The 72,089-nt window shown below is 36.4% G+C and overlaps 1 protein-coding gene, 1 long non-coding RNA gene and 1 pseudogene across 2 annotated transcripts; 2 read left to right on the top strand and 1 right to left on the bottom strand.

Annotated features, from left to right (window-relative positions):
- Positions 1-13,822: 13,822 nt before the first annotated feature.
- LOC133816716 (cycloartenol synthase-like) lies at positions 13,823-48,137 on the bottom strand. Its single transcript, XM_062249059.1, has 14 exons — positions 47,879-48,137; positions 47,606-47,803; positions 27,423-27,512; positions 27,166-27,354; positions 26,807-27,061; positions 26,440-26,628; positions 26,250-26,363; positions 26,022-26,144; positions 25,782-25,904; positions 25,518-25,673; positions 14,530-14,901; positions 14,360-14,440; positions 14,152-14,235; positions 13,823-14,055 (listed from the first exon to the last, which is right to left on the bottom strand). Exons 1-14 carry the CDS (start codon positions 48,083-48,085, stop codon positions 13,927-13,929), a joined length of 2,310 nt encoding a protein of 769 aa, XP_062105043.1. The 5' UTR covers positions 48,086-48,137; the 3' UTR covers positions 13,823-13,926.
- A 5,558-nt stretch (positions 48,138-53,695) lies between these two features.
- Positions 53,696-54,920, top strand: LOC133816715 (uncharacterized). The gene is made up of 3 exons (XR_009885428.1): positions 53,696-53,990; positions 54,086-54,189; positions 54,739-54,920. It is a non-coding gene; the product is annotated as an uncharacterized LOC133816715 (long non-coding RNA).
- Positions 54,921-54,965: 45 nt separating this feature from the next.
- Positions 54,966-58,610, top strand: LOC133815542 (diphthine--ammonia ligase-like; annotated as a pseudogene).
- Positions 58,611-72,089: the final 13,479 nt, after the last annotated feature.

Raw genomic sequence — 72,089 nt, 5'->3', positions numbered from 1 at the left:
CTTCAAGAGAATTTAAACGACACAGACAGTTTGATCAAGAAAAGTAAATAACACACAAGATTTTTAAAGTGGTTCAGCCCCGATCAGTCGGTAATAGCCTAATCCACTTAGAGATTTTATTACTTTATCTACACTCAAGATCAGATGAACCAGTGTCAACTGAGTTTCTTCAGTGTAAATTTTCAAGAATACAAAAAGGGTTCTCTCTCAAGAAAAATGCACTTTCTCTCTCTAGAAACTCAGACCAAATCTCAAATTGCCAAAAAGTCCCAAAAGAAGGAGCCCTTTCTGATCCCATAAGCCATATATTTATAGGCTTAGGATCATACATCTGATATCCCCTAGAATCGGGATATTTTATTATATTTATTACATTTAAATTACAAAAAAACATTCAAAATGTAACAAAACGCCCAATTTGTGGGAAGAATGAGAGATTCCCGCGCGTGCCAAGACCGGTTCTTGTTGAAGCCGTTTCTGGGAATCTTGACTTAGTCCTCCTCTATCTAGTCGACCCATATCTCCTACTGACCACTCATGCAAGTGCTGGTCGGACACATGCATGCTGGACATATGCAAGTGCTGGTAGGACATACACTTGCTGGTAGGACATGCACTTGCTGGTAGGACATGCACTTGGTGGTAGGACATGTGCATGCTGGTAGGACATGCACTCCTCTCGCCTAACATGGCACTCTCCTCTAGCATGCCATATCTCTCCTCTAACATGGCACTCTCCTCTAGCATGCCATGTCTCTCGTCTAACATGGCACTCTCCTCTAGCATGCCATATCTCTCCTCTAACATGGCACTCTCCTCTCTTTGGACCAGAGTCCGACCACATCTTGGACTACTCCTCGGGCCAAGGTCCGATCACACTTCTTGGGGCTCCTCAAACCAAAGTCCGACCACACCCTCCTTGGCTCTCCTCGGATTAAGGTCCGACCGGACCTCTTGGGGCTACTCCTCAGACCAAGGTCCAACCACACCTCCTTGGAGTGCTCCTCGGACCAAAGTCCGACCAGGCACACCCTCGCCCAAGTACTCTCCTCGGGTGCACTTGGCTTGGTCATGACATCTCTCAAGCAGTCCAAACTCTTCACTGATGTATTGGGCTACTGCTAAGCCAGATCACCTCATCATTCTTTGCCACTTGTCATTTTTATTGCCACATCATCGATCTCCAATTTTTGGGGATAACAGTTTGATAAGTAAATTTCGAGGACGAAATTCTTTTAAGTAGGGGAGAATTGTAGCGTCCCAGAATTTTACTTAGTTAGGTAGTAGTAGTAGTAGTAGTAGTAGTAGTAGTAGTAGTAGTAGTAGTAGTAGTAGTAGTAGTAGTAGTAGTAGTAGTAGTAGTAGTAGTAGTAGTAGTAGTAGTAGCAGTAGCAGTAGTAGCAGTAGCAGTAGCAGCAGCAGCAGTAGCAGCAGCAGCAGTAGCAGCAGCAGCAGTAGCAGCAGCAGCAGTAGCAGCAGCAGCAGTAGCAGCAGCAGCAGTAGCAGCAGCAGCAGTAGCAGCAGCAGCAGTAGCAGCAGCAGCAGTAGCAGCAGCAGCAGTAGCAGCAGCAGCAGTAGCAGCAGTAGCAGTAGCAGTAGCAGTAGCAGTAGCAGTAGCAGTAGCAGCAGCAGTAGCAGCAGCAGCAGCAGCAGCAGCAGCAGTAGCAGCAGCAGTAGCAGCAGCAGTAGCAGCAGCAGTAGCAGTAGCAGTAGCAGTAGCAGTAGCAGTAGCAGTAGCAGTAGCAGTAGCAGTAGCAGTAGCAGTAGCAGTAGCAGTAGCAGTAGCAGTAGCAGTAGCAGTAGCAGTAGCAGTAGCAGTAGCAGTAGCAGTAGCAGTAGCAGTAGCAGTAGCAGTAGCAGTAGCAGTAGCAGTAGCAGTAGCAGTAGCAGTAGCAGTAGCAGTAGCAGTAGCAGTAGCAGTAGCAGTAGCAGTAGCAGTAGCAGTAGCAGTAGCAGTAGCAGTAGCAGTAGCAGTAGCAGTAGCAGTAGCAGTAGCAGTGCAGTAGCAGTAGCAGTAGCAGTAGCAGTAGCAGTAGCAGTAGCAGTAGCAGTAGCAGTAGTAGGTAGCAGTAGTAGTAGCAGTAGTAGTAGTAGTATAGTAGTAGTAGTAGTAGTAGTAGTAGTAGTAGTAGTAGTAGTAGTAGTATGTAGTAGTAGTAGTAGTAGTAGTAGTAGTAGTAGTAGTAGTAGTAGTAGTAGTAGTAGTAGTAGTAGTAGTAGTAGTAGTAGTAGTATGCTTGTTTTAGCAGATATTGGTTCAAGTCGGGATTTAGTTGGATACTCATAGCAATAGTTATAGATTTTATAAGTTTAAACTATAGTTTAGAAATATTAATTATAACATAAGGTTTAATTTTTTTAGTAGTTATAATTATTATAGTATAGTATAGGTTTATGATATTAGTAGCCTTGTTTGTGGAAAACGGGGCGGGGTGATTGCATAAGAATAAATTAATTATGATATTATTAAAAAGTGTTATGGATCAAATCTACATAAAGCCCAAAAGCCCAATAAGATTTTGGGCTTAGTAAATTCGAAATCAGCCTAGGGATTAGAGTTTGTTATTTTTATAGTTAGTTAAGATATTTGTGGATTAAGTTGTTATGTTTTTATAATTAAATAGATTTTTCGTAAATTTAGGGTACTGTAACTTCCGACCTATTTTTGACCTAATTATATTATGAATTTCAAAAAATAGTATTTCTAGAAAGTTGTAGATAATTGAATTAGCTTTCTAACGATATAAAGATGGTTTAATCGAAATTCTATAGCTCCAGTTATGATGATTTTACTACAGGTGAGTATAGAGTTATGAGATTTAGGAAGTTAGAGGTTGGATATTTTTTTATGTTACACTATTCCTCAATTATTTAATAAAAATATTAATAAGATAATTTAGAGATATTTTATATAGAATATAGGATTCTATTTTATTTAAATTTAAATTTGGATTATAGTTAGAATAAACTTAATTAAGTTTAAATAAAAGAAAGATCTAGAAACTCTAGAACCTTCTAGAACATTAAGAGCATGACATTTGTCATAATTATGTTTATTTAAGGATTTAGTATTTTTTTAAGAGGATAGTTTCACTCCTCAAACTCTATAAATAGGACCCTTCACTCAGCCATTTTATTCATTCTTCAATCACATTTCAGAGCCTCCAAGAACACTAGGGTTTTGGGATAAAAGTTTTACCATCTTAAGCTTTGTAAACACTTGAGTAGTGAGATATAGTGTGATTTCGATATTGAGGTGTAGCACGGTTCTAGTTTATCCAAGGTGTTTTAGTTCTTTAATTTAAGGTTCTTCTCAGAGTTCCAATCCTGCTCTTGTCTCCAATATTCCAGTTTTTTGTAAGGAAAATTAGGTAGTTTAGTATTAGGATCTAGTTATGATATGGTTTATGTTTGTATGATCTAACATTTCAAGTACAATAAAGGGTAAGTGTGTCTGAACCTAAGGTGTCCAATGATGTATGACGGACTATGTCCGGGAGGCTCAGTTGCCAAAACTTTATGTCGGACTTATGTCCGGCGTATGATGGACCTATGTCCGGTGTATGACGGACTTTTGTCTGGGGCTTAATTGCCACCCCTGTATAAACACTTATCTTTTTATTGTATCTGACTTGTTATTTTAGTTATGATTATGATAGATGACCTATAGTTATGATTATGATATATGACCTATGGTTATGATCTCTTATGACTTATGACTTAGAGTATGATTTATGACTTAGATTATGATTTAGAATTATGACTTAAGTTATGATATGATCTAGAGGTTTGTGTTGGTATGACTTTTATGAATTTATGTTATGTTTGATTATATGACTAACCCTTGTTTGTATTTTCCTTACTGGGCTTAGAAGCTCACTCCTTATGATGTTATTTCAGGAAAGTAAGGATAGAAAGGCCGGTGGCGAGTGGGACCTAAGAGCTTCGTGATGTATTCGTTGGAGATCATATAGTCGAGGAAGATCAAGCGGGACTATATTTTTATTTTATTAAAACATGTTATTTTAAAAAGGTTTTATTTAAATATTGCTCATTTTTATGTGAAAGACAATTATGTTATTTTTTGAAAAACCATGGCCATGAATTTATTTTAAAGTTTTTTTTTAAATTTTTATTCAATAAAAGAGCAATATTTACGATTACGACCCAACGTTGTATTCTTGGTAATCTATGAGAAATTATGGCGTTACAGCCAAACTGGTATTTCCCCTTAATATAATAAAAGGAAGTTTAAATGTTATACTTTATTAATTAAATAATTAAATAAATTAAATATATAATTTTCAGCTAGGTGAAATTGGATTTGTAGGACTTTGTGTTTATTTGGGATCTTTGATTTCCAAGTATGACTTTAAGTGTATGACATGATTATTTTATTGGGAAGCATGAGATAAATTTATCTTTCAATTAATAAAGTTTAGGAAGTGTTTCACCCAAAAAAATGGCCTAATGACGTGGCAATGAATTAAGATACGTAATACACTACAAGAAATTGACGTGGCCTGATACGTAATTATCTGAAATGTAAGCAGTACTCAAAGTGGACTTAGTTTGTTGATAGTGTGTGTATAGTTGTCGATGGATATAACACTTGAAATTGTTAATACTTTAAGCCTTTTAACTATTATTTTGTTGTTTTGAAACAATAAATGTTTCAATTATTATGTCGAGATCATTGTAATTTGTTTAAAACTCACAAAAAAATAAAATAAAATTTGAAAAGAACTTTTTCCAGCACTGATCACCTTTGCTAGCGCAATATTGTGTCGGTAAAGGTGACTTTGGCAAGTGAAAATTGTGAACAGCACCAGAAAAAGTGACCTTTATTGGAGCAAAAGGATAACGCGCCAGAAAATGTCAAAGCAGGAAATTTCTCACATAACCAAATTTAAAAACTCGTATGCAAATTCTTTTGCCAGTGCATTCCACCTAACACGCCCACGGCAAAAGTCCCATGTTTTTATTACCATTCGGACTTTTGGCGGCGTGATAGGTGGAATGTGCTGAGAAAAGTATTTCGTAATAAATATGGTAGGTGGGATTGCGCTGGCAAAAGTTCATTTCTACACCGTCAAAAGTTTCATTAAACCAAACTGCTGCGTTTTTGAGCTAGGGTTTCTGAAAACTTTTGCCAACACAACGAAACACACACGCAAAAGTATAACGATATTTCAGCAAGTCGCCCCCTCTTCGTCCCTATTCTTCTAAGTCTTTCACTCTCTCTCTCTCTCAGTCCCCCAAGCCTCCACCACCATGTCCACCATTCCAGCCTCCACCACCACGTCCCACCATCCCCACCACCATCGTTCGTGCCACTAAATTCTCAAAACCCACCACTAATGTCGCATCCTCCTTGAAACCCACCACCCCGAGCCCCTACCGCCTCCTCCCCGAAACCCACCTCTTGAGCCTGATGCCTCCTCCTCTACCTCCTCCTTCGAGGAAAGGTAAATTTAATTAAGTTTTGATTTTTTTTAGTTTTTTCATGTACTAAATTTATTTTATTTTATTGTTTCTATGGAGTCTCCGAGCCTTGTCGACCCAAGCTGCTGCCAGAGCAAAGGCATTGCCGATCCACTATAATTTTTTTATTTTCTGTTATTAAGTTATTTTTATAATATATGTTTTTAGTATTTAAAAAACAATTGTTTTTCTAAAATTAAAATATATATATATATATAGAATTTGGAATATGTATTTTTGTTTTATTTTAATGCTATATATTTATTTAAAAAATAAATTATATTATTAAATTGTATTGTATTTTTGTATCATACTTTATTTTTTTATATTAAATATTATGCGTTTATAAATATTGATTAAATAAATTGATTTGGTGTTATTGAAAAAAAAGATTTAGTATATGTTATAATCTTGGTTTATGTTGTGCATGCTCTAGGAATATTCTGGATATTTATATGTGTAGTTTGCAAGTTTTAAATTTTTGGGATAGTTTAAAATACAGTCATTATGCTGCCCAAATTTTGTTAGACTTGGGAAAATTAACATTAATTGGAAAATTAATTATTTTCTTTAATTAATGTTGAAAAAATAATTAATTTAAGAAAATAATTATTTCATAATATATGATAATTCATTAATAACTTTTCATTGAAAATAATAAGTATTATTTAATTAAATGAATAAATAAAAGTTATAGTTTATTTATAATTAAAAATAGTATAAAATATAAATAATTTAAAATAAAATTATTATTCATTAATAATTAAGTAAATAAGTAAATAAAACTTTAATATAATTTAAAAAATTAATAATTAATTATCTAAATAAAAATAATTTATATTTAACAAAATAAAACTAATAAATAATTAAATAATTTTTAAAAATGTAGTAATTAATCAATAATTAAGTAAAAAATTAAAAAAAATTATTATAATATAATATTACTAATTTACTGATAAGCCAAAAAAATAAAATTGCATAAGACATAATAATTTATTCTTGTATAACACATCATAATTTGATATTTTGAAAATAAGAGATCATAGTTAACTACATTTTCTTTGGTAATTATAATTATTATTTTTTAGCCGAAGATAGAATATTATTATCACATAGTGATAAATAGGGAGAGAGGCAGACATGAAATTATGACTATAATTTCTCTCCATTTCAATTCTCTCAGACGATGTTAATATTTTCTTAATTATTTTGGTTGAAGATGTCGAGCGATATAAGCTGGATGAGTGCCAGGAATCGATGGCCACTAGAGAATAGAAATTGTGTAAAGGAGTTTATTGAAGTTGCAAAAAATGTGGTGAACGACAGGGGTTTGACTCGTTGTCCGTGTAAGAAATATGAGAATGTTAAGTTCAAGTCTCTAAATGCAATTTCGATGCATTTATTCAACAGTGGCATCATACAGTCCTACAAAGTGTGGCATTACCAAAGAGAGTCATTGTCCCTGCCACCAGATGTAGTTCGAGATGAGATGGCAGATATCCTTGAGGATGTTTACGCGGAAGATAACACTCCTGCTGGAAGCTTTAATTAACCTCCCCAAGATGATGTTAACCATCGTTAAGTACAAAAATTGGTTCAATGAGATGTTAAGTGGACTATACCTGGGATGTAAAAAGTATTATGCGTTGAACTTCTTGGTGAAGCTGATGCATTTGAAAGTTATTGACAACTGCATCAACCATTACTTTGATGGTTTGCTCAAATTGTTAGTCGATCCGATGTCTGACAGAACGATCTTACCTAAGTCTCACTACGAGGTGAAGGAAAAGTTGTGCAACCTTTGATTAGGATATGAGTCCATAGATTCTTGCAAGCATGATTGGCCACTGTTTTGAAAGGAGAACACAAATTTGTATTATGTCCAGTTTGTGGTGAGTGTTGCTAGCAAGATAAATGTGGGAACGGGAAAATGATGGCTCATAAGGTGATGTGATATTTTCCAGTGACATTGAGATTGAAGACGATGTATAGTTCAAGATATACTGCAGAGGATATGAGGTGGCACTACTCTTAAAGGCCAAAGGAAGAGGGTGTGATGAGACATCCCACTGATAGTAAGGCGTGGAATCACCTTGATGAGTTGTACCCATCTTTCACAGTCAAACCTAAAAATGTCAAACTTGGGTTGGCTACATATGGTTTAAATGTTTTTGGGAACATGAGCAACTCTTACAACATGTGGCCTGTAGCGTCCCAAATTTGCTAATAAGGCTTAGTGCCTTGATTAGCGTGCTGGGAGGGCAATAATTGATTTAATTATGTTATTGCGTAGATTAAATGATTATGTGATTAGAAATGTGTGTTTACGTGAATTAAATATGCATGTGGGCCAATTTTAGTTAATAGGAGCATATTTATAATTTTGGCCCATTGAGGGCATAAATGTAAATTATATGTGTTGTGCTTCAGACCACAAGATTGTGGAGATATACTTGTGATGTGTGATAAGAGTTGGATGAAATTGAGAAATCCTGCATGTGATGCTTATTGGATTGGTCTCCAAAATTTCATGAATATGACATCACAACACAAAGATTGTGACTGGAGTTATATTCGATTGGGTTTCCAACAGAGTTATGAACAGTGGATTTTCCATGGGGAACTTGAGGAAGATGTTGATGATGAAGGGGTGGATGAGAATGAGCCCATAGATGAGATGCAAGACGTCATTGACGGTTTTATTTTGCCAAACAATGCTGAAGAAGCTAACAGTGGAATGGGCCAGTACTATGACGAGTTATTGGACGAGAATGAAGTTGAGTTGTATCGAAGTTTCGATATGTGATATCATCGCTAAACTTTTTAGCTAAGTTGATGCACTTGAAAGTGTGGGAGAAGATACCGAACAACACATATGATGTATTGTTGAATTTATTAATTTTTGCATTTTTTAAGGAAAACAAAATTCCACCATCCCACTACGAGGCTAAAAAAAACTGAGTAAATTAGGGTTGTGATACCAATCAATACATGTGTGTAGGTATGATTGCTGCTTATTTTATAATGAGCATGCATCTAAAGATTCATGTCCAGTGTGCAAGAGTAGCAGGTGGATAAAAGAGAAGTATAAAGGGAAAAAGGTTCTCCATAAGGTGATGTGTTATTTTCCATTGATTCCCCGATTAAATAGATTGTACAGTTTAAGGCATATAGTGGAAGAGATGCTATGACATCATACTGGGAGATCGAAAGAAGACAGGATGATGCGTCATCTAGTTGATAGGTTAGCATGGAAGGATTTTGATGCCAAACATCCTAATTTTGCAAGAGATCCTAGAAATGTTCGTTTGGGCTTGGCTGTTGGTGGGTTTAATCCATTTGGCAACATGAGTTTATCGTAAAGCATGTGGGCATTTGTGTTGCAAACTACAATCTGCCACCTTGGCTTTAAATGAAGGACCATTATTTCATGTTGACTCTTATTCCTGGGCCAAAATTACCAAGTAAGGACATGAATGTATTTTTGAGGCCATTGGTGGACGAGTTGAAAGAGTTGTAGATTAATGAGGTGGAAACTTGGGATGGTAGAAACAACATGTTCAAGATGTATGCGGCTCTTTTGTCGACGGTGAACGATTTTCCTACTTGAAGTAGTTTGTCTGGATGGAGTGGTCTAGGTTACAAGGCTTGTCCTACGTGCAATGAAGACACATCCTCTATCCTAGTGATTTCTAAGACATATTATGTTGGTCTTAGACAATTCTTGGCTAGTAATCATCGGTGGAGAAAGGATACTTAATTCGACAAAAAGTTGAGAGATGACGTCCTCCATGAAAGTTTACTTGTGAGGATATCTTAGATTAGGTTAATGCCCTACCACCTCAAGTCTCGGGGAAACATGAGAGGTTTGAAGTTTTGAAACGAAAAAGAGGTGTGGAGGATAGAAATTGGAGGAAAAAAATATCTTTTATGAACTTGACTACTGGAGTACGAATAAGTTAAAACAGAACATAGATGTTATGCATGTTGAGAAGAATGTATGTGACAATGTCCTTGGTTCTATCTTGGATAACGATAAGTCTAAAGACACTACTAATGCAAGACATGATCTGAAGAATATGGGAGTTAGGGACGCATTGTGGATATATGAAGATCATAATAAATAGTTAATGAGACCACCTCCTTCTTACGTGTTGACTCCTAAAGATATGCGACAATTTCGTAAATTTTTAAATGGAGTTACTGCCAGATGGTTTTTGTTCGAACTTGAAGAAGAAAGTGACTGGTAATGACTCAAATATCATTGGGTTGAAAGTCACATGACTGTCAAGTGATAATGCAACGATTACTTCCAGTCGGAATTCCCAAGTTTCTACTGAAATCTATATCAGGCACCATAATGGAACTATGCAATTCTTCAGACAATTATGTTCGCGGACCTTGAATGTAAATGATATGGAGAAAGCTCAAAGTGAGATCATTCACATCTTATGCAAAATTGAGTTGATTTTTCCTCCAGCTATTTTTGACATAATGATACATTCGGTCTTGCATTTGCCAGAAGAGGATTTATTGGGTGGGTCGATATTTATGAGATGGATGTATCTTTTTGAAAGATACATAAAAAAAATTAAAAAAATACGTCAGAAATAAAGCTCATCCTGAAGGGTCGATAACTGAAGGATATGTGGAAGATGAGGCTTTAACATTTTATTCCATGTATTTCAAAGGCGTGGAAACCAAATTTAATCGTCCAGATAGAAATGTGGATATAGTTAATGTTCCAAGCCACCTTTCAGTGTTTCAATCTCAATGTCGTCCATATAAATATATATATTAATGCATATTTAATTTTGATAGTTATAAATTAAAAAATATTATTTAAATATTTTATTTTTATTTTTTTAATTATATAAAAGTATTAGGGACGACATTTGTCGTCGCTAATATTGTATTATTAGGGCGACTTTTTATTATCAGATGCAAAATATGATCTAGGAATCACGATTATTATGGATAACGTTCAATTTATCAGGGGCGAAACTGTTGCCGCTAATACTCGATATTAGGGACAACTGTTTTGTCGTCGCTAATAATTGACATTAGCGTCGAAATATTAGCGGCAATAGGTTAGCAAGGACATGTTGCCGCTAATGACTATTAGTCGTGACTTTGGGTATTATTAGGGACGACATCCGTTGCCCCTAAACACCCTTTTTGTTGTAGTGTGATCACAAATATCTGAGCAAGTTCCACCTCACGTTGACGCAATACTCAAGCATAATCATAGACTTGAGAGTCGTCAGCGGCATCAGGAGACCTTGATCAATGCTTTGTTCAAACAGATATGAACTATGACTCTTGATTTTTCTATGAACATACTACAAGAGAATCATGACAATGACGATGACGATGGTGAAACCGACGGGGGTGGGGATGAGGACACCAATACCCATTCATAGACTTTTTTTCTTTATTTCTAGTCTATATGATTAGAGACAATGCCTGTTTTAATTTAGTAGACTACTTTAATATTTTTAGGTTTAGTGGAGACAATTAACATTAATAGTTCTAATTTAATTTTACTTTAGTACAAATGATTTTTCTTTTATTTTAAATAATTAATTAAAATAAATAATTAATTATTAAAATTATTAAATAAAACATAATTTACTATTCATAATTTTTTTAAATTTTCATAAAAAATATATATCACTTTTCCCAGCGCAAACTTGAGTCAGCAAAAGACTGAGTCGATAAAAAGAAACAACATTTTTCGGCGCAATCATAAAATTTTGCCAGTGCATTGTAATGCCGGCAAAAGGTATACTTTTGTCGGCGCAAAATTGCGCCACAAAAGTGTTTTCCACTATTCAGTGATTTTTTTCTCAATGTGCCCCTTGTTTTGCTAGGGAAGTTCATTTTGCGGCGGCAAAAGTCATCTTACCGATGGACTTTTGGCGTCAGCCTTTGTTGATGCAAAAATGCGTTGGCGAAGCCCAAAGGGATTTTTTCTGTGCAAAGGCGCACCAACAAAAGCCTTGTATTTTGTAGTGGTAGCACAATTTACGTCCTAGTCAGCAGAGTTTAGTCGACCCTCCACCATGATACAAGGAAAGGTTTGCGGTCTGTTTGTCTCCTAAGTTAGATTTATTCAAATGCTCTTCAGAAAATTATTCACCAGGCTGGTTGATGCATACTCAACCAGGGCTGGTCGAATAATACGCAAAGGCCATGCTCATAGTTAGTTAAAACTAGATATTTATTAGATATTCAATTATATTGTATTATTTTATAAACATTTAGTACATAAATCGTGTAAGGCCCACGTCCTATTTATGTACATTCTCAAGCCTATAAATAGAGGTTTTAGTAAATCATTATTTCTTACGCTGTAATTCTTTAACCTCTAGAAAATTTATTGATTTTAGGTGCTTATATACACAGTTAATGTATTCTCTCAAACTCACGAAACTCGTTTGATCTTATTCATTTGATCAGGAGTATGAGATTTCTACATAAATAAAAGTACTAAAATGGATGTATGTTATTACCATTCCGCACCACACCATTATAAAATTCTCATGTCGTTTATATTTCTAAAGTTAAGTTCTCATTTCATATTGTTGGTCAACATTGTTGTTGGCCAAATTGTTGGTCAACAATATAGTGCTTTCATTGAGAGCTGAACTCAAGGACACATACAACCAAAACTTTACTAAACAAACATGCCTCCTAAGAAGACTCATAGCCAACAGGCGGGCCAGACGTCTAAGGGCCCACAAGATCCACCTCCACCTCCTCCCCTAGGGGTTGCTGAAGAAGAACCACGAGTGGATCTTGAAGATGAAAGCGAGGAGATGTTGACCTACATAGATTAGTTAGCCACTCAGAAGGTTGACTAGGAAACCATACAAGCAACATGGCATGAAGTTTTAAACATAGGGGTATCGCAATTGGCAACATGTCACCAGTTAGTAGGTGACATGTTGCCTAACATTAGGCGAGCATTGTCCGATGCACCCGTACAGAGCCATATAGTTACGTGTTTTTTTGCTCCAAAACTCATTTTAAAAATGCTCTAATTTTATTGCTTAACACTAAAAAAGTTTTATTTAATTTGTATTTAAATCTTAAATGACTATGTAAACTGCATGGAAAAATGATGAGCATACCAAAATTAGAATAAATCGTATTTTGTTATTGTTTTTTAATCAATTAGTTAATTGATGAATAATTTTATGTTATTTGGTTATTTATAAATACTATTTGTTATATTGTGATTGTTTTGAAATTTTTTTATTTTAAATTTTCAGATTGATTATAATATAATCGTTATGCGCCGAAATTTTGGTACATTAGAAAACTAAGTGTTAAGAATTAAATAAATAGTCAAGTTAAACTTAAATAAACATTATTTATAAATTTTATAATTAAACAAAACCACTAAGTTTAGGCTAAAATAAAATTATAATTAATTATGAAAATAATTATTAATAATTAATTTATTTAAATAATAATTAATTTATTTAAATAATAATTAATTTAGTAATTAAATTTAGAAATAAATTGAACTTATAAAAAATAACATAATTAATAAATTTTAATATTAAACAAAACTTTTAAATGCAATAATAAATAAATTAAAGGATTACCATGCAATTAGAAATCTAGATTTCAGACTAATAGATACCGGGTGAGAGTGAGAGTTCGATTACCAAAGTGAATAACTCAAATGAATAGCTTCTGAGTTCCTTCACTATTCCAAACTAGTGCGGTAATTTCTTAGGTTACCATTAGAAACACTTAAAAAAAAAAAATTATTTAATTAATTAAAAATTTGACAATTAAATATAAAATGTGTTAGGTAGTTCTATTTTTATTTATTAATTTTTAAAATTTATTAAATTTTTTAAAATAAAAATTTTTATTTTCAAAATTTTTTTAAACTATTTTTTTTTTCTCTTCTTCAAATTAACACATTATATTGTTAAACAAAAAATAAAAATAAAAGTTATCAAACGCGTTTATTATTTTTTGTTTTTTAAAAATAAAAAACAAAAATAATTACCAAACATATTTTTATTTTTTAAAAATAAAGAAATAAAAATAAAAATAATATTTCTATTTTTGTGTTTAAAAAATTCAAAAACAAAATTTTTACCAAACACAACCTTAGTGTTCCATTTCTTTTTATTTCCTATTACCGTTTTTTTTTCTTTTAATTAGTTGCGTTTTCTTTTTTGGATAAACGAGATTAAAGTATTTTGTGTTACGTCCAATTTAAACAAATAAAATGAGCCATATACGTGTTATATAAGTTGGGATATATATACTCAGCTCAAGAATAATTAATTCTTGTGACACAAACCAGAAACATGGGTTACAGCTTGGTGATCATATATAGAAGTACGTGTTTTATTGAACTATGTATAACATAATAAGACCATATAGTTTTACAATTAACACACTGTTAATTAATTATAGAAGAATAGGCAAAGAAGGCAGCAAAACCCGAGTGAAGTACTCTCCCAACGCCCATATGGGGAATATGTTTCTGTAGGCAGAATAGCTGATCATGCAATTTCTATTGAACACTCCCATAATTTCCTATTAACAATTTCTCCAAACAAGTTAAGACATGTACATGCAAACAAGATGTATATATAAACACGAAAAAGAATACTCGACATTTTTATAACGTACCTGTTGTGGAAAGTCCCCGTTTTCCATTTGTGAATTTATCAACAATTTGGCAGCCTGATGCAAGGGCGTTGGATCTCTCTCGGCCTATATACATATATACACATATATATATATATTCATACATATATAGGTATAAACATAAATATTTTAGAAGTGTATGACTTATATATATACTTATATGATCGATCAATTTTCATGTTGTACGTACCTGGCCAACTTCGATGAGAGCTAACATGGCCCATGCAGTGTTTACCAAGTGTGGTTTATCTCCTTTCAAATTGGTGTACACCTAATAATATAGATACCTGAATACGGTGAGAGATTTTGTATATACATGTAGTGTCATATAAAAATTTGAATTTTTAGTGTGGTGTGTACCTTGTTTTGGCATGAAAGATAGCTCTCACCCCAACCCCCAGAAGAAGGGAGTTGCTTGGAGAGCAAGAAACGAGAAGCTCTTCTTATGGAATGACTGGTGTTGTAGGTGCGGCCAGCGGCCACCAGGCCCTTTACGGCGAAGCAAGTGGCGTAGGTGTAGCAGACACCCCATGACCCATACCACGAGCCGTCATCTTCTTGCCTGCTCTCTATGAACTCTGCTGCCTTTCCTATGCATTCTTCGATCTCTTTCTTCCTATGCTCTTTGTGTTTCTTTGTGAATGATTTCAGCCCTTTGATCACTGCTGCTGTGCATTCCACGTACTGGTAATCGATGATAATGTCTCCAAACGTTTCAGCTGGATTAATCATCTGCATAAATTTATATATACTCATTCATATATATATATATATATATTGTCAACTGAAGAAACTTAACGAAGAAGTGCTCGATAAAGGATAAGAAAATTAAACCACTCACATTTTTTTTTATAGTGGTTTTCGTAATAACTAATAATCTCTTCTGTACAGCTGTCTCATATATCAATACTTAGTATATTTTTACGGAAAAAATAATAATATTGATGGTTTATGTATTTGGAATAGGGAAAATAATTATATTTTATATTAGTTTGGTTTGGGAAATAGATGAGAATAGGTAGTAGTAGTAGCTAAAGTATGATGAGTGGAACGTCCCAAGTCCCAAATTTGCTAATAAGGCTTAGTATGCCTTGATTAGCGTGTCAGGAGGGTAATAATTAATTTAATTATGTTTATAGGTGGATTAGATGATTATGTGATTAAAAATGCATGTTTAGATGAATTAAATATGCATGTGAGCCCATTTTGATTAATATGGACATAATTGTAATTTTGACCCGTTCAGGGTATAAATGCAAATTATATGTATGTTATGCTTGATACCACAAGAGTGTGGTGATATATTTGTGATGTGCGATCCGAGATGGTCCTAAGGAGCAAAATAGTGAAATAGTCATAACGGGGTCGAATTCAAGGCTAAGGATGAACTTTGTTGGACTCAAGGGAGAAGGCTTATAATTCAAGAAGAGTTGAAGCTAGAGGTGATTGGGGTTTAGCTCAGACTAGAACCATCAAGTGAGGTAAGAATTCTGGTACTGAAAAGTGAAGTTCTACTATAATTTCTTAAGCTTTTCTTAGGTATAAGCTTTGGTTTGATTGTTTAAGTTTTGATGGGTTATGTGCTGAGAATTGGGGTGGTTTTGCTAGTTATGTTCTTGTGATATGAATTGTAGGCTGAATTTTGAGTGTAGGGGTTGATTTGGCTGAGAATTTGTAAGTTAGGCTGAGGAAAACGCAATGAAAATGCATGGATTTTTGGCATTTTGGGGATCTTTCCGCAACCCTGTTCTTCAGGCGTCACGACCTGTATGTGCAAAGAGGCCTAGGAAGCCTCTGAGTTTGCCCAGGCGCCACGACACAGGCGAGGCGTTCCGCGGCCCGTGTCCTCCGGCAAAGAGATTCATGCTCTCTGACTTGCAGCGGGCCGCGACTCAAATTATGGGAAATGGCCTATGTTAGGTTTTAAGCACGGGAACCCAAATCTTTGGGCTCGAGAAGGATCCTACTACCTGGTTTAGTAGGATTCGAGGTCTCGAAGGCTAGTATTTTAATCCGAAGTTCTTAATTGGTTGGAGATTGATGGATATCTATTTATTATGGCGTTGTGACTAGGTTTTACGTCAAAGCTTGGGCTAGGGGATCATCTTTGGGATCGCATTAGTCTGTCAACTCGAGACACAGGTAAGACATTTTTTTTTGCCCGTAGAGCAGGTCGTGGCCCTATTATTTGTGTTCCAGGGCGTGGCCCTAATATGTGTGATTACTATATTTGTGAATACTTGTAAATACTATGTTATGTTATGCATAACTATGAATGAACAAGGAAGGCCGAGAATGGCAAAGGGTAAGAGAACGACGAAGGCCAAGAACGACGAAGGCCGAGAACGAAGAAAGCATGTTGAGTGCAAGCCTCTAGGGAAAGACCCTCTAAGGGTGATGTATCCACCCGCTCAGCGAAGACTGTGAACCCAGGACCTAGTAAAGAACCTGGGTCAGCACATGTCGCTATATGTTTAATCTGTTGACTATTTATGTTGTATATCATTGGGTTGAATTGTGATTTGTTATGCATTGAGTTTTCTTACTAGGCTTCGACTCATGGGTGCTCTATGGTGCAGGTAAGGGCAAGGGAAAGGTTGACCAACAATGAGTTGAAGAGCGTGGACCGAAGCGTACATGTTCGTCCTACCTGGCTACCACAACCAGGGTTGTTTTGCGGGATGTGTTGTAACAATTGATTTTGTTTCTATGGTCGATTGTATCTTCATTTTTTAGTTCTAAAATATTTTCAAATAGTATTTTGGGATCCCAAGTGTATAACTTTTACGATTTTAATGAATGTCCAAATCTTCTATAATTAACGTTATCAAATGAGTTTTTATTTCAATTTAATCACAGTTTTCAACCTAAAATCTCAATTAGCGAGCTAATGGAACATTTATAAATCATATGGTAATGACTCTATGGTAGTAGGGCGTTATAATGAGGCTAGTGTAAGATATAGGTTATGGATTGATGTCGTTGATGTAATGGATGGGAAAAGTCACTACAAGAAAAATTAATATTAGAGACAGTATAATTAGAGGCGGGTTGAATCGGCCTGTAATGTTAAGGTTATTAGCGACGGACTAGGGTCTGCCGCTAATAATGTTTAAATTAAAATATATATATAATATTATTAACGACGGAGCTATAATTATTAGAGGCAGATTGTCTACCACTAATGCTTATGAGTAAATACCCAAGAAAATTCTCAGGCTTTATTATTTAGAATTATTAGTGACGGATAATTAATATTATTAGAGGTAGACTATCCGCCGCTAATACTTCTATATATGGAAAAAAAAAATTGCACAGCCCCTCATTCGCCTCTCTTCTCTTCTCCGAAATGCATTTTTGCAGCTTCTCTTCTCCGAACCAATGTGAATGAGATACATCTGGTGTACGTCTTGGCGAGGGCTCGGGACTTACAATAGGGGCCTAGTACTCTTGGTACGTATCTCTTGATCTCTATTTCTTTTTCTTTGTGTATTGTTAGGTCGGGGAGTCATGGGGCTCAGGGGGCTTGGGTTAGGGCTATGAGGACAGGGGGCTCGAGGTTGGGGTTGGTTGATGGGGTTCGGGGTTGGGGTTTGGTGATGGCGATCAGGGGTTTGGGTGATGAGGCTAGGGGACTATTTTTCTAGTTTTTTTTTTCAATCATGTTCTTGATAGTTTTATTATTGTTAACACTTTTTTGGCCTCTCTGCTTGTGTTTCATTTTGCAGGAGGTTATTGGTGGTGGTAGTGGTTCTTCAGATAACATTATTGTAATTTTTTTCTGAATTTTTGTAGTGGTGGTGGTGGCATGGACAGATTGGTTCTCAACTTTATAGTAATTTTGTTATGAATTTTTGTAGCTAAGTTTATAAAAAATTGTAAAGGAAGTTTGCTTGATTGTATAAAGTTTTTTTGTTTTAATGGCTTGTAAACTGTTGCTTTTGTTGTTAATGAAGTTTTGATAATTAATATTAGAAATGTTTAAATTTAATGAATATTAATTTATTTTAAATTACTATTGAAATGTATAATAATAAAAAAATTGTTTTAAAAATCATTAGCACCGGACCCTGCGGTCACTAATTAATTTTATTAATCGGTTCTGGCACATACATTAGTAGCAAGCTCAGCTACTACTACCCGCCGCTAATAATATATTAGTAGTGGCGGGTTGTCAGTTAGCAGCTAATAACTCTCATTAGCGTCAACTTATTACCGGCGAGGAAGTAGTGGCAGATCCCCTTTAGTAATTATTAATAATGACGGAGGGGCCGCTTATTAGAGGGGGAGCTTACCGCCACTAATGCCATTAAATGTTGTAGTGAGTCACAAGGGAAGGTTTTATCTATATAGAGAATGGGAGGCGAAATTACTAGGTTTTTTAGTAATACTTTTTGTTTCTAATTTTTCTTGTTCGCATTTGCAATCCATTGGTTATATTTATAGTTGTTAAAGTTGGTGGTAAGCAACAGAATTTTACAATTTTCAATAAGTATTTTTATTTTAGAATAATATAGATAATTGTTAGATGTGATTAGGAAATTCTAGAGAACAAAGTATTCTAGACTCTTTTAATTTACTTGCTTTCTCAAGTTTTACTAGAAATTTCTACACTAAAAATTCTAGAAATGTGAAGCAATTCTAATACTCCTCCTTAGTACACATTTCAGTAACTCCAATCATGTCTCATAATAGCTTGAACTTTCCTCTTGGTAGTGTTGTTGTGAATATATCTACTAACTGGTCTTCAGTCCTATAGTGCTTGAGCTTTATTTCCTTGTTTGCTTCAACTTCTATGTGAAGTGATACTTGCTGCTTATATGCTTCGTTCTTCTATGAAATACGGGAGTTTTGGTCATTGTTATAGCTGATTTGCTATCACAATAGATCTTTGTAGCTTCGTCTTGTGATTCTCCCATGTCTTCAAGTATTATTTTCAGCCATATAGCTTGGCTTGTAGTCATTGCATCGACAATATACTTTGCTTTAGCTGATGATTGCACAACATTTGCTTGTTTTTTTGATGCCCAGGAAAATATTCCAGATCCAATTGTGACAGCATATCCTAACATACTTTTCATGTCGTCAACTGATCCTGCCCAACTCACTATCTGTGTAGCCAATGAGTTTTGACTCTTGTGTGACTCCATACCATATTCCTTAGTTCTTTGTCCCTTGCAAGTATCAAAGGAATCTCTTGGCTGCTCCGTAGTAAACTTGACTTAGATCGTGGATGAATCTTGATAGGAGACTCACTTCATACATAATGTCTGGTCTTGTAGCTGTTAGATAGAGTAAGCTGCCAATTAAACTTCAAAACTTTGATTCATCTACTTATGGTGAGTCGTCCTCTTTCTTGAGTGCTTTGTTATTGTTTAGTGGAGTTGATACTATCTTACATCCCTCCATTTTGAACTTCTTCAATAGTGTCTTTGTATACTTCTTTTGTGAAATGAAAATCCCATCTTCTTTTTGAGTTACTTCAATCCCAAGAAAGTAGTGCATTAAGCCCAAATCGCTCATCTTGAAACTTTTTATCATGTCTTCTTTAAACTTCTTGACCATATTCTCATTATTGCCTGTGTAGATGAGATCATCAACATATAAAGAGACAATAAGTGTGTCATTCATTCCTTGAGTCTTGATGTAGAGTGTTGGTTCACTTTTGTTCCTCCTGAATCCTTGTTCAGTGAAGTGTTGTCAATTCTGTTATACCAGGCTAGCGGAGCTTGCTTTTTAAACCATATAAAGCCTTTTTTTAATTCAAGAACTTTATTTTCTTGTTCTTGCAACATGAACCCTTGGGTTGCTCCACATAGATTTCTTCTTCGAGATAGCCATTGAGAAATTCTGACTTCACGTCTAGTTGGAAAATTTTCCATTTCTTCTGTGTAGCTAGAGAAATCATAGCCATGATTGTGTCGAGGCGTGCATCTGGAGCAAATGTTTCATTGTAGTCAACTCCATGCTGTTGTGATTATCCTTTGGAAACTAACCTTTCTCTATGCTTTTGAATTAAGCCATCTGAATTGAGCTTTATCTTGTAAACCCACTTGACTCCTATAGTGTCTTTGTCTTATGGATGATCTACAAGCTCCCAAGTCTCATTCTTCTCGATCATCTTTATTTCTTCGTCCATAGATTTTATCTATACTTGCTTTTGAGCAGCTTCAAAGCTTTCTGGTTCCATAAGCATTAAGTTGCAAGTCTTGTAAATATCTGATAAGGGTCTCATTCACCTTGGTGGTGATTCTAGAGGAGATTATGTGTCTTGTACTGGTTCTTGTGTAGTTGGATTAGTTAAAGACCCAATTTGATCATGGTCCTCATTAATTCCTTGTCTCTTGGAGGTAGAGAAATGTTTATAGTCTTCCTTTCTACTTCTTTTGTCTCCCAATTGTATGCAGCATCTTTGTCGAATCTTACGTCCTGACTAATTATGAGTTTCTTCGTTCCTAATCTATATACTCGATAACCTTTTAATTTAGTGCTATAGCCTAAGAAAATTCCTTTCTTAGTCTTCTGATTTAGCTTGCCTCTTTTCTATTTTGGAATATGTACTGTAGTATATGCAGTCAAATACTTTGAAATGCTTTGCTGATGGATTTCGTCCACTCCAAGCTTCAATCAGTGTCTTATCTTTCACAACTTTGGTTGGACATCTGTTGAGTAAGTAGACTGCAGTGCTTACTGCTTTGGCCAAAAATCGCTTTGGAAGACCCTTCTCCATGAGCATAGCTCTTGCTGTCTCCATAACAATTCTATTTTTCTCTCAGATGCAAATTTTCTTCTGGTGCGTATCCAACTGTGAGTTGATGCTCCATGCCTTCATCTTTGCAAAACTTGTTGAACTAATTAGAAGTGTATTTTTTTGCCTCTATCACTTCTTATTTTCTAGATGTTGCGACCCCTTTGCTTTTTCTACACGGGTTTTCAATTTCTTGAAAATATCAAAATCTTGTGATTTTTGCGCAAAAAATAAACCCATGTCATTCTAGTAAAGTCGTCGATAAAGAGAATGAAATACTTGTTTTGATCATTTGACGGAGTACGAATAGGCCCGCAAACGTCTGTGTGGATTAACTCCAGTGGCTCTTTGGCTCTCTAAGCTTCGTCGAATGGAAAAGGTTGTCGATGTTGCTTTCCGAGCATGCACCCTTTGCAGACAGTGTTGAGCTCCTTGATTGCTAGGAGGTCTCGCATCATATTCTTTTGTTGGAGGATCTTTAGCCCGTGGAAATTGAAATGCCCGAACCTTTTATGCCATAGCCACAATTCATCTGATTGTGCTTGCATTGCGACATTGCTTGTGTATCTCCATTGTAAAGTAAAACATTTGCTTTCTTTCATTTTTATTTTTGCAATTTCAAAGGATTTGTCTTGCTTGTCATAGATTGTGCTAGAATCTCCTTCAAATGCAAAGAGTACCCTTTTTCAATCATTTGTCCTACATTGAGTAGGTTCTGATCAATGTTGGGTACCAACAGTACATCATTGATGTATCTCTTTCCTTTTCTAGTGTCAATGACAATGGTGCATTTGCCAAATGCTTCCATGCATGAAGTCACCATTACATATTTTGACTTTTGTCTTGGATCTATCAAGATTACAAAAGATGCTTTCATTTTTTGTCATGTGGTTACTGCAACCACTGTCTAATACCAAGTATCTTTATTTTATTTTTTGATGCAGCTTGACAGACATAGAATGAGATTATTCTCATCATTTTTCTTCTTTGAAAAATTATCTTGATGGGATTTTCTTAAACGATAAGTTTTTTCAGTGTGGCCAAATGTTGTACAATTTTGGCATTGATGTTTTCCTTTAAACAAAGAATCTTTCTCCAAGTGACTTTTTATTTTACAAATGCCACATGGAGAATACTTGTCGTTATTTTCCTTTTGTTTTTCTTGATATTCTTACTCTTAAAATTTTCCATCAACTTTAGATTTTTGAGACCGCAAATTAATTTTAGACTAAAATGCATTTTCAGTCGAATTTTCACTATGCCTTTCTCGACTACTTTCGTATGCTTCAAGAGAGCCCATTAATGTTGTTGGTGACAGAGTTTCTAAATCTTTTCTTCTATCACATATATTACTGCATCATATTTTTTTGTACAAGAAATTATTATTTTTTATACTTTTTTCTTGTCAGAAATAATTTCTCCATTGACTCAAATTTTATTTTCTATTTATTTTATTCTAGAATAGTAATCTTTTGGAGTCTCATTACCCTTCATTTTAAGATTCTCAAAATCTCTTTTAAGCTTCTATACGCGTACCTTGACAGTTCCTTGGAGCTCCTCCTGCAACGTGTCTCATGCTTCTTTTTGTTGCTGATGCGCCCATAATCCAAGAAAAAATGTCATCTACCATAGCCTGCTGCAAGAAAAATAATGCTTGAGAATCCTTTTGTTGTTTCTCTTCTAGGGCCTTCTTTTGATTTTCCGAGAACGAAGATGTGTCTTTGGGAATACTAAATCCATCTTCAACAATTTTTCATAGCTTTTGTGAACGAAAATAGATCTTTATTTTGATACATAAAAAATCATAATTTTCTCCATGGATAATTGGAAGAGGAAGAGAAGAGCGGCTGGATTCAGAATTCATGATGAGTAGAAAAAATTACGGCCACTGCTGAGATCAAACAAGGCTCTGGTACCACTGATGGTTTATGTATCTGGAATAGAGAAAATAAATATATTTTGTATTAGTTTAGTTTGAGAAATAGGTAGCGGTATAGTAGTAGCTAATGTATGACGAGGCTAGTGTAAGATATAGGTGATGGATTGATGTTGTTGATGTAATGGATGAGAGAAGTCACAAGGAAGGTTTTATGTATATAGAGAATGGGAGGCGTATAGAAAAATTACTAGGTTTTTTGTTAATACTTTTTGTTTCTAATTTTTCTTCTACACATTTGCAATCCTTGCAATCCATTGGTGATATTTATAGTTGTTAAAGTTGGTGGTAAGGAAACCAACTTTTACAATTTTCAATAAATACTTTTACTCTAGATTAATCTAGATACTTGTTAGATGTGATTAGGAAATTCTAGAGTACAAAGTATTCTAGACACCTCTTGTACAGACTCAGAAAAAAAGAAAAAAAAATATTTTAATGGATGGGACCCACTAAAGTGAAAAGAATCTTCTTTTTTTTCTTTTTCTTTTTTTCTTTCTTTTTCTTTCTCTTTCCCTGATTGCTCTCTCTCTTCCCTTTCTCTTTCTCTTCTCTTATTACTCTCTCTCTCCACGGCAACACACCACCACCACTAAGACCCAACCTCCGGCAACCAACATTTTTGACACGCGGTGGCTCATTGGATTCACCTTATTCCGACGACCTCAACCACCAAGCGACGCCGCCCAACTCGGTGTCCATTGTTCGTAATAATCAGTCAAAGTTTTGGTGTTTTTCGGCCAACTCCGCCCACCCCTCGATGAGTGGTTGGTACCTTTGTAACCAGCGTGGATAGAGGAACAAAACCCACTAAGTCATTTCGCTCAACTCGTCGTTTTTCTCCGGCAAGATTTTGGGTATCTATGCTACTTTCCGCCGACTTTCCGACAAGCCCGAGCACTTTTTGGACCGATGGTTGGCATGAACGTAATCTACTTGTCGACGTGATCGTTTTGATATATGTCACGCCTACCTTCGTCAACGTTTCCGGTACGCCGCTCACTGTCGCCACCAATCTCTAATGTGCACTGCTTGAGTGAGGCTCCAGAACATGAAATTTTAATTATGGTCATAATATATGTCGTTGGACACGATTTTGAATAAGGAAGACAATGATGATAATTGTTTGCTCATTTGGGGCACGTAGGAAAAACTTGATATCAAAATTTGACTAAATCACTCTAGGATCATCGTTAAGCTTAGGAGTGTCGCTTTGGATTCGGATTAAAAATTCTAAGGAGGTAGGGACTCAACTTGACTATTGGACTTATTTTACTCGTATTGAATTGCAATAAATATATTCCAATTTTTATATATATAAAATATTTGAAAAATTGAAAACTTAATCTGCATGTGTTTTTTGATCTGTTCTGAGGGCACTCAGTGCCAAAAATATTTTTGTTTACTTATTTATGCAGGTTATGATGTTTGAGTTTTATTCAAATGCAGCTGTTATGCTGCCCAATTTTCTAAAATATAAAGGGAATATGTTTCTTTCTTTTCATGTGTACTTGCATTTGGTTATACCGATGAGAGCCATAGTGATCATGATTTGTGCATGTTGTTGTTTCACGACCTAGTCTATGTGTCACCATAGGTAGATCAGGTGTCCACTCACCTGTAGGTGTAAAGACCGAGCATTTGTAAACAGAAAGTGTTCTGAGCCTCCCCTTGTGGTGGTTATCAGGTCCGGCTACCCGGTTTAGGATGCCGGTTTTTCTATGGTGGGTAACGGGAACTAGGGATCTAGTGGACGGTGTGATGTGCACTTGTAGCTATGCCCTTATGATTATTTGTGGTTTCTCTCTATTTTAGTTTATGCATGTTGATATATGATTTGTTTTCAAAGTTAACCATCCAGGGGTTTTATTTAACTTTTTGGGTCCTATGATATTAGTTGTTTTCCTACTGGGTTTTATAAGCTCACCCCCTATATCTCTCCCATTCCAAGAACCTAGTGATGCGATTGTGGAGAAGATGAATTATTGATGAAGCCAATGTGTTTAGTGTTATAATCCTATCTTTGGAGCATTATATATGTATTTAATTTGGAACCTAATGGTTTGTATATCTAATTTAGCTAAGTAATAGTTAGGAATGAGGAATAATAGATGCTAAGTATTATTTTGGGTATTTTATCACTTATTAAATTTAATTATTTTGTGATTGCATAATTGTAGGGATATTATTATTCTTTGTATAATGATAAATGATTATCCTTTTATCACTAATATTTTTATATATAATTATAGGAGTTATTCTATTATTTTGACTTATAATTATAGTACTATTTAGTATAAACTAAATGATCATTTATAAAGATTATTTTCCAATAAGGGTCAAAGTTTGACCTTTGACCACCCAAATTATGGATATTACAAATTTGCCAAAGCCTAGAACTCGGGTTGTGACAATTCTAATTTTCTTGCTTTCTCAAGTTTTACTAGAAATTTCTAGACTAAAAATTCTAGAAATGTAGCAATTCTAATAAATATTCTGTAAAAATTTAATTTTTTGCAACCATTAGTATTAGTATCTTAGATTTATGTTTAGTCTAAAAATGTATGTGTAATGCTACTATTTTATCCATTCCAATTTGATCTAATTTAATGCTTTAAAGCCGTGTATGTATGTATGTGTATATATATATATATATGTTGTTACCTCCAGCCAAGCGTAGGATCTTGTGAGTTCATAGGATGCAAATCCTCCATTCTTGTTTTGTAAAGATAAAATAAGATGAACAGCATCCTTAAGGTGATCCTCTGGTATGGCTTCTCCCACGATATCAGACGGCATGTCTGATAGTAAGAGGGCTGCCTGTGTATATGTATTTATGTTATATATATATATATATATATATGTATGTAAATATTAGAATATATATGATGACTTTAAATATAATATAATACACTATGTATGTATGACCTTTAAAGCTTCAGCAGTACAATCAGAGACAGGCCAACCATTGTCAGGAGTTGAGAAGGTCCATCCTCCCTTTCTAATGTGGCGATACCAATCACTTAAATTACCCCAATTGTTTTTTCTTATCTTCATTAATAAAAAACAATATATATATATATGCATGTGATGATCAGTACGTAGTAGAAGTATGTAGCAGTACACTGTACATATATATGATATTATAGTAAATATATCAATCATTACTTGTGTTTTTTTGATGAAGTAGTGAGCTTTCTTAAGCATTGAACTGTACTCATCCTTCAAATGGGTTGCCATGATAGCTTGAACAGTCAAAGCACAATCCCACAGTTGAGAACCATTATATCCCTGAAGCAGGTTGACCATGACAATATGTGTATATATATATATATGTTTAAGAAATTAATTAACTATTATTATAAGTAGTAGTGAAGACATATAAAAAATAATGACCTGCATTTTCAAACCATCTTCAGCAAGCCAAAGGTAATCTTTAATTCGGGAAAGGTGAGACTTGTAGGCATCAGAATGTGGGTCCTCCACCCAACAACAAATCATGTTCAGTACCTGCATGCGCATGTGCATTAATTATACTCTTGGTTTAATTATATTATTATATATATATATATATAATATATTAGACCTTGTTGACGGGGCCAAGACAGACGTAGTTGGTGTTTTGGTCTTCGTAGTGGATATGTTGCATGACAGTATGAAGAGCCCTCTGCCTTAGCTTAGACAAAGGCCAACTATTCAGAAGAGGTTCTCCAATCTTATGCAGGCAACTCCATAATATGTCCTGTATCATTGGATGGGGATAATACAAGTCCTCCTGATATGTAGTACAATCACCAATCACCAATCACCAATCATCATCATCATCATTATTTCATAATATATATATATAGTTATATAGTTATATCTTTGTTGATGTGGTGGTGGAGTGTCTAACGTATTCTATTAATGATACGGAATTTGAGGAAGAAAAAAAGTAATATGACATATAATACCTTATAGCAAAGGTTACGAGAGTGGTCCCAGTCAATAAGATGATAAGGAAGAGTATAAAGTTCCTTCCTAAGAGACAAAACCAAGGAATTGATAGGACCCACAAATTTTGTTCCGTACAAATATGACATGGCCAGATACACCATTCTACAATGACACCACATTCGTCCTGGGTGTACGGGATTTAGAGTGTATGGAAGAAGCCATAGCTCTGGTGGTAATGGATTGTTGCCACTCCATTCATACACCCCAAGTACCTAATATTGCCAATTGCATATCAAATATATAAATATATTATTCTCTTTGATTTACTTTTTGTAGTCATATATATATATATATGTATATGTTTGTATGTTTGTACCGAGAGCCACATTTTCCCCCAGGAAGGAATATAGGTAAGGCCACCATGGCGGAGGATCCATGATCTGGCTTTGTGAATGGGCTGGACGTTCATGTCTTCTCCGAGCAACCTCAGAGCCACGTAGCATAGGCCACTACAGAACATGGTGCTTCTCCCTTCTATGTGCAGTCCCCATCCCCCATCTTCATTCTGTCACACACACATATATATTGTTATATATTAATGCGTAATTAATAATAAAACAATTGATTAATTACCTGATGATTGTAGAGGTAGCGACAGGCTTCGCGTCGGTGCTCATGTGGTAAGATGGCATTAAGGCCCCCCGTGACACTCAATCCAATAACCTATTTATATAAGATGTAGATCATATATATGATTATATACTATATATATAATAAATTAATATCGTCAACTTAAATATGAAGAGCACTAAACAATGAATTAAGAAAATAAAGAAGAACAATCAAAATTTTACGTGGTTTAGTAGTTAAAATTTGCCTAGTTTACGAGTCAGTATTATTGATTGGTGATCTTCTCTTAGAGCTTTTACAAAGCAATTTAGCAGAGTATTCTCAGTATCAAATTATGCGTATCTATAAATGAAAACTCCAGTCTATTTATAGACTAGGTAACAAAATATCTTTCCTTCATTTCGGGAAGTTACAATTCAAATTTGAAATAAATATAATTAAATGCATTAATTATATAATATCCCACAATATTTGGGATTTAATATTAGTTATATAACAAATCCCTAAGGAATAGAGATTTCCTAACAGCAACAATGTTCAAATTGCGTTACTGACCTCGAACACAAGGTTTACACGCTTTCGAGATCGACCAAAACATCGAGCTCGTTATTCTGGTCAGCCTCATCCTTATCCAGTGATTTCACCGAGCTTAATCTTCAGAGATCAACCTCTTCGAGCTTGCAATGAAGGCTCGAATTGCACTTATATGCATCAGAGAAGATCTAACCTTTCAAGCTTGATGCTTAAGCTCGAACCTTCTTAATGGTGCTCGATCGCCAATAGGAACAAGTCAGGAAATGTGTAAATTTATACAAGTGTTTACTTGCCATTTTTGAGCTTACACTTTGCGAGCCTTCATTTCGAGGCTCATTTATGATGATTTCGAAATTTGGGTGTAACATTTTGCCCCTCAAAAGTGTTGGTTCGAATCCTATAAGAAGGAAACTTTTGAACTTCACCTTTTGAAAAACATGCCACCTACTACACTCAAGAATGGAGACGCGACACTTGGGGATTGCACACCAAGAGTACTTAAGTACTCCCTATTTCTACACGTGTTCTTTCCTAGAACCTTTTTGTCGCCAGTATATGTAATTAAATGTGATCCTTCAGATCCTCAATTAAACCAAATTAAGGGCCCCGATCATTTCGACCCTTCACATCCCTACTGAGGTGCATATATATATATATACCCTCTTCATCTTCATCAAAGTCATTTTTACTCCTCAGAAATCATGAACCAAAGAGAAACAAAATAAAAACGAAAAAATCAAGGTTATCTTTGCATGTTCTCTACGCCCAAAAGACAGAGGACCTTTTCCAACTTTGGTTCTATGAAATCGTTCTTGCAACCGCTCCTTTAGTCGATGATCTCCTCATATCCACGAACAACTTTGTGTAAGTTTCTGTTCTTGATTCTCTTACTTTTCTTTTTACGTGTGTTTCGTCTGTTCGTGAGAATATCTTTTATGGTTTTTACCAGTTTTCTAAGGCTTTACTTTTGCACTAAGCAAGTTTTTGATTCAAGTAGATTTGGTGTGATTAGAATCACAGTTTAGACCAAAAACTTTATGGTAGAAACATGTAAAAATTGAGTTTTTTTTTTTTTTTTTTTTTTTTCAGGTAATGGGATGTTTAGATCATGGGTTCCATGTAGCTTAAGAAATAGGGTTTTGGTTTAGGGTTTAAATGCACGAATCCCAAAAACATCACCTTTTCGGGTAACTGCAAACTTTTTTCCCTGAAAATCTGGGATTCTTCTAAATTGGTAGTAACTTCCCCACTCTCGCGTGGGTACACCCTTGATGCCCGAACTTTACAATAGTTCAGGAATGACATTCGAGTTTATCTCGTCCTTTCGAGCCTTTAGTCTCGATTGATGTAATCTTGTTATCTCAATCTTTCGAGCTCGAGTTATCAAAATTATAATCTCTATATGATTTTCTATATGATGGGCCCTCACCTTTTTCTTCCTTGCTAGATGTCGCAGTACTTTGAGAATCGGTGGGGGCCGAGTTCGCTATCCCTTATCACACATCAACTCCCAGTCCTGAATCGCCTTTCACTTGAAATCAGTGATTGATTCGTGAGCACAAAGAGAGGTGTGAGCAAGAAGACATACGAGACAATTTTTGACGTCAGACAAACGAGGTCAAAGGGAGAAAGAGGAAGAGACTTCGAGTGGCGGCTCATCCTGACCTAGACTCTGAGATCAAACCTACTCCCTTAGATCGCAGGCTTAAAGTCATCGTCGCCTTTCCACCCAGTGCGCTGTCATTTACCCTAATGGAGGACTCTTCAACTCATCCATCCACCTCCCAAATTCTCTCAGTCCCCACCTCGAAGGAGAAATTTTTCAAGGCTGAGCACTACTGGAGCTTAATCACTTCCACCGGCCATATATCCGAGTTGCGAGCTTATCATGGCCTTAAACTTTCTAGTACACTAATGTGCTGTCCTACGACCTCAAATGAAAGGAACTGCTATGCCCCAGGAGACGGCAATCCCAATTGTAAAATCAAACTAGCTGCCTGCAGTCGCGAGCACATGAGGATTGGGGCCCCACTACCCTTGAAGACTTACTTTAGGAATTTTTTGGATTTTGTCAGTCTCGCCCCTTCCAACTGCAGACTAATTCTTTCAGGGTCTTGCCAGCCCTTAGGTCGCTGTACCATGAAATGAAATGGGACGAGCCTTCAGCACAAGAGATATTGTATCTCTTCTTCGTCAAGAGCAACACTTCTCGAGCTCGTGGAGGAGACGACTTCTACTAATTATCGAGCTACCCGAAGGAGAAACAGTTATTCGTGGACATACCAAACCATCCTCCAAATTTTAAGACAACATTCTTCTAAATAGATGGGCTCGCTCCTTCCCGAATCTATTCCTTCCAACGCATTCGTAAGTATTTCAATACGTTTTTTCCATTTTTCCTTGAGTAATTAGGCTCGAAATATTCACTCTATTCTTGCCTGCATCCAATTACCACCGCCCCACTCCAACAAAAGCTATGATGGAGCACAAGGCAGCCATTCTCTAGCTCCCTTATGGTTGAAGGTCCCTTACTTACCTCCTCCATGATGACAAGCTCCGAGCTTGCAGCCTTTTAAGCGAACACGAATCCACATATGATTAAGGGATTCAAAAATATCGGAGGTGGGAAGATGTGCCAATCCCCAATGCTAAACTTTCCCTGAGGAGGAGGACCACAGTTTCACAATTCCGTGCCGCTGCCTCCCATCATCAGCATCGACCAGTCTCGGGCAATGAAGCCCACGACGAGGCCTCAACGAGCTCGGCTGACAGAGGTAAAGTAGTGTTGGATCACTCCATGTTGTCTTTGTCATTGCTTGCCTGACGTGATGATCATGTTCGAAGACCCTAGAGATAATTTCTTAGCATGGTCAAAAGTGGACCTTAGGTTCGATATATGGTTAGGACAATACTAGGCCATGTATAGCTTAAATGACGTCTGGAATGGGGTAGTTGTATAGTATGGGATCAATTTGTATAGGGACCTTTCGAGACTATCCCCCACCTATAGAGAGGGGAATCCCCTAGAGTCGTCAGAAGATAGGGGAATTTCTTGGTCTCAGAGCTCAAGCTCGACCGAGGGCACCAGTTAGATTTCTTTTATCTCGGAGTCTTGCTACTTGTAATAACCCCGGTTCAATTATTCATGTACGATCTTTTATTTTTCAGGTGACGTGGACTCGGATTTGGACAATGTGCTCAATAGGCCTATGCCCTCAAAGGAAAACAAACGACAAAGAACGTCATAAAAAGGAGGTCGCCCCTCCAAAATGTCCAGAAAGACCGAGGTAGTTCCCCTGGCCTCGCTTCCCCTAGACCTCAGTCATGTTGCCAAACCTGCAGCATCCTCTAAGGTTGGGCCGAATCAAGCCCCTGAGCTCGCAGCACCTCCCAAAATTGTGCCTCCTCCTACTGCCCAAACGATCCAAAAAGTTCCTGCAACCTAACCCAGAAGAATCCAGGCTCCTGTACGAGATTGCCTCCTTTCGATCTTAACCCATGTGCTTGAGTTTGTGATCGATAGTGCGGCTGGGACCCATGGAATCAACCTTGGCTCTGATGCTTTGACTCGCGATGGTCAAAGTCACAGCCACCTTGGGGCCCCTCAGTGGGAATTTCTAACCTCCTGCCGAGATGCCAACACTCTTTTCGACAAGGGTGGCGAGCTATTCTCCTCTGTCAGTTATTTTTTCTTTAATCTTGTTATTCTGTACTAACTTTGGCTTGTGCTTTGCTGACCTATGTTTATTTTTGTGTGGTCACTCCTATCTTTCATTCATCACAACTTCTTGCTGAATAACAAGGTTGCAGCGAGCCCAGCGCTTGTGTAGGAGGCTCGAGATGCCTAGCTAAAGCTCGAGGATGATCTCAAAGTAGCCCAGCTAGAAGTTGCAGCAAGGGATGTGGCGATCCAGAAAGTTTTCGAGCTTGAGTCAGAGCTGGAGGCAACTTTGAAAGAGGTCCAAAAGATTCTCGAACTTGAATCAAAGGTGGAAGCAACCTTGAAGGAGGTCGAGACCAGGGACTCTGAGATCAAGCAGATTCAAGGACTCAATGCCAAGCTAGAAGAGGAGAAGAAGGTGGCCTTCAAGACGAAAAAGGATCGTGCCATAGACATGGAGATTTATCGAATTTGGGTCAACAACACCAACCTCAACACCAGCTTCCTTGCCAACTTGCAGACCGAATTCATTGCTAAATAGTAGCTCATCTTGAAGAGGAAGAGGTCAGGCTCGAGGCTAAGGAGGCTGGTAGGACTGCGGCTGGAGAGGCATCTAACCCTTGAAGTCAAGATCATAGGCTACGACCCATTATAATTTTTTTGTAATTATCTTTTCAGTGCCCTTGGGGCAAAGAACTTTTATAGCTCGATTTAGAGCTATTTTAATTATCTTATGAATTTATATCAATAGTAATTTTTATGCTTTTAATTTTCTAGCTCGAAAATATTTTTGCACTTTGTTTTACCTTCAGATTTTTGCCTTAATATTATGCATTATACTTCTAGATCAAAATATTTCGAGCACATTATTATTAAGGATCTACTTTTGTACTTGTTTATTTGTACAAATATATATTGGATTTAAGTTCGAATTTTAATACATTCATGCATAGTTTCTTCGAAATATCCATGTTTAACTTCGTTAGTGTCAAGGTCAAACTTTACTTTTACCATGTATTTGAAAAATAATTTATTGGCATATAATCTTATTAGTCTAGTTATATTTTGCTTTTCCAGTTACTTTTCCTCATCCTCGAGTATGGCCTCGAGGTTGTGAGGTCGAAACTTGTTTGCAAAAATTTCCAGCCCTAGTTTCGAATAACAGTTTATAGTTGGTTTATCTATAATTCTAACTTTTTATCTGTCAATTAGGTGTTGCTGGTTTGTTCCAGACTTGTTTAGTTTGCGTTTTTGGTTATTGATCCACACACTTGTTAGTTCGCGTGTTTGGCTAATAATCCATACACTTATTACTTTTTTCTATCGGGTTAGTAATCCAGACATTTTTATTAGAGTTCATTTTTATATTTTTTATTTTTGTTATATTTTTTTCAAGCCTATGGTATGATTGTATACCACTTATGCCCCCTTAATATCCTATGATTGTGATCTTAGATTATTGAATTTTGAGGGTTTGCAAAAAAATATAACAATAAAAAATACAACTTTTGAATGAAATTTAGTACTTATTGATAAAAAAACAAAAAATTAAATACATGTTTGGTTAAAATGAAAACATCATTCCTATATTACTGATAATAAGGTCATAGATGTTGACCATGCCAAGCTCGCAAAACCAATTCTCCTTTTAGCCTCGCCAGCTTATATACTCCAAGTCGAATAATGGACTTGATCTAATAGGGTCCTTCCCAATTAGGACCAAGTACCCCAGCAAATGGGTCTCGCGTGGCCAAAAACACGCGCCTTAGAACCAAGTCTCTCAATCCAAATTTTCTGTCTCAGACGTTCTTGTTAAAACATATAGTAGCCTGTTGTTGATATGCAGCATATTTCAACTGGGATTCGTCTTGTCTTTCTTCGATGAAGTCCAGACTTTCTTCGAGTTGGGATTGGTTCAAGGCCTGATCATATGCATCACGCCTTATAGGTGGGATTTCGACCTCGATTGGCAACATGGCCTCGCATCCATAAGCCAGGGAGAAGGGGGTATCCCCTATTGAAGTTCTTATTGTGGTTCTATAAGCCCATAAGACTCAAGGCAGCTCCTCTGGCCATCTCCACTTGGCTTCTTCTAACCTTTTCTTCATGGAAATTTTAAAGGTTTTATTGACTGCTTTGACCTGGCCATTTTCCTGGGGATGGGCCATGGAGGAAAAACTTTTTACTATCTCATTTTTTTCGCAAAAGTGTGTAAATAAATCACTGTCGAACTGGGTGCCATTATCTAATACTATATTTCTGGGCATCCTATATCTGCAATTGATGTTTTTTACTATGAAATCTAGGACTTTCTTCGAGGTAACTATGACCAAGGGTTCAGCTTCAGTCCACTTTGTGAAATCAACAACGACTACAACATACTTGACTCCACCTTTTCTAGTTGGCAAGAAGCCTATGAGGTCAATTCCCCATATCGCAAATGGCCATAGGGAGCTCATCGTGGTGAGCTCGGTGGGCGGAGATCGTGGTATTGAGGAAAACTGATGACATTTATCATAACGTTTTACGTACTCGAACGAGTCTGACTTGACTGTTGGCCAGAAGTACCCTTGCCTAATCACCTTTTTTGACAAACTATGCCCTCCGGTGTGATCTCCACAAAATCCCTCATGGATTTCTTCCAAAATCTTTTTCACTTCGGGAGGAGTTACACATCTAAGGAATGGCATAGAGTACCCCCTTCTGTACAATTTTCCCTCCAGAATGGTATATCTTGGTATTTGGTACATAAGCTTTCTAGCCTCGTTCTGATCTACTGGGAGATTTCTGATTTCCAGATAGTCAGCTATTGGGGTCATCCAGGGGGTTGCAAGTCGATCATATTCACATCTTCTTCATCAGGCTCGGTCATACTCGGGGTTGATAGAAATTCTACTGGGACCACATTGAGTGTATTAGCTTCGTTAGTTGTGGCGAGCTTGACCAATGCATCTCATTTTAATTTTTCTCTCGGCGGACTTATTCTATAGCGTAGAACTCAAACCCTCTGAATGATGCTTTTACTTTTTAAAGGTAAGCTGACATTTTTATAGCACGAGCCTGATATTCACCCAGGACTTGGTTAACAATCAACTGTGAGTCGCTATAGGAATGAATGGCCTTTGCTTTGAGCTCGGTGGCTGTCTGAAGTCCTGCTAACAACACCTCGTATTCAGCCTCGTTATTTGATGCCTTGAATCCAAACCTTAGTGCCGAGCGGAAGTGATTTCCCGTTGGGGGTGATTATAATGATCCCTGCCCTCGATCCATTTTCATTGGATGATCCATCGACATAAAGTCTCCACAACTCGCGGGCTGGGGTTATGACTTCCATGTTGGAGATCCTTGTGCATTCAAAAATAAAATTTGCCAGAGCCTGTCCTTTGATTATTGTTCTAGGATGATAGGTAATCTCGAACTGTTCGAGCTTGAAAACCCATTTCAACAGTCTTCTGGATGCCTTAGGCTTAGATAATACCTGCCTCAATGGCTGGTCAGTTAACACATGAATAAGATGTGCCTGGAAATAGGGTCAAAGCTTTTGAGATGCATGCATCAGGCACAATGCTAGTTTCTCCATGAATCGATATCTCGACTCTGCCCCTGATAATCTTTTGCTGACGTAGTATACAGGTTTTTGTAATTTCTTATCCTCTCAGACTAAACTGAACTAATGGCGTGCTCAGTTGTGGCGAGGTATAAGTACAAAACTTCTCTTGTGATAGGTTTAGACAAGATCGGTGGTTTGGCGAGGTGTTTCTTAAGATCCTGAAACGTGAGTTCACACTCATCCAACCACTCACACTTTTTGCTCCCTCTTAAAAGATTAAAGAATGGAAGGGATCGGTCTGTAGATTTTGAGATAAACCTGCTTAAGGCCGCTATTCGTCCAGTTAAGCTCTGGACGTCTTAATGTTTTCGAGATGAGGGCATGTCTATTAAAGCTTTGATCTTGTCGGAATTAGCCTCTATACCCTGAGCATTCACTATGAACCCAAGGAACTTACCCGAAGATACTCTGAATGAGCATTTTTGTGGGTTAAGTTTCATATTGTATTTCTGAAGTAAAACAAAACATTCAGCGAGATCCTCTATATGGTTATTGTTATGTATGGATTTTACTAACATATCGTCTACATAAACTTCCATGTTATTCCCTATCTGCTCAGCAAACATCCTATTTACCAATCTTTGGAATGTGGCTCCAGCATTTTTGAGCCCGAAAGGCATGACGTTGTAGCAGTACAATCCCTTTTCGGTTACAAAGCTTGTATGTTCTTGATCAGGTGCATGCATGAAAATCTGGTTATATCCAGAATAAGCATCCGTGATACCGTGGCCTATAGTGGCATCTACGAGCTGGTCGATTCGAGGCAAAGGAAAGTAGTCCTTGGGGAATCCCTTGTTGAGGTATGAATAGTCGATGCAGGTTTTCCATTTGCCATTGGGCTTCAGGAACAACACAGGATTGGCTATCCAATCAAGATAAAAGGCATCTCTAATAAACCGATTTTCTTTTAACCTATCGACCTACTCTTTTAGGGCTTTCTTTCTGTCGTCGTCTAGGAGCCTTCATTTTTGTTGCTTCGGGGGGAAGCTTTTATCAATATTGAGTGCATGGCTTATAACATTTGGAGTAATCCCTACCATATCCGAGTGCAACCATGCAAATACATCGTTGTTTTTTTCAAAACGCAAGTTAATTGTTGTCTTGCACTTTCAGAAAGATTTTTTTCCTATGCTTACCACCTTCGTGGTATCTTTCTCATCGAGCTCTACTTCTTCATGCTCCTCCAATGCTTCGAGGTAAGCCCTTTCTTCAACTCTAGGGTCGATCTCTTCTTCTATCTCGAAGATGGATCCGTCCATTTTTTGAATAACCACAAGAGTCTGTGCACTTGTTCGGCTTTTCTCTTTCATGGAAATGCTATAGTATTCCCTTGTTGCGAGTTGGTCTCCCTTCAGCGTCCCGATGCCACTAGACGTCGGGAACTTGATGGCCAAATGCGTAACAGACGATACTGCCCCTAGCCCAATTAGGGCTGCTCTCCAAAGCAATATGTTGTAGGCCGACGGGGCATCCACCACAATGAAATCCATCATCTTGGTTACCGAGACTAGATACTCTCCCAAGGTTACAGGGAGTTCAATGGATCCCGTACAAGCAATTGCTTCTCCAGAAAATTTGTACAACGTGGTTGCATAGGCTTTCAAATCTCGAAGCATGAGTCTCATCTTTTCTAGAGTGGCTTTATAAAGGATATTAGCAGAGCTCCTGTTATCTATCAGGATTTTGCACACCCTCCTGTTCCCAAGCTGAAGTGTGATGACCAGGGGATTTTTGTGAGGAAACTGGACATGTGACGTATCCTCTTCTGTAAAAGTGATGGGTTGAGTTTCAACCCTCTGCTGTTTTAGAGCTTGTGGTTCAGATTCATAAGGAGAAACTACCCCAGTCTTGAGCTCGTTTACATATCTTTTTCTGGGTATTTCCACCCGATCCGACAGGATGCGGTCCCCCGATAATGGTTACCAAATCCTCCCCACCTATCGGGGGAGGTCGATCATCTTCCCATGCTTTGGAGTTAGGTTGCACAGATGTTACCCTCTGTCCTGTCAAGGCTTGATAAGGATTCTAGTTTATCACATATTGTCCAAAATATCCTCTCGAGATCAAGCCTTCGATCTCTTCCTTCAGCTGTTGGCACTCATCAGTGGTATGTCTTACGTCCCCTTGGAATCTGCAATATTTATTGGAGTCCCTCTTTGCCTTCTGATTTCGCATTAGGTCAGGTCACCTAATTGAGACCTGATTCTCATTGGCGAGGAAAATATTTTCCCGAGTCTCATTGAGCTCGGTATATACCATATAAATGGAGAAATACTTGTCTCCCTTTTCTTTTTCACCCCGTCTGCCTCGGAGTTATTCCCTTTATTTTTCTTTCTTTTTTAAGGGTTATCCTCGAAGGGTCTTGACGTCGATGGGGCAGCCAAGGTTGAGGCTGAGTTAACATTTGTTGTTGTAGTTATGGGCTGGGAGGTCAGATTTAATGCTGACCTCGCCACCTCTACATTGACAAATCTTTGGGTCCTCCTATTGAACTCGGTTAATTACCTTATATGTTTTCTTTTCATATCCTCCCAAAGGGAACTCCCTGATAATATACTAGCTCTTACAACCATAAGGTGGCCATTGTCGTGGACGTTGCGGGCTCGTGCCACTTCTATATTAAACCTTGTGAGGTAACTTTTCAATGACTCTCCCAGCTGTTGTTTGACATTGGTTAAATTCAAGGCTTCGGACCTAACGCCAACCATGGCTTTGAACTTCTTAAATTACTTTACTAAATAATCCCAAGATGAGATCGAATGTCTTCTAAATTTTTCGAACAAGTTTTTTGCTAGTCCTATCAGAGTAGCTGGGAACAACATACACCGAAGCTCATAACCAACATTGCTGGCTCACATGATGGTATTGAATGTGCTCAGATGGCTGTATGGGTCTAAGTTCCCATCAAAGGGTGCTACGTGGGGTATCCTAAACCCCTTAGGAAATGGCGTGTTGGAGATATGTGGGGCGAAAGGCTCGAGCTCCTCATCGGAGTCTTTAGCCTTTCATTCTGAAGGAGTCTGAACGCCCTTTTGAGCTGGTTAATTCTCTCCTGGACCAAGTCCATTGGAGCCTGAGTTTGTGCTTGGGGGAGCTGGTTATTGTTTATAAAAACCCTAGCTCCTTGTCTTGATATAGGGTTATATTGATTCTCATATACCGGCTGTTTTTTACTATTCAAATGGTTGCGTAAATCGGGGTTTGTAGGATTGGCTTGCCCCCGGTTATGGTTCAAGTGATCTCTAAGGTCAGGATGATTGCCCTGATTCCCAGTATTCAAGGGTTACGTATTGTATATGATTATAGACCTAGTATGGTCTGAGATCCCACTTATGAAACTAACGTTTCTCTCTAGCTGAAGGGCTCGGTGGTTACGAGGTAGATCTTCCACTGGCCTCCTCGCTCTAGTCATTCATGATCTCGACACATGGATTCCTGCTAGTTGGGCAGCCCTGTGTTCTCGAGTTGCCTCCCTCTCACCCCCATGTCCAAGTCTGGCTCGACAGTTCCCATCTCGACTGCCGCTGCGAGAGAGCCTTCGTGGTGTAGGCTCTCCTGCCTGATTCCTATGAGGTGCTGGTCGTGGTGCCTCTCGAACTTATGAGGGGTGTCTTATAGGAGATGGTGGCGGCCTCCAATTGTTGGGCCTTGATGGTCCAGAATTGGTCCGGACAGGTTCCGGGTTGTTCCTGACTACTTTAGGATTAGAACTCTGAGCTACTGGAGGAGCTCGGTTATTCCCTGTTCCTGTAGACACTTCCACAGTCAGATTATCAGTAGGATCAGTTCGAGTATTTCTCCTAGGGCGTTCATTTCCATGGTTTTCCCTGGGCCTCGACTGAGCCTGCTGGGCCCCTTGCTCATATATCTTGGCAGCCGTGCTCCCTCAGGGATGTCCTCTTGGCCTCCGGGGTGGTACCTGGACCTCAGCAGCCTATCTGGCTAATTCTTCGTTGCACCTTGTAGCCTCTGCCAATTGTTGTCGCAGTTGGAGACTCTCCAGTTCAACAATAGGAATATACCTCTCTAGATTATAGTAGAGGTCCTCATCAGGCTTGGGACTAGGCGGTCCTTGGGAATCAGAAGATTCACTCCCTTCCTCTGGGCCGTGGTCAGTCATGGGCTGTTTGCCCGGTCGGCGTGGGTAATCTTCAGTGTGAGGAGTTTGCTCCTCCGGTATTTGGGGCAATGGTCGCCCACTAGTACTGGGGTTTTTTACGGTGGCCATTGGTAATTCAGGAGGTTTTTGATTAAAGAATTTAACGACTTGCTTAATGCTCTCAATGAAATCACCAAACAGTTGACATCATTTTTCGTCAACTTAAATCTGAAGAGCCCTAAACAATGAATTAAGAAAATAAAGAAGAACAATTGGAATTTTGCGTGGTTCGGTAGCTAAAATGTGCCTAGTCCACGAGTCAGTATTATTGACTGGTGATCTTCTCTTAGAGCTTTCACAAAGAAATTTAGCTGAGTGTTCTCAGTATCAAATTGTACGTATCTACAAATAAAATTCTCCAGTCTATTTATAGACTAGTTAACAAAATATCTTCCCTTCATTTCAGGAAGTAACAATTAAAATTTGAAATAAATATAATTAAATTCATTAATTATATAATATCCCATAATATTTGGGATTTAATATCAATTATATAACAAATCCCTAAGGAATAGATATTTCCTAACAACAACCGTGTTCAAACTGCATTACTGACCTCGAATGCAAGGCTTACACGCTTTCGAGATTGACCAAAACTTCTAGCTCGTTATTCTGGTCAGTGTCATCCTGATCAAGTGATTTCATCAAACTTAACCTTCAGAGATCAACTTCTTCGAGCTTGCAATGAAGGCTCGAATTGCACTCATATGCATCAGAGAAGATTAATCCTTTTAGGCTTTATGCTTAAGCTCGAACCTTCTTAACTGGTGCTCGATCGCCAGTAGGAACAAGTCACAAATCATGTAAATTTATACAAGTTTTTACTTGCCATTTTTGAGCCTACACTTTACGAGCCTACATTTGGAGGCTCATTTATGACGATTTTGAAATTTGGGTGTAACAAATATCAAATAATATTGTTTATTTTCTTTGTGTGGAAATAGTTTCTCCAATTCCTAACCAATGCCGGTTATAACAGAATAACCAACTTACCAGCCAATGAAAAGTCTTCAAAAGTCCTATATATACTTAGACTTGGTTCTCACTTGCTAGACACAACAGTTAGAAAAAAGCTCAATAGTTCTGAAAGTTAGAAAGACATTGTACGAGAGAAGAAAGCTGGGGTTTGGGATATTGTATTTGAGTATCACATTTGTTTGAAAGTGATATCTCAGGGAGAGTGTGAAGGAGAGATACACATGATATTGTGAGAATTATCTCATCAAGATTTAGCTTTGTGGATGTACTAATTTGTTTCAGATTTCAGCTAATAAAGGAGAAAATGAAGTGTTCCTAAAACTGGATTAGGAACAAGATAAAAATTGATCTTGTTCTGAACTAGTGAATGTGTTTACGTTCTTGTGTTTTTCATTACTTTACTGCTTTAGTTCATTTTCTAATAGAGCTTTTTCTTGTTGAGTTTTGGTTTAAGTAAATTAGACTAACTTTGTGTTTAAGTTGTTGGGATCTTGAAGCTGAATTCATAACATATTTTCTACAAAATCAAAGCCAGGTTTGACAATCCATTGCAGCCAAGATCCTAAGTGATTCCACATCATTAATCAAGAATACCTCTAAAGAACATGTCAACAATGGCAAAGTTTGAACTCAAAAAGTTTGATGGTTCTACAGATTTCGCACTATGGCGTGAGAGCTTGAAATGAATTATGGTCCATCAAAAGGTGCCAAGGTGCTGGGAGATAAGAAGTTGTTGGAGAGTAAGAAGGCAGAGGAAGGTGCTAAAATGGAGGAGATGGCCTCCTATACAATTATAATGCATCTTTCCTATGGAGTAAGAAGAAATTTGAATGGAGAAATGACTGCAAAAGGCATTTGGGACAAGCTTGAACAATTGTACATGACACTCTAAATTCCGTGCAAGATCAACCTCCTTGAAAGACTATACGACTTTAGAAAGAATTCTTCTCTTTCATTAGATGAAAATATTGACAAATTTAATTAGATTATTGTTGGTCTTGCTAACATTGATCACAAGGTAGATGAAGAAATTCAAGCCACCATTCTACTAAGGTCATTGCCTATAGCTTATCAAGAAGTTAAAGGTGCCATCAAATATTGCAGGGATGTTATCTCACTTGAAGATGTGCTTGGGGCTCTTAAATCTAAAGAATTTGAACTACAACTAGAGAAGGAATCCAAGAAAGATGAGGTTTACTTTGCACAAGGGAGACAACCAAAGAGAAGCTCGTCCAGGTAGCCTTCACATTTTCGCTCTAAATCAAGAAACAAAGATTCTAGGCAATGTTATCATTGTAGGAAGGTTGGCCATATCATGTGATTATGAAAGTTGTTGAAGAGAACATTCAATACAAACCAAGATAGCAGGCACCAAAATGATTCCAAATCATAAAGGAAATCACAAACCAAAGAAGTACAACCAAGAAACTACTACAGTAGCCGAGACCAATGATGATTGGTCCTTTGATGTAGATGTGTTTTCAATCTCAGAGAATACTTCCAGCAAATAATGGATATTAGATTCAGGATGCACCTATCATATGTGTCCTAACCAAGAGTCATTTTTTGATTATCTTAAAACTAATGGAGGTAAGGTACTAATGGGAAATGATATGTCTTCCAGGGCATATGGAATTGGCAAAGTTGTGGTAAAGCAATTCAATGGAGAAATTAAAGTACGTCTTGACTAATGTGAGGCACATACCCGATTTAAGAAGAAAATTGGTTTCACTCAACTCACTTGAAGATGAAGGGCACACTTACAAATCTTTAAATGGAATCATGAAGATTTCTAAAGGATCACTAGTGGTATTGAAAGGCAAGAAATCAAATGGACTGTATGTTTTAGATGATGAAACTGTGACCATAGCTAAAGCAGCCACTGTCAAGACTCAAGTGAATGAAATACAACTTTGACATCAAAGATTAGGACACATTAGCGAACAAGGATTGAGAGAGCTTCACAACATGGAATCATTGAAAAATTAAAGCCATGTGCATTACCATTCCTACACAATCAGGTAAACTCCATTTCTTGTCTATAGCTGATGACTATTGTGGATGTGTTTGGATATACTTGCTTAGAACTAAAGATGAATGCTTAGAACAATTCAAAATATGGAAAAATCAAGTTGAAGCACAAACAAACTCTAAAATAAAAACATTAAGAACTGATAATGGTTTAGAGTTTGTAAACCATGAATTTGATTTGTTATGTACTGAATGTGGCATTACTAGGCATAGAACTGTGGTGAGAACCCCTAAAAAAATGGGGTTGTAGAGAGAATGAATCGAACTCTATTAAACAAAGTTAGATGTTTATTGGTTAGTTCGAGTTTGCCAAAATCATATTGGGGAGAGGAATTAGCTACTGCATGCTACTTAATAAATAGAAGTCCAAATAGGTCAATTGACTTGAAAACTCTCTATGAAATGTGGCATGATAGAAGTCCTAGTTTAAAACACTTAAAATTGTTCGGTTGTGCAACATATGCACACAAATCTGATGACAAGTTGGGAACTAGATCTATAAAATGCATTTTTCTTTGATATCTTATAGAAGTTAAGGGTTATAGATTATGTATTATACAAAATGGTAGATCAAAAATCATAATCTCAATGAATGTGATTTTTAATGAAGATGATTTTCCTTACTTAACAAGCAAGATTGGTAGCTTTTCTATTTCTAATAAAGCAGGTGGAACTAACAAGAATGTCACTGAATTTGAGCTGAAATCTTTTGAAGAAAATGCACAAGATAACGAAGAGCCAATCACTAAACTTAAGTACATCCTACTGAACAACAACATGACTTGGCCGATTATCAACTAGCTAGAGACGGAGAAAGAAGAGTTATCCAGCCACCTACCCAATGTGCTGAGTTAGACTTGGCGGCATATGCACTTGTAGCTGTACAAGAATCAGATGCCTGAACCGATTAGTATAGAAGATGCCCTATCTAGTGAATACAAAAATGAGTGGATGCTTGCAATGAAGGATGAAATGGAATCACCAATGAAAAACAAAACATGGGAGCTGGTTACTAAACCAAAGAACTAGAAAGTTATTTCATGTAAGTGAATCTTTAAGGTTAAATAGGGAATACATGAAGGTGAACCTGTGAGATTTAAAGCTAGATTAGTATCAAATAGCTTTACTCAGGTGGAAGGCATAGATTATACAAAGGTATTTTTCTCTTGTTGTTAAGCACAAGACAATTAGATTACTGTTGTCTATAGTTACTCAAAGAGGCTTAGAAGTGGAGCAACTTGATGTCATGACTGCATTATTTAATGGCTACATCGAAGAGGACATCTATATGAACCAACCACCTGGTTTTCAGGTGGAACCAAGTAACCAAGAGCTAGTTTGCAATCTTAAAAAGTCACTTTATGGACTCAAGAAGTCCCCCTGGTTTTCAGGTGGAACCAAGTAACCAATACCTACATGCAAGGAATCAGGTTCACACAATCAAAGTTTGATCATTATTTGTACCATAAAAACTTGCAACAGTCTATTGAGGTATTTCTCTTATTGTACGTAGATGACATGCTCATCATTAGCAAATATATACAGTTGTGATGAACACTTTTAAGAGAAAGCTACAGTAGAAGTTTGAGATGAAAGAGCTTGGGAAGGTTCAGCAAATACTTGGCATAGAAGTTGTTAGAAGGCAAATTGAAGAAGTGTTGATCCTTAAACAATCTAGCCATATCAAAAGAATTCTTCAAAGGCTTAATATGTAGGATGCAAAGAGCGTTTTAGTTCGTCTTGGTGGACAGTTTTCATTATCTCAAGAGCAAAGCCCAAAAACAAAAGAAATTAAAGGAATGGAACAAGTGCCTTATGCTATGGCACTTGGCTGTCTAATGTACATAAATGGTAAGTACTAGACCTGACATAGCTCCTACATTGAGTATTCTAAGTCGTTTCATGTCTAATCCTAGAATAGAGCATTGGAATGCTCTGAAATGGCTACTTAGAAACCTAAAAGGTACTTCAGAAGTGGGACTCAAGTTCAAAAGGAAAGAGGGTCAGATTTCTCTTAAAGGATGCATTGAAGCAGACTATGCAACTAGGAAAGACACTATAAGGTCAACCACATCATATATGTTCACTACTAATGGGAATTGTATATGTTGGAAGTCCAAGCTACAATCAGTAGTAGCCCTATCGACTACTGAAGTAGAGTTTATGGCCACCACCGAAGCTTTTAAAGAAGCTATTTGGCTCGAAGGATTGCTGCAGGAATTAAAAATCTTAAAGGAAAAGGCAACAATCTTCTCGGACAACCAGTCTTCTATTCACGTTTGTAAGAATCTGGTTCATCATGAGAAGACAAAGCATATCGACATAAGGTTGTTCTAGATCAAAGAAAGAATTGAAGAAGCTGCAGTAAACTTAGAGAACATTGCCAGTGAAGACAATCCAGCTGATGTTCGATCCAAAGTTCTTGTTGTGAGCAAGTTTAAGCATTGCTTAAACTTTCTCAATCTTGGCAACTAGAAACTGGATTAACATGAACACTTTCTCAACGAGTGAATTCATATCTTGGTTATGATTTGAAGAAACTAGGTAGAATTTGTGGAAATAGTTTCTCTAATTCCTAACCAATACCGGTTATAACAAAATAACCAACTTACCAGTCAATGACAAGTCCTCAAACATCCTATATATACTCAGACTTGGCTCTCACTTGCCAAACACAACAACTAGAAGGAAGCTCAATAGTTCTGAAAGTTAGAGAGAGAGTACGAGAAAAGAAAGTTGGGGTTTGGGATATTGTATTTGAGTATCATAATTGTTTGAAAGTGATAACTTAGGGAGAGTGTGAGGGAGAGATACACTTGATATTGTGAGAGATATCTCGTCAAGATTCAGCTTTGTGGTTGTACTAATTTGTTTCACATTTCAGCTAATAAAGGAGAAAGAGAAGTGTTCCTAAAAGTGGATTAGGAACAAGATCACAACTGATCTTGTTCTGAACCAATATATGTGTTTGTGTTCTTGTGTTTTTCATTATTTTACTGCATTAGTTCATGTTCTAATAGAGTTTTTTCTTGTTGAGTTTCGGTTTAAGTAAATTAGATTAACTTTTTGTGTTTAAGTTGTTGGGACCTTGAACCTGAATTCATAACAGATTTTCTACACTTGGTCTAATTTCTTTCCTCCACACATACACACAACAATATGCGCATAATATATAATACGTATTGATATTTAATTGCAAGTCATGAGTCACGTGTTTGAACATTGTATAGTTCAATTTGACAATTGTTTGTGTTCTGTGTGGTATTATATACATATTGGTCAAATGCATTTATGAATTTTGACACCTAGAATTGTAGGAAGCAAGCAATATATTAATTAGGAGAGTGTGAATTATTAATTTAATATGCGCATTGCTGATTACACAGGTTATTATTATATGATAATATTAAATTGAAAATAAAAAAAATAGTTTAATTACGATGTGTTTTGGAAATTTTTTTGTGAAATGCACGTATCTTAGTTTTATTTATAAAATTTATTAATTATTTTTATTAAATTTATATTAATGTTATATAAATTTTAAATAAATATCATATTTTAATTAAATAATTTGTTTTAAATTTAAGTTTAAGTTTATATTTTTTTTCTAGTTTTTGAATTTGAGAGTGATAACAAGAGATTATATATTATATGTTTAATGTAATATTAAATATTATACGTGAATTTTAAATTAAGTTTTTTGCTAGTTTTTTAAAAAAAAAAATTTGTTGTTAATTGACAATAGATTATATTATATTTTTAATATGATATTATTCTAATAAGTGAGTTTAAGTTTAAGTTTTATTTAAGTTATAAAACATATGATTTTTATTATTTTTAAATAATTATTATTGTAAAATATCTAAAAAATATGCTATTTTAATTTGTTTAATTATTTATTATTTTTTTAATAATAATTATCATTATAAAATATCTTAAAAATATTCTTTTTTTAGTTTTTAATTATTTATTTTATTTTATTTAAGTTTAAGTGATGTTTACAAACTAATGTTAAATATAAAAATATTTTGTTAAATATAAGTATATTCTGTTAAAGTTAACATTAAAAAAAATAAAAAATGGTTAAAACCAAGAATTTTCCTATCTACACACTTTTTATATAGAAGAAATTCTTTTACGCTTTTCTTTATTCATGCATGACATATAGATATTATTCAATTTTTTATATTTTAATATTTTTTTAAATGATTATTAGAATCTACGAATCATTAAGAGAATATAAAAGATAGGGTAATATAGAACTTATTTAGCATTTCTCATTTATCAGGTTATGTTTGTGAAAAAATATATAGGTGTACTGGACCATATTCATAAAAAATAAAATAGATAATTTTAGTTATCTCAAATAATTAAATAATGCTTTTATGTCAAAATCTATGATCCTTTCAAAACCAATAATGATTGCGTACATCGTTGTTCATTCAATAATCGTAAAAATATAAAATAATAACGCAAAAGGACGAGACATATTAATTATTATTATTGAAGACAAGAGTTATCATTTATTAAATTATAACATTTGAGATTGACAACAATTAATACGTAAATAATTAAGAAAAGGATGAGCTGGGAACCATTAATTAGATTATTAGGAAATAATAATAAGTTTCGCCATTTGATTAAAGGTATCATTGTACTAAATTGTACACGATAGCTCTTTCGATCGAATTGAGTGAATTGACTATATATAAATATATATATATAAAAACGGTGTACATATACGTACGTAGATAGAGCTCTTGTTCTGTTGTAACTACCAGTAAAAGACATTATATATATAAATTAATTAATATAATTATTACCTTGTCATATAATTAATATTTCTAGCTGCTAGGCGGTCAGCACATAAAATAAAATATAATATAAATATATATGATCTATTATAAAGTATATACCGTGGCAACCATGCTATGCATGCTTATATATATAATTAATATATTTACATATAAATTATAATTATATATACTATTTTTATTACTTAATAATAATAATAATAATGAAATAAACCATGAATTTGTAAAAATGAAGGATACAAAATAAACTATCGATCATCAAACTAGTTGTCGTAAATAATTAATAAATATATAAATTATTAATAATGTAAGGGTATATCTAAGTAATAAACATAGAACAATGGGTTAAAATAATTTTTTCGACATTTCATGTAGTTTTTCATTGAGAAGTATACTTACCAGTCCAGGTAGAAGAAACAAAGGACCGCCATAATCACCAGGCCAAAAACCATCTTGAGTTTGCAAAGTTGAATAGAATGACAACCCTCTTCTCAGCGTCGTTTTCACTGATTCCTCCGTTATTTCTTCTTCATTTTCTACTCTCACTAGTCCTTTTGTTATGTTCATCACTTGGTCATTATTATTCTCCCTTGCAAACTGCAACAACGTCATCATCAGTACATATCATGATTTATATATTTATACACAACAAGTATAAATAGGTAGATATACCTGAAGCCTCATTAGAAGATCAGAACTATGTTTGGTGTGAAAGCGGTTGAGATGAAAGTGACGGTGAAGGTGTTGGAGTTGAGCTGTTTGTTGAGTAGTTACGATGCTGCTATGATCATCAAACTCCCAGTATTGTCTTCCTATGTTCTCATTTACACTCTTCACCCATGGATCCTCCTTTCCCTCCGAAACCCGTAGCACCCACATGATGATGATGATGATGATATAAGATTGTTATTACTATATTTCTAATCTTCTACTGTTTGTTGCTGCTTTCATATAGAAGAATAAGATAAGAAGCAGATATATATAGAACTAGTAGTTCCCCTTTTCTAAGATATATCAGCATTACAAGATTACCATACTGCCCCCACCAATGTGACAAGTCCCCCTTTGTGTGTGACGTTCTGTATAAGTTGGGGAGATTTGATTCATCTGTGTGGAGTTGTGGGACCAAAAGCCCCATGCCTAGCTAAATTCCTAAAAAATAAACTATAATAATTAATTGTCGAAATAGTTTAGGCCTTCCACAGGCCGTTTGCATCTAGTAAAGAAAATATTGAAAATAATTATTTTTCTAAATTTTTATTTCTTTTTAAATATATTTATAAGTATTCTAAATATTATAAGATTATTATACGTATTTAAGTTTTATTCATTCTAAACATAATATTTTTCAATTTTTTGTTTGAATCCAGATGAGGGCAAAATAAAACGTTTTGGAATTCATTTTTTTTCCTCCCAAATTCCAATATCCATCCATATTATCGAGTAAATTTCTCATCTATATTATCCACCCATCGATCAAGATTTAATCTCCTCATACCTATCCAATCAAAGCTATCATATACAAATTATTTATTAAATAAAAAAAATAAAGTGTACATATATATAGATATATATATATATATATATATATATATATATAGTGTAAACTTCACTACTACAAAGAAAACTGATATGGTCGCGTTGACAGTGATTTTTGGTGGACACAAAGTATTAATGCGTGAACTCCAATTAATAATTGCACGAGTAGTAGAGTAAAAATAACGACGAAGATTAAAGTAAGGAATCCTTACTTACTAAGGATACATGTGAAATATAGTGTTAGTTGAGTAACAGTTAAAAAAATATTTTATTTAATTAATTAAAAAATTGATAATTAGATATAGAACAGTGTTTAGTAATTCTATTTTTTAAAATTTTAATTAAAATCTGAAAATAGAAAAATTTTCACTTTCAAAATGTTTTTAAACGGTTTTTTACTTTTCTTTTCTTCTTCAAATCAACATCTCATTTTATATTGTTAAACAAAAATAAAAACAAAAGTTATCAAACTTATTTATTATTTTTTGTTTTTAAAAACAAAAAACAAAAATAGTTACCAAACATATTTTTAATTTTTAAAAATAAAGAAACAAAAATAAAAATAATATTTCTATTTTTATGTTTAAAAAATTCAAAAATAAAAATTTTACCAAACACAATCATAGTAATCAATTGGGTCATTTCCGTAACACTGATTTAAAAAGTTTAATTATTAAAAAAGTAAAAAAATTGAAAACAAAAGAAGAAAACACTTTCGGTAATCTAATTTTTCTTTTTATTTTTTAAAATTTTAATTAAAATTTATTATTTTTTTAAAACAAGATTTTCTCATCACTTTTATTTTTTTAAAAAAAATATTTCCATTTCTTCCTTCACTTTTTTCTTCCCATAGCCACACAAGAGCCAAGATATCTTCTCAAGCATCAATGGCTTCCAAGCTTCATTCAAGCTTTCTTCACGTACATCACTATCTCATTTCCTCCTATTTCTCTGATCTCTTTCATTGTCTCTCCCTTATATGATTTATTTATTTTTCTCAATCTCTTTATCATCATGGATTCTTTCAAATGACCGATATGCATTGTAATGGTTGGATATATAAAGAAAAGGCTTAATCATTCATAGACTTGGATCATTTCTACTGATAAGGTGTATATATATGTGAAATTTTGTATTTTAATATTACCAAGTGATCATTTTAATTAAATACGAAATACTGATTAAGTTTGCACGCCTTAAATATCAACACGTACTTTGTTGAGGCAGCTCGATAAAAGAAAACTAACAAAAAGCCATAAGCAATACACCACGTGTTCACCATTCATCCGGGGAAATCTGGTATGATCCCCTAGACGAATAGCTCGAACTAATGAATCATTTAGCAGCTTATCACCTGGAACCATTGCATAAACATGACATCAAAAGACACGAGCTGGATTTACAGTAAGCTCGTGGTACCTTAGAGGCCTGACATACCCCAGGGTCTTTGTAAAGTTGACCACGCAATATAAACGTGCCTATAACAGACATCACGCGTCTATTTAATTCCTGAATACGCAGTTTAAATGTGCGTGATCAGACATCACGCACCTGATTAAGGCCATGCGACCCATTACCTTATCTGATTGATTAGACCACACCTGAGTGTAAAATTTAGATATTAATCATCGATGTCACAGTAATGATGTGAAGGATCAAGAGATCACGGGATGACCCCAATACCTACCCAGAGATCATTCTCCTATAAATACTAGGATCCTGGGTAATGCTAAGGGTTGGATTCTTTCTGTAATGCAAATACTCTATAAAAATAGCAAGAGAGAGAAACAGTAATAATATTAACTCGTGGACTAGGGGGATTTTAACCTCCGAACCACATAAAAAGGAGTGATCATTTTTCTCTTCATAGTTGACTTCCAGCATCCTTGAGTATTATCATTTTCTTATTACGGTTTATCATTAAGCACTAATTCATCCTAGTTATTCATATAATTCACTGTTGGCGAAAAACCGCGTCAACAGTTTGGTGCTTTCATTGAGAGGATTTAAATTAGTGCTACCACAAAAACTTGATCATGGTGGTCACTTGTTCGAGACATGGTAACGAGGCGGATCAACATGGTGGGTAGGAGGCTCACCATACCGCCGTATCAAACGAACAAGACCCGGAGATCCAGCAACGATTGGGGAAACAGCCGATGGGCCATGACGACACTGGGAGTTCAGCACCCACTACTACAAAATACACTTTACGGGACACCTTTTTAGGACACACACCTAAATGTAAGTCCTAAAAAATATCTCTGGAGTTTTTATGACTCTCATTGAGAGTCCTTAAAAATCACATTTTAGGACTCGCTATGAGAATCCTAAAAACATATGTGAGTCCTAAAAAACCTGAATAAAAAATTTAGGAGTGGTGACTTTTAAGGACTCACTTTGGGTGTCCTAAAAGAGTATTAAGGACTCCCAAAGAAGTCCTAAAAACTTTTAAGTAAAATTTGAAGAATACACCTAACATTTTTGAAATTGGGGATTTTTAGAGTTAGGGTTCCACATATAAATTTTTTAGCACACACACAAAGAAGATGAGAGAAGAGGATCGACTGCTGGAGAGAAGAGGGGCGACGGCGGTAGGGCAGCCACGACGGCGACGGTCTCCACAACAGGCGCGCGTACCACGTCAGGGGGTTTCCTTGGACGCAGGCTCCACGACAGGTGGCGACGGTGTCCTCGGCTCCAACACCTCAGCCATCTCTCTTTCTCCTCTACTACAAAAAAGACTTTTTAGGGCTAGCATTGCGAGTCCTAAAAAGTTTTCACTACTACAAAAGAAGACTTTTTAGGACCACAATGTGTGTCCTAAAAAATTTAATTGAGTACCTTTTAATTAATTATAATTTTATTTTATAAATCAATATTTAGGTAAAATGCACAATTTTTTTTTAAAACCCACTATTGTCTAATGAATAATAAATATATACGTATATATTTAAAATATATATTATAGAAAATTTTAGAAACATATACTATGATTAAATGAATAAATACATTACATATAAACAAAATCAAAGCATGAAGATACAATCTAATACAAAATAAAAAATACAAAAGTAATGAAGATTCAATCTAATACAAACACAACACAAAATAGAAATAGATCAACAACAAGAAAATGAGAGGTTGTATATATTTTTTAAAATGAAGACCCAAGACTGCCCTTGTTAGCCACCACTACTGGGAGCTACAGTTGTTGCCAGCCACCTCTGCGAGTCACCATTGCAGCGAGCCACCTCCGTGAGCCACTGTTGCAGCGAGCCCTTAACCCCTCGTGAGCCACAGTTGCAGCAAGCCCCCACCAACCGTGAGCCTTCGTCCACCACCGCAAGCCTTCATCTGCCACCACCGTGAGCCTTCGTCCGCCACCACCGTGAGCCTTCGTCCACCACCGCAAGCCTTCGTCCGCCATCTACCGTGAGCCTTCGTCCACCACCACAAGCCTTCGTCCGCCACCACCGTGAGCCTTCGTCCACCACCGCAAGCCTTTGTCCGCTGTTGCGATATTTTTAAGCTATGCAAGTGCACACAGTTGCAATTTGTAATAATATGGTAAAAATCAAGTATCGTCCTCAAGGACTGAATTCTCAATTACCAGTCAATTAATTTCTCTTTCTATTTGATCAATTAAAATTCTTGATTCTTTTAGACACAGCAAAAGAAACTATAATATTCAGAAACAATAATTAAAATTTTAAATAAAATAACTAATAATAGTAAAACCTTGGATTGAATTCATTATAAAACAATTAGGAATCCTAATCTTCTCTACTATCCACTCTATTAATCTTTAATGCAATTACTACTGAAACTCTTCTCATTGAAATGATAGGTATGCAAAAGTGTTAACTATTCGAGTTAAGAAATAGAAAACTCGACCTAGTGTGAATTCCCTATATTTCTATGGTCAATTCAAACAATAGGAAGCAATGAACACAACCTTCAATCACATAAACCAATTTGATACTCTCGTTCTAAATTTAAATCTATGTCTATTCAATTTTAGCATATTCAAATCTCACTTTTCAGATTTTGATTCAAATTCGTAAATCATATGTAAAAGATGTGCAGTCAATTACATACACAATAAACACAAATTGAATAGATTTCAGATGAAGGAGAAATAGATAATTGCATTAAATCATAATAGAGTTTCAAGAGAGTCAATTAGAAAACCTAAACAGAAATTTAGTTCATAAACATGACTAAATCAAACATAAACATAGAATCAAAAGATAAAGAAAAAGAAAAAGAACTCTAAGTTTTCTTGTTGTTTCTTCTCTAGCCTCCTTGCTTAATCTAGGGTTTTTGTCAATCTCCCCTCTTCTAAAAACTGCTAAATTCGCAACATTATGTTTCTTATGTAACCCTCCAAAGTTCCAAGTGAAAAGACCAAATTGTCATTCAAAAAGTGGTCAGAAATGTGAAAATCACGTCACTAGCGCTGTAGCGCTACTTCTGGAGCGCTGTAGCACTGTTAACAGTGGAAAAATGCCTCAAAATCTGGTGCACTAGCGCTGTAGCGCTCTTATTATGGCGCTGTAGCGCTAAAGTCAGAACAGAACGAAACTCGTTTCGAACAGCCTATAGCGTCAGCTCATCGTATTTTGATCATAACGCCTTCGATATAACTTCGAATGGAATGATTCAAAAAGATATGGAAAGATAAGAGAAATATCTACAACTTCTATTTCTAGAAGTGTTTCCAGAAAGTGAATAAATCATGGTCAAAATGCGGCTTGAAGTCTCAGACTTGTGTTATAGAGCATAAACCACTACAACAATTTTGACTATAGATTACGGTAAAAAATGACATATATTACAAAGCGTTATTAATGGGAACACACACTTTTTTTTTTCCAGAGACAATTTAGGCGCCAACTATTTCATTTGCCGCCTAATGAAAATCTATCTATCCCATTTGCTTCCTCTGCCCTCTCTTTCACACTCACTCCATCGAATCTCTTCTCCCTCACGCGATTCTCCATCACGACATCTCTCTTGCTGGAAGTAAGAACCCAAGAGTCTCCTGCCTATGGAAAGAACCCCATCATTCCATCTGAACCTCTTTCCCCTTTCCCTCTTTCTCTCTTCAATTCTGAATGTGTGCTCCTCTCAGAAATTAGGGTTTTTTATTTCCCTCTTTCCTCTTCAAAACCTCACAACCGAAACTAAAGATGTTATATTCCCTAAAATTTGCCCAACTTTCGACATCTTCTTTGGATGGGTAAGTTTCTACACTTTTAGTTTTAGATTTTTGGCGATTTCTCCCTTACGTTGCTATGTATCTATATCATATATATATATATACTGACTCCGTAGCCTCCACCACTTCGACAACGGCGACAATGGAACCCCCGGAAGAGGCCGAAGAGACACCGCAGACAAAGCTTGAGTCCGAGAAGCCTGCTCCGGTTTCTTCCAGGGTATCTTTTTTCTTCGTTATCTGTTATCTATATTCAGCAGTATTTTAAGTATCTATTTCAAGAATTTTGTTTTTTTTTTGTGTTGCTTGAATGGAATTATAGACTTAGCAAAATCAATTTCTACTTTTGTTATTCCTTATGGTCTGTTCGAAACGTGATTTTAAGGACGAAAGGGAAAAGTAAGATTTATGGGATTTTCATTATAAAGAGGGTTGAAGGAGGAAATTTAGGGATGTAAATTCAGTGAAAGTTTGGATTTTTCATTTTTCTACGCCATGATTAAATGAATCCAATACGGTCACCAGGTCCTTTCACTTTTCTCTATTTGGCTCTCTCAAAAATCCGTTATTAGTTTTTTGAGTTTCTTTTTTTGTTTTGGTTAAATTCATTTTTATCATCTTCATGAATTCAACTGCCCAACTGAATAATCTAATGCTAGTTATTGTTATGGAATTTGATGAATTGGGTTTGTGTTATATCCACTAATGTTGGGTTGGGTTAAACTGAAAGAGTAACGATTTTCCACTTAATCATGTTGCCATTGGGTAGGTTGTGGCATTGGCGAACTTGATGCCAGTTGATGATTCAGTTGACGCTCGATAGCTACATGTACCAAACTGTAAGCTTTTTATTTTTTTAAATGAATGCCCCAGAACTTTATTTAAGGATGAAATATGAGCTTCAAGTCCCCGAAAATGTATCTTAATTAGCTGTTTGGATTGGACTATTGATTGCTTTGAGCAGGTTGGGCACCAGATAATCGTTAGCTATGCTGAATGCATGGGACTGCCCCTATTCAGAAGGAGAATACAAGGATCCACAAGGCAAGCCTTTATGTAGAAACTTTTGGTAAAACCTGTATCTAATATTTTGGCGAGTTACAACGTTTTCTTCATATTTTCATAAAGTGATATGGGGAACAGTAACAGTATGACTAGCTTCGTGATCAGATTTCAGAAGTAGAAGGGTTAGGAGAAATCTTTTATTTTTTTTGAAAGCTGCAGCTTTTTGAATGAAGTTATCTTGATGAGATCTTTGTACTTAAAAAAAAGGATCTTTACTACATCACAAGAGCTTACAGTAGTGTCTTTTTTATTAGGCGATTTGGTCTTCTTAAAGAATTTTTTGTGTCTTGTGATAGAAGGGTGCATGTAAAGCTTACTTTTCAGTTTCCAATGAATTTTGTGGATATTTCAGGCATGAGAAGCTTAGCTACACAACAACTCCAGGTGATGAAGTTGAAGATATGTTCATTTAGTTAAATGAAGTGAAAAAGCAGATACCTTTTGTTGGTGCAGTATCTTCTGGTGCCATTGCATCAGATTATCAGAGGCTGCGGGTGGAAAGTGTGTGTTCAAGGTTAGGGCTTGTTTCTCTTGCATATTTGTGGAAACAAGATCAGTCATTGCTCCTTCAGGAAATGGTAATTTGTATTTTGGTATGTGAATTTGTTCATTTAACATTGAAGATTCGTACATCTCATACAATGGTTTTCTTTTCTACTATAATCAGATAACAAGTGGGATATTGGCTATTACCGTAAAGGTATAATTTTTAATTTCACTTGTTATTTAGTCATGCCTTTTCTTGTTATATTTTGGAAAGAGTTCTACCTTCTATTGAACAGTATTTTTTCTCCTGTTATAGGTCGCTGCAATGGGGTTGGACCCTGCAAAGCACTTGGGCAAAGATTTAGCTTCCCTGAGTCCCTATCTGCATAAGTTGAAGGGGTATGCTATTTTTTTCCCTTATATTATTTTAAGTTTAGCATTGTAAATTGATGGTTAACTATCATCCTTGGCAGGTTGTATGGAATTAATGTTTGTGGTGAAGGAGGGGAATATGAAACATTAACACTTGATTGCCCTCTCTTTATTGTGAGTTTCTTCCTTTCCTTTTGCCTGTGGATATTTTATAATTTCCTGCTTTCTTAAGAGGCTTGTTGTCTTCATGATGACCATGAGTGTGCAGTTAGTAACTTAGCATCATATATTTATAAATTTTTTGTTTGTGTAATTATCTGGTTTAGGTAATGATCTCTGCTACTACAGGAAATGTTTTCAAATTATTTATATTTTGATAAAATATACACTTGTTATGGTGTCACCATTACAAGGTTTATGGTGATTGCATTTCCATTTTTGGCTCTATTTTATTTATTTAATTTTGTGGTTACAGAATGCTCGGATTATGCTCGATGACTCTCAAGTTATTCTGCACTCTTCAAATTCTATTGCTCCAGCTACGGTCCTTCATACCTTAGCTTTTCATTTGGAACATAAGAAATTGCATTGTTCTTTGCCTGGCAGTGGTGAAACCCATGAGATCTGTCTGGAGAATAAGGTTTCTGTCTTTGAAGTGGAGGGAGACAGCTCACAAGTATGTGACGCTGCAGTCCAGTCTGCTGTTGAAGTCCTTGACTCGATCACTATTGCAGAAAATAAGCTTCACATTTCGAGAACACAGAAAGGTGATACGTTTTCCATTTGTTGCTGGTTGGAACATTCAAGCAAATCTTCAGCAGATAATCAAAGGATAATTAGTTTGTAGTACACAGATCTGCAAGCTTCTGTGTTTCCCTCATTTCATTCCTTATGGTCAGTGCTTCTAGTCTGCAACATAATCTGTTATACCAAGATTTCGAGCTATGTTAATTATGACCTCGAAAGTTGGATTCGCAAATCAGTGAACTCATAAGGTTGGAAACATGCTCCAGGATTGTATGTCGAGCTTGCAGGATATAGACGACCTCGAGTATGGTGACCTCGAAGTATTCATGATCTCGGAAGTTAGCTCCGGGAACACACTCATCTTCAGGGACGACTCCGGATCAGGGGTCCCAAGCTCGACGCACGTACGATCTCGAAAGCCGTGTGGCCTCGGGAGATATTCCTAGCTCGATAGATGACGGGAGACCTGGGAGGCTAAAACCTTAGAGATACGCGATAACCACCTTGAATATCTGCAAGTGTTATAAATATGAGATGTAATCCTCATTTATTATTGTAAATCCCCTAGAATCGTGAGATATTATTTGGTATCATACGTCTCCTGGTCTTCAGGGGACGTTTCCTTTTATATCTGATTATAGGCATTTAAAGCCATAAATGTTATTTATACAAAAAGAGTAACTACCCAAAATATGTGTGATAGTATTCTTTAGCCTTCTCTATAAATAGAGAAGCCATGCACCATTGTAAAGGACCGAAAAATCTTATCCTTGAGAGAAAACTCTGGAGAATTCATTCTTGAAGAATTCCTAGAGATAATCTTGAGTTTAATAACAAAGACTCGTGGACTAGGCAGATTTAACTGCTGAACCCCGTAAAAATCGTGTGTTTACATTGTTTTATTTCAATTGGCCATTATTAACTATTGTTTATGTGCTCTTCTTTCACTGTTTGATGAAAAACGGCGTCAACATAATCATTTTATGTTTTCTGAATATTTTGGTAGGCGTACTAGAAGAGTTGACAGCTGTGCTAAGGAAAATGGAATTAAAACTTGCGGAATATGGTTTTGGATGGGAAAATGTCCTCTATATTCATCTCTATATTGCTGATATGAAGGAATTTGCAACAGCAAATGAAACATATGTGAGATTTATCAAATAGGAGAAATGTCGTTTTGGTGTCCCATCGCGCAGTACAATTGAACTGCCTTTACTGGAAGTGGGGTTGGGTAATGCATATGTGGAAGTTTTAGTGGCAAATGACCATACCAAAAGAGTTCTACATGTACAAAGTGTTTCCTCTTGGGCTCCCAGTTGTATTGGACCATATAGCCAGGTGCAAAGCTGCATAATCCTTGTTATTGAATTGATAATTGGGATAAGCAATGTGCATTATTCTTGTTTGGTCAATTATTTAATTCTAGAGAATTTCTTTTCATGCTCTGATTTCATGTTTTTGTTTGTTGATAGGCAACACTGCACAAGAATATACTTCATATGGCCGGGCAATTAGGGCTTGATCCTCCCACAATGATCTTATGTGAGGGGGGCGTCATTGTTGAGTTGGAAAAGGCATTAGAAAACAGTGAAGCTGTGGCAAAATGTTTTAATGGTTCAATATCTACTTCAACTATTGTATTTTTCATTTACTGTTCAGCACGTATTCCCTCATTTGAGAGACATCAGATTCAAGATAAGCTAGATGTATTCCTTAAGCAAATAAGGCCTTCCCATTTCAACAAATCGAGCATATCTGAAGCTGTTGATCCCATTTTTCTGTATATCCTAGTCCCTGATCTGCCAAAAAGGTATATATGTAGTTTATCTATATGTAAACTAAATTTTCTACATTTTCACTAAATGTGTCTCCTGAAATTTGGTTAAATTTATATTCATATGCCCTCGGCGTCTTTTGTCATACAGAGCACTTGTGGAAGTTAAGCCCATTATTTTTATCCAGACCTGGTGACCGTATTTGATGCATTTCATCAGGTTTGTTCTTTTTTTTCTTGGAAACATCCACCCTCGCTGCCCTAGTGGACATTGTTTGCACATGTTTAGAAACTCTATTATGTGGTCAGGGAATTTTTGAGCCTTTTTCTCCTTATTTAATGTTGAAGTTAAACTAATTGCTCATTGTTTTATGTTGGAAGTTAAACTGTGCTGAGCCTTTTACATATTTTATTTATGCATATTCTATAATATGATTTACACTAATGAACATGACTATTTCATATATGTTTCATATCTTGCAAAGCTGCTTTGTTATGGTTTATACTGTACATATTTTTGTTTAATCTAACATTACTTACTTAAGTAGTGTTGGGTTTCATTGCTTTTTGCTTTTCATATATGTTTCATTGCAGAGTTAAATTGTTTGACAATAAGAAGAGATTAACAGTTGTAGGCTTTAAAAAATTTCAGAGCAACATCATGAGGAGGTTTGCCTTGGAAACCTGAGGAGATTTCAATTTAGAGAGCTTCAGATGGCAACAAACAACTTCAGCAGCAAGTACTTGGTTGGATGATGAATTGAAGGATGGAGCAAGTTTCATGCATGATTTACTTTTGTGTATCTTGTAATGTTTCTATTTTTCATTTTTAAAGTAAAAAATGTTCAAGATTATAAAACTTTATTATGTTATGCTTTCAAATTTAAGTTAGAACTAAGATCTCATGAAGTAGACATATTCATGGTTTGAATTAGTTATTGTTTAATGTAATACTTGTGGTTTATCAATCTATTAAGAATTACATTTTATGATTAATTTTGAATTTTTGTTTATCAAAATACAATAATGAAAATCTTTTAATTAAAAAAAAACCTTATAAGTATACTTATCAAAATAAAATTTAAAATATATTATCCACAATAAAGTAACAAAAATTTATTACTAGACTTTTAATATGTTAAGGTTTAGAAATATATTATAAGCATAACACATTGTTATGATTTATATAATATAACAAACTAAAAATGCTATCAAAATAATCAAATGTAACAGTGGAAAAGTGTTATGCATAAAGTATAAGATTAAACTCCAAATTTATAATCAAATACTCTAACTAAATGTTATTATTTGAATATTATAGCAACTAAAAATGTGTTATTGAATAGTTTAAGATAACATCGAACATAACATTCGAATACTGTTATAGAAAAGACAGGACTTTTAATAACAGGGGCTATGTTAGCATTTTCAGAAGCGTTATCAATACTCCTGGTTAGCAGTTTTTAAGTGTTATGAATACTGTTTTTTCTTGTAGTGAACGACGTGTGTTGAGCATCTTCAATATAGTATTTTCCACACATAATGTCTTGAAACTCCACAATCAACACGAAATCCATCTTATTTATCATATTTAACATGTTTCTTCTCATTTTACTCCATATTATGTACTTGACCATTAAAGCCTGAAACAAGAAGAAAACAAGCATAAATCTGCGCTAAACAATCCTAAATAACTAAAAACATAACATAAAACAATCTCTAAAACAAACCTAAAATGAACCTAACATCCGCCACCACGGTTGCCACTGACGTGAGTAATGAAGGATGGGAAGCTAGTGAGAGAGAATGAGGAAGAAAGAAGATGGGAGGAGGAAGAGGATGAGATGGTGAGGCTGGCGGCTAAGGCTTCATTTAGAAAGAAAAAGATAAGGAGGGAGAGAGAGATAACACGTGGAAAGAGGGAAGATGAGGGGTTTTAATAATAATAATAATAATTATAAATGGGCTGTCTTGTTTTTTAGTATTAAGGACTGCCAAAGTAAGTCCTTAAAATTATTAAGTAAAACACTTATTTTTTAGCCCAGATTTTTTTAGGACTCGCATATTCTTTTAGGACACTCATTGCGAGTCCTAAAAGATTATTAAGGTCTCCCAAAGCAAGTTCTTAAAATTATTAAGTAAAGCACTAATTTTTATAGCCTAGATTTTTTTAGGACTCGCATATTCTTTTAGGACACTCATTGCGAGTCCTAAATTGTGTTTTTTCAGGACTCTCAATGAGTGTCCTAAAAACTCTATAAATATTTTTAAGGACTTGCATTTAGGTGCGTGTCCTAAAAAAGTGTCCCGTAAAGGGTATTTTGTAGTAGTGCTTGTTGGGGTTCAACGGAGCAAGGCTTGGCATATATGGCTGAGCTCGTCTTCCTAGTAAGGCTTAGTGAAGGGTGATGCATGGACGACTTTCGTTGGGGTTAAGAGAAACAAGGCCCGACACTTGGTTGGTTTTCTTTTAATCTTTGAAATTATATCATCTTGATCTAAATCCTAAATATGCTTCTCTGGTATTGATTATTGTTTGAGGCTTTTTTTTTTGTGAAGTGGGTAGTTTAAGATTTGAAATGATACTTTTGTAATTTCGTTTAGAGCTGTGCAACTATTTCACTCGTATGATTGAATGACATGCTCTTCAATATTCTTGCATGCCATCTATTTGATGAATTTTCTGACTTAGTAATCATAACTTTTGTCCTTATAATCCTTTAAAAAGATTCTAAAATCTATGAAGTTTGCTTGGAGTTATTGTTGGATTCACGCTTCTATTCAAAAGAGTCTATATTATATGACTAAAATATAGTCCCTCACCATCTCATATTTGTGGTATTAAGCTTTGAGCTATTTTATAATTAGTTTAGAAGAGAAACAATTTCTATATGATTTTAACATGCCCTTGGAGTGCCATTGGTATATTTGTGCAAAACAATTATGTGTTCTATTCAGTACAACTTATCATATGATGTTGTGTGTGTATATACTGTAATAAGCATCATGATGCAATTGATCACCATCAAATACAATGAAACTCATTGCACAAATCTAAGTTTCTTAAAGCACTTACATAAATAGGTAACTGGTTTTTTTTTCTTTTTATTCATTTATAAATTGAGATTGTCTCTTTCTAGTATTTTTTTATTACTATTAATCATTGTCTTTGGTTTCATTATTTTAATATATATTTATATATATGTGGGTGAATGTTTCTATACTGTTGTGTTGGTATAGTTGTATCTGAGTTGTGCCTTATTTTTGGGTGAAGTTTATGAGAATTTGGCAGTTGCAAACTTCAAGTTTTGACATCCTTCATTTATTGGACCGATATGTGTATATATATTTTGAAGTGACTAGATATTTAACTCTAGTATATAACAAATTTATTATTTATACACACATATATGATGGTAATTATGTGTGTATAATGATAATAGAGTGTTGACCACGATTTTGGCCAACGGCGAGTAAAAAGTCAAAACTACAATGAACCTTCAAGAGAAAAATACGACACATATAATTTTTATTGTTAATAGCCTAATCCACTTGGAGTTGTGATATATATCCTACACTTAAGATCAGACGAACTTGAGCCAGCTGAGTTTCTTAAGTGTAAGTAGAAAAATACATAGTTTCTCTCTCAAGAGAATACAAGCTTTCTCTCTCAGCTCTCTCAGAAAATGCCCCAAGTAAACGTCCCAAAGTCTAAAAACTAGAGTTCTTTCAGTCTCCAAAAAGATTAGATCCCTAAAATGATGCCATAAGCCATTTATTTATAGGCTCATGGATCGTACATCAGATATTCACTTTGACCGGGTCTTTTCTGTTACTCTCACATTATTTAATTAATAATAAGATTTAAAATACAACAATATGCGACTTCTTTGGGATAAACTGAGAGACTCCCGTGTAGGTACGACTAATTCCAACTAAAGCCGTTACTGGAACTTCGCTTGCATAATGATGATCTGTCTAGTCGGCCAACTTCACTCCTTGAAGAAAGACCGGTCGGCCAACTACTTCACTGGTCGCCCATGCACTCCACCGGTCGGCCAAATACTTCAATGGTCGGCCACGCACTCCACTGGTCGGCCAAATACTCCACTGGTCGGCCATGCACTCCACTGGTCGGCCATGCACTCCACCGGTCGGTGAAACACCTAACTGGTCGACCATGCACTCCACTGGTCAGCCAAATACTTCACCGGTTGGCCATGAACTCCACCGGTCCGCCAAACACCTCACCAGTCGGCCATGCACTCCACCGGTCGGCCAAACACCTCACTGGTCGGCCATGCACTCCATCGGTCTAACATGACACATCTCTGGTCTAACATGGCACATCTCTGGTCTAGCATGACACGTCTCTGGTCTAACATGGCACATCTCTGGTCTAGCATGACACTTCTCTGGTCTAGCATGACACATCTCTGGTCTAGCAAAACACTTGACTGGTCAGTCAAAAATCTTCACTAGTCGGACATAAATTCTATCAGAATGGTCAGATCACTTTATCACAACTCCGAAGAGCCAACACATTTATTGACTATTAATGTGCCATTTACTGACCATGCATTGCCACTTGTCTCTTCTGATTGCCACGTCATCGAACTGAAATTTTGGGGATAACATAGAGTATTTATTTATTTTTGGTTAGTTTGTTGGTATTACAGATTTAAATATAACATAGGGCTTGTGTAAACCCAAAGGCTTTATTCATTTTACCTCTACCTCTTCGTTGACTACTTTTGCTAACTAGTTGTCTATTTATGTGTAACATAATTTATTAAATTGTCGATGAAATAACAAATTGTTCTGATTGTCTCTTTCTATCTGTTAAACTATTTTTCTCTCCAAATTCCACTTATTCTATCAATTATTCTCCATCTGTAGCAGATATGTGAACAAGTTTTCGCCTTACACTAGAATGTGTATGTGTTATTCTCTAATTGCTTTAGTATTGCACTTTAGTGGAGTTTGAATATCTTAGATATTCATCCGTAGTGAAGTAGGTTCTGGGAATTTTGTGTGCTGCGGTGATAATGGAAGATTGAGAACTTGCATGTCTTAGTGAAGTAGCTTCTAAGAATTTTGTGTTCTATGGTGATATATGGATGAAAACCTGTGTGTTGTTTGATTTTTTTGACATGTTGGTGTTGATTGCGACAGATGGCTAGGCTAGTAAATTAGGGGATATGCTGTCCGATTTTCTATAGATTTTTTTGTACTTAGTTTTGTGTGGAAATATGAAAAAGATGACTGCCATAATGATAAATTTGTGATCCGGATATTTAACATTTGACGGTCTAATTAATAATTAAGTTGATTATAGAATTTTAAATAAATACTTAGATCTGAGATAAATTTTTAATTACTAGAATAGGCTAAAAAAATTATATTTAGTTGAAACCCACTATACATCCAAGATATGATTCAAATTAGTGAGGTTTCTTTCTTAATTAATCAAGTAATTAAGTAGTACTAATGTCTTATCGCTTAAGCTCCTTCCCACTTGAACCATAACATCATAATAAATAATAAGCCAGCATTAAAGTTTTAACGAAATTAGAGATCAAGAGGTGGATTATGATTAAAAGGGTCTCTTAGAAGATGCTTAATTAGATGCTTAATTTAGTCAAAACTATTTGATTTGAATGCAATTTGCATAGCTTATTTATGCATTTTCACTTTGATTTGATTGTTAAAAGCCAAATGATAATGATGATGATGTGCATTGTTTTTTTTTTGTTTAGTTATTATTTTATTTTATTTTTATTGCCGGCTAGGTGTATTATTGGCATCCATAAAGTTGGATCAATAGAAAGTAAAAATTGTATTATCATATTGTCAAAATAAAGAAAGATAGATGGGATTTGTGGCTTTGACATGAGTCAAATATATGAGAAAAAAGAGAAATACATTATAATACAACTCTATCATTTCTTAATAATAATAATAATAATAATAATAATAATAAAATCAATGCTATCACAAAGTTTTGGCAAATTAACAAATTATTTTTCAATTATTTGTTCAGAAGATATACATGCTAATTAATAATAATTGATGGAGCTAAATTTTTTTCGTAAGGGACTAATTGCATTTAAAAAATGAGACTTTTTTTTAACAAATTTTCATAAAATTTTATGTTAATATCTATTTTGTTTACAAATTTAAAATACAAAGAGAAAATTAGGGGAAGTTGAGCCCCCAAACATAGTAAGTGTCGAATTATATTACAAAGTTATAACAAAATTAAATAGTATAATTATTAAAATTTTGTTACAAATTTAGTTTGCTATTGTGCAATGGAGACTAACTGAGGTCTGTCAAAGATTGGAGCATGACCTTGTGATCCAGAGTTTTAATGGTATATTTTGCTATTGCTTTAATGGTATACTTTCTGTATTGTGCAACTAGTTTTTTTGGTGTATTTTGTGACAAATTTTTGGTGTATTTTGTCAACTAAGTTGAATGGATTAATATGGTAGATTTATGGTCTATTTTGTTGCTGATTTTGGTGTAGTTTGCTACTGTTTTGAAATACCTCTATGTACTGGATGAATAACATTTAATGAAATAGTACTATCTACTTATTTATAAGTTTGAATTATAATATATTTATAATTAAAGAATTTTTTTATAATGTGCAGGTCTATATTGAGATGCATTTCTTTGGCGCAATACTAGACAACATTGACAGTTGAAGTTTTTAGAATAAAAAATATATTTCACTAACATTGGATACATTTCTTGTTTAATATTTGGTGATGATAAAATTTGATTGTAGTATAAACTATCATGTAATATGATTTTGTAAACCGAGTAGACTAAATACTGAAATTATATTTTGAGTAATTAATAAAAAATTATTTTGTTGTATTTTCTTTTGAAATTTTAGGAATCTAACATATATAATACATTTTGGACACTCAAAGGGATATATTTTTTCTAAATCAAAATGAAAATTGTAGCTGCATTTTTTTTAAAAAAAAATTACTTTTAAGGGCATGCAAAGCAAGTCCTAAAAAATTACTTAAAGGCACCCAGCCAGATTTTTTAGGACTCGCTAAAAACATTCTTTTAGGACTTGCAATGCGAGAACTAAAAACTTAATTAAAGACACTCAACCAGATTTTTAGGACTCGCAATGTGACTCCTAAAAACATTCTTTTAGGACTCGCAACGCGAGTCCTAAAAAACCTAAGTTTTTAAGGCTCTCAAATAGAGGACTCGCGCCCTGCGAGTCCTAAACACTTTTTTAGGACTCGCAATGCTAGTCCTAAAATTCCATTTTTGTAGTAGTGACCCCTATCGCCAAATCAAAACCGACGGCGGTGGAAATGGAAAACATGCAGTGGAGGAGTCATCTAGCCAAAGCAAATAAGCAAATCGAGGAAGTCTTGGCCTGGCTACCCCCTCTTGCAACCGATGTTAACGTCGGAAAGAGGCAAAGCAGGACTCACAAGTCCCACTGGAATAGTCGCCCCAGGCCCAATCGATTGGTTAGAACCTCAACCTCGAGTTGTGTGCCCATGTTGCACCATCGCTAGGAAGCTATGTTTGATGATTTTCCTAGGGCCCATCAACGAGTCAGCCGGTCAATCAGAACTTCGACCCCAAGTTCGGTTCCACCATCGAATGCACCCAGGAGAGTTCGCGATGGTTCAAGGAGGAGATCTGGGGGAAGCTCGCATGGCCAACCTGTTCCGGCTATCCCCCCCGCGCAGCGATCGAATCGCCAGACGCAGAGGGCTAGAGGCACTGGAACAGAGAGACCACGGGCTAGTTTGGTCCGGCCTGACGGAACTAGAATTGCATCACCGATCAGACATCCTCCTTCCCTGATAAGATGTCCATCTCCTCCTCATCCTGCTCAAGACATTCCAGCGTACGGGAACAGCAGAAGGAACCTACCTCCCACCGTTCCTGCTCATCACCCACGAGCACACAAAAATGTCCCAGATCCTCACCCTTAGCAGTAGCCCTAAGCTTTTCCAATGGGATCTATTGGACTGAAAGCTGCCGAAGTGGCAGATTTGGTGGAGACCTGAGAAATCATCTAAGTTCGGCACAAAACCCTTGAGCTGCCCCGCGAACCAACCTTCGAGATTGCCTCAACTCGCAAAGGGGAGAGCCGACCAGAAACGAAAGTCATTCTCGCTGAGAGGATGGTCCTTCCAAAATACATGACAACAGGAATATCCCACCAAACCAAGCTCAAGCTTGGAGGGACAATAACCCGCCTAATGCGTACAATGGGATGGGAGCTATTGAACAGCCCTAGAACAAACTGGGGATCAAAGACCAAACCCTCGAAAGGTTAGCTCAGATGGAGGAACTGATGAAGAGGCTCCTATCAGAGAAGGGAAAAGACGAATACGACTCAGGGGACGAGCTCGAGCTTTTTTCCCCGAACATCGCTGCAACGGCGTACCCACCAGGTTTCAGGATGCCCCATCTATCCAAATTCGATGGGCACAGAGATCCGTCAGATCACTTGGGGATGTTCAACACCCTGATGATGGCCAATAATATCAGGCCAGAGCTAAGATGCCTGGTATTCCCTTCGACTCTAATCAGGTCAGCTAGGCAATGGTTCAAGCAATGTAAGAAACAATCTATCAACTCGTGGAAGAATTTCTCTGTCGATTTCAAGAGGGCATTCCGAGCCTCTCAAGAAGTTTGCGTCAAAGCGGATTCCTTAGCGAACGTGAAGCAACAGCCCGGAGAACCCTTAAAGCTTATCTGAGCAGGTTTGCCAATGTTGCGGCCCGAGCTAGGGACGCGGACGAAAGTTCCAGACTCATGGCCATGAGAACTGGAATCCTTGTTGGGGGCGAGCTATGGAATGAAATCCAGAGGAAAGGTGTCCGCATCGTGGATGAATTCTTGAACAAGGCCCAGAGATGGATAAACTTGGAAGAAGTGTGAACATCGGTTGGGGGAACTGGCCAAGTCTTTGACCAGCTCGCTGGAGCAGAAACGGATGTCGTAACAATGACTCAAACCGTTCCCTAGAATAACTAGGGGTGGGGGGGAAACAAGAGAAAGGGAAGTGGTGAGGGCGACCAACACGGTCCAAAGAAGAACAAGCCCGTGGATAAGTTCAAACCGGTCTACGTAGTTTATGCCGACCTCACAAACACTAGAGAGCACATTTTCCTAGATAATTCTGCCCGCCTTCCCTGGAAAAAGCCAGAGCCCTTGAATAATGAGAAGACAAAGAGAGACCCTTCCAAATTCTGTCAATTCCACAACGACATCGGTCACAACACCGATGATTGCAGGCATCTGAAGGATGAGATTGAGACACTCATCCGTGTCGGACCCTTGGCTCAGTATGCCCGGAATTGAGTCACTCCTAATCCACCCGCCAGGAAAAACACTCAATTAGCTTCGAAAATCCCAACAAATCTGACCGGAGCCCATGTGGGTCAAGACATCCCTCCTCCAATAATAGGAGGAGAGATAACAACAATTTCTGGAGGTCTTCATCTGGTATGCTCGAGCAGAGGTGCTCAGAAAAGATACATCATTGAATTGAAGTCTCATAACGGAGTCGAATTTGCCCCAGAGCAGCACATACCCAAACAACAGCGATTGGAGATAGCCAATTAGTTTCACCGAAGAAAATGCTAGTCATGTCCAGTTCCCACATAACGATCCTCTAGTCATAACTGCCCAGCTCGCCAATCAGAGAGTTAGGAGGATACTAATTGATAATGGGAGTTCAATGAACTTGTTGTTTCGGTCCACGCTAGAAAAAATGGGTTGTCGGTAACCGAGTTGAAGGCCACCTCCATCATGTTGTATGGGTTCTCTGGTGAAGGGTCGGCAACGATAGGAATAATTGAGTTAGTAATAACCTTGGGAGAGGGACCTTGAACTGTCTCCAAGCTCCTTGAGTTTGTGGTCATCGATTGTCCCACCGCCTACAATGCAATTTTGGGTCGGCCTATGTTGATGGCATTTGAAGCCATAACTTCTATCTGCCACCTCACAGTCAAATTCCCCTCCTCTACGGGGATATGTATAGTTCGAGACGATCAGCTCGCTGCAAGGGAATGCTATAGCATTTCCATGAAGGGAAAATCACAACCCGGGGAGCAGACGATGGCCATTCAGGGCAGAAGTGAGATACCCTAGAAAGTGAGAACTGGCCCTGGGATAAAGGAATTTCAGCCAGCCGACGGTGTAGGTACCACCCTGAATGATGACATCGACCATAGAATTGGCGAAGATAGGTCCGAGCTCCAGGCTATTGAAGAGCTCGAAGAGGTAAACATCGATCCTAAAGACCCTTCGAGGGTGGTTAGGCTTGGGAAAAACCTTGGTGATGAGAGAAAGGCAGAGCTGCTGAAATTCCTGCAAGGTAATCTAAACGTTTTCGCCTGGTCTCATGAAACATGGTAGGGATCAGCCCGAGCATCATCATGCATACCCTCAACTTGGACAAAAGCATGCTTGCAAAGTCACAGAAATAGGGGCGTCTGGGCACGACCCGAGCTGCGGCCTTGGAAGAGGAAGTTGCTTGACTTTTAAAATGCAGCTTTATCCGAGAGGCAAAATACCCGATCTGGGTCGCCAATCCTGTTCTGGTCCCAAAACCTAACGGAAAATGGCGGACCTGCATCGACATCTTTGACCTGAATAAAGCATGTCCTAAGGATTGCTTCCCCTTACCAAGAATTGACCAGTTGGTGGATTCCACAACAGGGCACGAGCTCATGTCCCTCATGGATGCGTACTCTGGTTATAACCAGATCGCTATGAATCCTGCGGACCAGGAGCATACCAGCTTCATGACTCCAACCAATGATTATTGTTACAAAGTCATGCCCTTCGGGCTGAAGTATGCGGGAGCTACATATTAGAGATTGGTCAACAGAATGTTTGTTAATCAGATCGGGAAAACACATGGAAGTGTATGTTGACGACATGTTGGTCAAGTCAAAAACTACCGAAGATAATGTTCCCGATCTGAGGGAATGTTTTTGAGGTCCTGAGGAAGTATGGTATGAGGTTGAATCCCCAAAAATGTACCATTGGGGTGGCGTCATGAAAATTTATGGGTTTCATAGTCAACATTAGGGGGATAGAGGTGAACCCTGACAAAATCAGATCGCTACTCGAAATGACATTGCCCCGGTCGCGAAAAGACGTCCAGAGTCTGACAGGAAGGGTGGCAGCCCTTAATCGGTTCATTTCCAAGTCTACCGACAAGTGTTTGCCATTCTATAACCTGCTCCGGGGGAATAAAAAGTTTGAGTGGACTGAAGAATGTGAGCGGGCCTTCCTCGACCCAAAAACACATTTAGCCGAGCCGCCAGTGTTGTCTAAGCCAACGGCAGGAGAGCCTCTTTTTCTTTACTTAGCTATTACGGGAGATGTGGCTAGCACCGTGCTGGTCCGGGAAGAAGACAAGGCCTAAAAGCTAGTCTATTACATTAGCAAAAGGCTTCTCGGAGTTGAATCTTGATATCTGTTGATGGAAAAAATGGCTTTCTGCCTTATCACGACCTCCAGAAAGCTTAGGTCGTATTTACAGTCCCATTCAATCCATGTCATAACCGATCAACCTTTAAGGCAGGTACTGCAGACACCTGAGGAATCGGGGCATCTTTTGAAATGGGCCATCGAGCTCAGCCAATTCGAAATTTTGTACGTACCACGGACTGCAATCAAATGCGAAGCCCTAGCTGATTTCATGGTTGAATGAACTGGATTCCAAGAGGAACTTGGGGAAGAACTGGCCCAGGCATTGTGAAGGGTCTTTGTTGATGGTTCGTCTAATGAGAACGGGTCCGGAGCAGGAATCATTTTGATATCCCCGGAGGGACATCGTTTCCACTCCGAGTTACAGTTCAGATTTGAGACGTTCAACAACAAGGCCGAGTACGAAGCTCTATTGGCTGGGCTTAGAGTGGCCAAGGAGTTGAAGGCCAGGGCCATCCAGTGCTACAGCGATTCCCAACATATGGTAAACCAAGTATTAGGGGAATACCAAGCACGGGGAACCAAGATGGCGGCCTACTTGGCCAAGGAGAAGAAGGAGCTGTCTGAATTTGAATACATCCTAATCGGGAATATCCCACGTGAGCAAAACGCCAATGCTGATGCTCTAGCAAAATTCGCCTCCTCCAGGAAAGCCGAGACCTTGAGCCTGATACCGGTCGAATTCTTGGAAAGACCGAGCGTGGTAGAGGATACAAGAGAGATCGAGATGATCGATGCTCGGCCAACCTGGATGACTACCATAGTGTTAAGAAAATATAAATTGCCTCAATGGAAATGTTAAGAAAATATTACAACTCTATGCAAAATATTACAATAGATAAGGATTGATTAAATGAAGTGTTACAACTCTATAACTGAAAATATAAATAAAACAAAGGAAATGAAGAAGATGATGAAGAAGAAGAGAATAGTAAAATACAATTCTAAGAAAAAAGGTTACAAATAAAGTAAAGTGTTTGAAACAAAGGAAAAGAAAAGATTACAACTCTTGAACAAGAAATACAAGTAAAAAGAACAAGAAAATAAGAAGAAAACAATACAATAGAAAGAAGAACTGAAATACAAGAAACTCTCACTTACACAACTTAAGTGAAGAGGGTTGGGGATCACCAACTTGAACAAGGTTTAAAACCTTTGTCCAAAAGCTTATTTCCCCCTTACTCAAGCACTAAGGGATCTCTCTCAGATATTGGAAAAGCTTTATGGAATTATCAAGTCTCAAGGTGTTTCTAGCCAAGTGCTCTAATGGATAGAACTGTTGTGTCTTTCAAGTGAGCTATAGGCTCCTATTTATAGAGTTTAGAGACACCCTTTGAATTTCAAATTCCACGAACCCCCATGGCTGTTACCAATGTTTAATTGGATTAATATGGAATTAAAAAAGAGATTTGAGAGTTATTTGTGTTTTTTGAGTCGTTCAACAAAGATTGAAAAAACTGAAAATTGGTCAGTTTTTGGCCTGTGGCCGCGGCCAGAGACATTAGTGGCCGTGGCCATTGGTCTCTGTCCCACAGGCCGCGGCCACCAACATTCAATGGCCGCGGCCACCGACCAATTTCAGCACTTAAAATTGTGCTATTTTTCCAAACGGTTCCAAACCCTCCCAAATGATTTTGTAACTCCCAAAACACATTATTGGGGTTAAAATCATATCTCTAACAGCCATATCACATATGGCTTTATGAAATTCATCTCAATATTGTGTAACAACAATTTTACACAATAAAGGGTAATATTTGGAAGTTACAAATTTGTAACACCAAATATGTTACATTATTTGGATATATCTCATATATCTAAATATTGTAACTCTCTATTATATATTACAATATGTGACACACTTTGTCACATTTATTTAATCTAAACATTATATTATAATATAATATAATATTACATTATATTATAAAATAATATAACATTCCCCCACTAGATTAAATAGTTATCTATTGTAACACTTATTTAATCAATCATTATATTATGAAATATAACATATCCCCCACTTGATTAAATAAGAACTCTCTCTTATAGGAGTCATTGTATTAGTGCATAAAGCAAAGTGTTTTTCAACTTGAACTTTACTATAGTGTAATTATCACAAAATTTGTCGAAAATTAGGTTGCACTAGGCATTGAACCATCTTTTAAGGATGA

This window comes from Humulus lupulus, chromosome 2, assembly GCF_963169125.1.
Source record: "Humulus lupulus chromosome 2, drHumLupu1.1, whole genome shotgun sequence".
NCBI lineage: Eukaryota > Viridiplantae > Streptophyta > Magnoliopsida > Rosales > Cannabaceae > Humulus > Humulus lupulus.
This window is presented reverse-complemented; position numbering and strand designations above follow the sequence as displayed.

Coding starts and splice junctions, on each gene's coding strand:
- LOC133816716 (XM_062249059.1), bottom strand. CDS start 48,085: ATGTGGGTGCTACGGGTTTCGGAGGGAAAGGAGGATCCATGGGTGAAG. Junction 27,513..47,605: donor TGTTTCTTCTACCTGGACTG/GTAAGTATACTT, acceptor TTATATAAATAG/GTTATTGGATTGAGTGTCAC. Junction 27,062..27,165: donor GGGGGAAAATGTGGCTCTCG/GTACAAACATAC, acceptor TGGCAATATTAG/GTACTTGGGGTGTATGAATG.